The 69816-nt window shown below is 40.8% G+C and overlaps 6 protein-coding genes, 1 long non-coding RNA gene and 1 other non-coding gene across 10 annotated transcripts in view; 5 read left to right on the top strand and 3 right to left on the bottom strand.

Annotated features, from left to right (window-relative positions):
- The window catches only part of LOC108890498 (nucleolar protein 4-like), a 27535-nt gene extending 974 nt beyond the window's left edge, over positions 1–26561 (top strand). The window contains 11 exon segments of the mRNA XM_051071371.1: positions 9185–9340; positions 11897–12008; positions 14309–14418; positions 16984–17125; positions 17907–18199; positions 18281–18466; positions 18832–19020; positions 19129–19263; positions 19407–19505; positions 19507–19585; positions 20553–26561. Of these exon segments, the coding sequence (XP_050927328.1) occupies positions 9185–9340; positions 11897–12008; positions 14309–14418; positions 16984–17125; positions 17907–18199; positions 18281–18466; positions 18832–19020; positions 19129–19263; positions 19407–19505; positions 19507–19585; positions 20553–20773 (1722 nt within the window). The 3' untranslated portion in view covers positions 20774–26561.
- Positions 26562–31006: 4445 nt separating this feature from the next.
- Positions 31007–33262, bottom strand: LOC108890511 (pancreatic progenitor cell differentiation and proliferation factor B). 2 transcript variants are annotated; one of them, XM_018687386.2, is made up of 6 exons: positions 33101–33248; positions 32946–32997; positions 31930–32032; positions 31719–31796; positions 31528–31621; positions 31007–31416 (listed from the first exon to the last, which is right to left on the bottom strand). In XM_018687386.2, exons 3-6 carry the CDS (start codon positions 31982–31984, stop codon positions 31284–31286), a joined length of 360 nt encoding a protein of 119 aa, XP_018542902.1. In that variant the 5' UTR covers positions 31985–32032; positions 32946–32997; positions 33101–33248; the 3' UTR covers positions 31007–31283. The 2 variants fall into 2 exon arrangements, with proteins under 2 accessions (XP_018542902.1, XP_018542901.1); XM_018687385.2 differs by lacking the exon at positions 32946–32997 and having other exon boundaries at positions 33101–33262.
- Positions 33263–34323: 1061 nt separating this feature from the next.
- On the top strand, positions 34324–34395 carry trnae-cuc (transfer RNA glutamic acid (anticodon CUC)). The gene has a single exon. It is a non-coding gene; the product is annotated as a tRNA-Glu (tRNA).
- A 298-nt stretch (positions 34396–34693) lies between these two features.
- Positions 34694–39787, bottom strand: LOC108890515 (tumor protein D54). The gene is made up of 9 exons (XM_018687391.2): positions 39655–39787; positions 38713–38837; positions 38432–38580; positions 38091–38138; positions 37645–37746; positions 35912–35938; positions 35313–35348; positions 35184–35232; positions 34694–35103 (listed from the first exon to the last, which is right to left on the bottom strand). Exons 1-9 carry the CDS (start codon positions 39665–39667, stop codon positions 35023–35025), a joined length of 630 nt encoding a protein of 209 aa, XP_018542907.1. The 5' UTR covers positions 39668–39787; the 3' UTR covers positions 34694–35022.
- Positions 39788–41331: 1544 nt separating this feature from the next.
- Positions 41332–45744, bottom strand: dnajc5aa (DnaJ (Hsp40) homolog, subfamily C, member 5aa). The gene is made up of 5 exons (XM_018687383.2): positions 45549–45744; positions 44536–44665; positions 44233–44446; positions 43966–44137; positions 41332–43863 (listed from the first exon to the last, which is right to left on the bottom strand). The coding sequence occupies exons 2-5, from the start codon at positions 44643–44645 to the stop codon at positions 43760–43762; spliced, it is 600 nt and encodes a 199-aa protein (XP_018542899.1). The 5' UTR covers positions 44646–44665; positions 45549–45744; the 3' UTR covers positions 41332–43759.
- A 2565-nt stretch (positions 45745–48309) lies between these two features.
- LOC108890504 (glucose-induced degradation protein 8-B homolog) lies at positions 48310–53138 on the top strand. Of its 2 annotated transcripts, none has more exons than XM_018687375.2 (5): positions 48310–48494; positions 48813–48940; positions 49529–49725; positions 49871–50068; positions 51754–53138. In XM_018687375.2, exons 2-5 carry the CDS (start codon positions 48820–48822, stop codon positions 51925–51927), a joined length of 690 nt encoding a protein of 229 aa, XP_018542891.1. In that variant the 5' UTR covers positions 48310–48494; positions 48813–48819; the 3' UTR covers positions 51928–53138. The 2 variants fall into 2 exon arrangements, with proteins under 2 accessions (XP_018542891.1, XP_018542892.1); XM_018687376.2 differs by lacking the exon at positions 48310–48494 and adding an exon at positions 48511–48632.
- Positions 53139–53280: 142 nt separating this feature from the next.
- Positions 53281–62599, top strand: LOC108890505 (solute carrier family 17 member 9). The gene is made up of 13 exons (XM_018687377.2): positions 53281–53866; positions 54916–55113; positions 55236–55375; positions 56414–56513; positions 56600–56724; positions 57768–57864; positions 57974–58070; positions 58197–58284; positions 58387–58421; positions 58919–59040; positions 60236–60291; positions 60389–60418; positions 60544–62599. The coding sequence occupies exons 1-13, from the start codon at positions 53742–53744 to the stop codon at positions 60711–60713; spliced, it is 1383 nt and encodes a 460-aa protein (XP_018542893.1). The 5' UTR covers positions 53281–53741; the 3' UTR covers positions 60714–62599.
- A 6866-nt stretch (positions 62600–69465) lies between these two features.
- Positions 69466–69816, top strand: part of LOC108890477 (uncharacterized) — a 2323-nt gene continuing 1972 nt past the window's right edge. The window contains exon 1 of the long non-coding RNA XR_001962163.2: positions 69466–69539. This is a non-coding gene — a long non-coding RNA (uncharacterized LOC108890477). The remainder of the gene's footprint in view (positions 69540–69816) is intronic.

Genomic DNA, 69816 nt, shown 5'->3' with positions numbered 1-69816 from the left:
ACGCGCACAGGATGTCCCGTTGCCGCCTATAAGTTGTCATTATTTCACGCTGCACACACATGCACCTGTCACATGAATAAAATGGCAACTTATGGTGTTTTATCGTCCCGGCTCGCCCTCGTCTTTCCCGATAAAGCTCCACTTTGTCCACATCCCAACCAGAACAGCCCTACTCTCATCCCCTTGCTGCCATAGCAACGCCGGTGCCTCCTGGCAATCGCAATTGTAAAAGGTAGGCTATCATGCATAGCCATCTCGCCAGTGAGGTTGAAGTCCTGTCAGCGGCACGTTGCCGGGTGCAAAGCACGAGATAATTTACTATTGACAACATTTTGTTTAAACCGTTCGGGTCTCGTGTAGTCCGGTGTGGTGATGTTTAATGTGTGCGTGTGTGTGTGTGTGTGTGTGTGTGTGCGCGCGCGCGGGGATGCAATGGCATGCTCGTGGGTCGGGTATGTCAGGGTAGTCCGGTGTGCCCCCGGAGGAACCACAGGCGATTAGCGCCAATTTAGAGGATGTCAGATCCACCTTTAAGCTGAGGGCTCAGCAGGTTTGATTGTCAGCGATTCATCAAAGGACACGCGCCCTCACTGTCCCATCTAAACCGAGCAAAACGGACCGTGTCCACGCATCGGTAACATTTATTTAGTCTCTCGTTAAAAGAGCAAAGATGAGATTCCAAAATACTCTAATATGTGTCTTTTTCATAAAATAGAATTGTATGGTTTTCAGTCTGAGTGTTTGCACCCCACTTTTCATTGTCCTGGGCAGGATGCGGATCGCAGTCACTCGTTGCTCTGGCAACACCTGTGTAGTCCAGGATAGTCTGTCTCTGCTGCATTTTATTGTGTACGTTCCGACGTTAAGCTGTATAAGCCCATTTAAGACTGCGTTTGCAAAAGAACCAAATTAAAATTATTTCATTTATGAAATAATTATTTCAGCATTTGATAGAGGGTGGCAGCTGTGCGTAATTGGAGACCACGTGAGGGGCTGTGGCGGAAACAAAAGGGTCTGCTCGGGACTGATAGCGACATACGCCCAGAGTTAGCGCTCAGACTTCACTTCTCCATGTCCCTGGATGATCGATATTCAGCAGTCGTGTCACCACACGCGCATGACCGAGAGGCTGCAGGTGCATTAAGGGTTAAACCGCACATTCTGCTTTTGAAACTGAAGATAAACATGTACATGATGAACTGTCAGCCAGTGCCCCGGCGGCTCACTCTCTCTCTCTCTCTATGCGTGTGCGTGCAAGCGCGTCCACGTCTCTGTATGGTGTTTTGGGGGCCTGCTGTGCCAGCGAGGAGACAACCACCATTTTAAATAAGCGCCTTCAGGGAATAATATCCCCCCACCCGCCCTGCTGGGACAGAGTCTCCCTGGACCTCAAAGAGCAGAAACACGTTTTCTGTTCACGAACTAGAGGAGATATTGGCACCGATTATAGACTGGATCCTTTGATTTCAGTTGAATAATACACAGCCCTCCACAGGTGTTACACCTGTGTGAAAGCACAATTTAGATTTAGGCCAAATGCCTTTACAAAAGTCCTCTAATCTCTACCCAATATTATGTTTCCCTCTGGGCAGGAGGGCAGGTGTGATCTGTCTCTGCAGGTGCAGATGGTGCTTGAAATGTGTTGCTGATTAGCTTTTGTCTGTGTTTCTTGTCATTTCTTGCTGATATAAATTCTTAGATGTCCTCTTATTCAGTGTATACACTCAGTTGGCAGTTTATTAAGTATAGCTAAAATTAATACAGTTGAATACAACAGTCCTGCAACAAACCCTCCCCTCAGTGTTCAGGTTTTATTGATGAAAAGTGCTGCTTCAACTGCAGGAGTTGGAGGATGTAGTTTGTGTTGCATTACACAGAGAGGTGTTTCTGTAGTTCAGCCTACCCTCATTGATTTCAAATGGAGTGGACAAAATAACAGAAACACCTGTCTGTATAGTTCAACAGCAGCACAAACTGCAGCCTTCAAAATGACCATAAAGTTGAATCAGCACCTCTCTACAACAGTTTCAACACAAACTGAACATCATAACCTTCGCGAAAGGAGGAGGATTTACTGCAGGACTGTTGTATTAGACCTCATTAATTTTAGCTGGGTGTACCTAACAAACCAAGCCAACTGAGTGTATTTATCAATATAGCATTTTTCAGGTCGGCCTGATTTCTCTGTGAGGCCCATCTAACAACTGCTGAGCTGAAATAGTTCTCTGAGGTCAGGTGAAACCACAGTGGAGAGGCTGAGAAAGGCAAAGTCTTTGCAGAAAAACTGTTTATTGGAGAGTGGTGTGCACACTTTGTAGCTAATATCATAAGGCAGGGGGGGAAACCTCCCCTTGACTCAGCTCCACTTGGGAAATTTAAACAACAAACAAAACATCAGCCAACACAAGCTGCTTCTAATGATGAGTCACGCGCCTCAAATCAACCAATTTATATGCATGTGACTGTGTTAGAAAGCATGATTTTTGAGTCGTGGGCTTTATAAATAGGCCGTCCTGGGCCGGTGGAAAAGTGACACACACACGAACAGACATACAAACACACACACAATGGTCACTGCCTCCTCGTACGGCTGCAGGGCTGAAGGGGTGGGGGGGTGTCTCTCTGGAGCCTGAGCATTGGAAGCCCCCGCTGCAGCTGCTCCCAGGGTGTGCCAAGTTTCTGTATGGGGGCAGGCTGGGGTGGGGGTAGGGATGGATGGTGGCTGATGTGCAGACAGAGAAGGTCTCTTCTATGTGTCAGTGAAGCATACAAGGCGGCTTCAGTGTGTGGCGGGACAGAAAAGACCAGGGCACAGTAGCACAGACTCAGCGTTAGTTAGATGCCTCTTTTCAAGCCGGACACAGAACGATTTTCTCTCTGTCCATCTCTCTGCCCCCCCCCCACCCGTGTTGTCGTCTCACCACCTCTTTCTGCACCACTCCGAGTCCTCCCCGGTGCTCAGAGAATCCAGCAGCCCTCAGTGTGGAGATGCAACCTCGTTTAGCTCTCATTATGTCCTGATTAGAGGACGCCACAGAGGAGGAGGGGAGCAGGACCAGAAACAGACACAGAAGATGCACCACAGAATTGCATGAGACCTTTTTCCCCGAGACGAAGGGAGTCAGAGTGCAGTTACTTTTCAAAAGAGACGCTTTAAACGCACTGCGTGTGTGTGTATGTTTCCTTTCAGCTGACACAAGCATTGTACTGAAAATTTTGAAATACTGCGAGCTGTTGCTTTTAGTTGCCATGCCAACTGAAATCTGTAAATATCTCTGTTCATCTCTCACAACTAGGTTTTTGGTGGACATGCTCTCACACACACATACAGTGTATATATATATATATATACGTGTAACCGCTCAGAAACACCTCATATGATGTTTGCATGTGTGTATATTCATGTTCTCAGGGGGTGTGCTGTCACAATTTATGAATCCAGTCAGCATCAGCTTGTGTAAACCCTTATATCTTAACTTGTGTGATTGGTCCAAAACCACAAGTGTCCTAAAGCTGAGAGCAAAAACAAAAAATTAACTGGCAGCGAGGGCTGCGATTAAGTATTGATTGATTAATCTGCCAATTGCAGTGTCAGAAAACAGTGAAAATGTCTTGTTTTGTTTGACCAGCAAAGCCCAAAGATTTATTTTCAATTTGTTGTCGCAGAAGACTAAGGGCACAAGAAAATATCAACATTTAAAGAAGCAAGAAAAGAAGATTATTTCCTGATCAACTTATCGATTAACTCAAGCAATGATCTAAATATTTTCTGTTCCTGTTTCTTTGTCATATGTGATGGATGGTTTTAAGGCCATTGATCAAGATAAAACATTTAATGATGCCACCTCGAGCCCTGGGAGGTTGTAACGGGCATTTTCTGGCATTTTATCAACAAAAGTCTTAATCGATTAAACTGGAAAGTAATTGGCAGATTAATCAATAATGAAAATATTCATTAGTTGGAGCCTTAGAGTTACAGGACGGGATGAAATGTCACATTATCGCCACAGAGAGAGCTTTTCAGGTTAGAAGATTCAATAATGCTATCAACTTACAAAATAAAGGTCTTTCTCGGGACGTCCTCTCCTCGTGTAGAAATCAGAAACCACTATTTCTAATCTGTGTCTTGGAAAATGGGCCCTAAATGTTTTTTTGCCTCACCGTCAACCGGGGAAGAGGAACATCATCATTATTATCTGATTAATTAGTCCACATTTCCCCTGAGAGCTCCTCTTTTGTGGAAGGGCCACAGAGTCAAAAGAATACTGGCCCTATTATTCAACAGCATTTGCATTAATGCTATTTTTGCATAGCGAATCTCCAGCGCTTTTGTCCGGCGTGTTTTTTGTTTTGTCTCTCTCTCTCTTTCTCTCTCTGGCGGTGCTTATTAGGGGCAACACATGGACTCGCGCTCAGGGGTTCAAATAGCAAACGATCACCACCCCAAACAAGAATCACCTGGTTGTTTCTTGTCACATTTTGTCGTCAGAGCAACCGAGAAATTACCTGTGTGCTGGTGGATGACTTGGCTTCATCGTTTTTGTGAGCGCTCAAAGGTGGAGAGGGCGCACAGCACTTCTTCTTTATCAATTCCAGATTCATATTTATGTCAATATGCGTTGATTTGAGACGTTAATGTGCTACTGTAAATGGTGGTGAAATCCATATTGCACATACGTGGTGGTTTGTGCGTGCATGTGTGCCTGTACAAAGAGGGGGTCGGTGATCGCATGCTCTGTGTTTCCTCCCTTCAGCACCCTCTCTGTTGCCATGGAGAGACCGTTCTTTGCTTTCCCATAGGAGGAGAAATTAACACCATTTTTAACTGGCCCGGGGGCCTCCCCCCTGTGTGGGAGTGGGAGTCTGAGTTCTGCTCCATGCATGCACGCACGCACACACACACACACACAAACACACACACACAGAGTCTTTAAGATGGCATCTTCTTTCTTCCTACCATACCGCTACTGTCAATTTTAATACCTTTGCAAGGCCAACATTTAACGAACTGGGACAGTATGATAATGGCCCTGGGAATGACGAAATGGATTCTGGGACGTGATGATGTATGTGCGAGTCATTTACATACCATTTTGAGTCAGTGACTGGAACGTCAACAGAGCCAGTCTGCAGGGGCCAGTGGGACTGTCTGTGTCTCCGGCTCGGTGGGATATTGGGGATGTCACACACTCTATCAAATAATGTTCATCATGGGAGCAGCCGAGAGAGGAGCACACACACACACACACACACACACAGAGAGAGAAGGATGTCGGACTGAGGGGTAGAGCCTGGCTGTTGCACCTAATGTGGATTTAATGACAGAGCTTTATGAATTGAGGCAGAGAAGAGAGGATGATAGTGAAAAGAAAAGAAATAGAAGGGGATGGGTTTCTCATAAAGGAATTGGGGACACTGGAGGTAATAGTCTCTCTTATCCCAGTTTTTTTTTTTTTTTAACACTGTCTTCCCCTTTGGTGCACACACACACTCACTCACACACACACAGAAGAAACAGGGATTGTCCCATTTATGTGTCCATTAGCCAGTTGATAGATTTACAGAGGGAAGATGGGGCTTTAAAAGATGACCTGTTGTCACATCTGCAGTGAGATAATCTGAGTCATGAGTACTGTTGACACAGCCATCTTGGTGCACACACACACACACACTCGCACACACACACACATACAGATAGTACCTGTGCGTACATCACTGCCACCACAACTTAAGCTACTTAGTGTGCAGCCACCTTACAAAATAAAACACCATCTCCATGTTGATGCTGCGCCTTGGCTTGACTTTAAAAGTTAAGTGTGATTCTAAACGTGTGTATTTTAAAAATTTTTTCATGTCACACTCGGGTTTACCCGTTCACCCATGGAGCTAATTTCTTGTGTAATGCATCTCTTCTCTATCTTTGCCGGCCTGTCTTTGTGACCCAGCTGCTTCCTCGTGAACCCCCACCCCTCCACTACCTCCTCCTCCTGCTCCTCCTCCTCCTCCTCCTCCTCCTCCACCACCTCCTCCTCCTGACCTGCCTGTGTGCAGGACTGCTCCTCTCTCCCCTCAGCGACTCTCTGCTACAGTGTGTGTGTGTGTGTGTGTGTGTGTGTGTGTGTGTGTGTGACTGCCAGCGGGGGTGGGGGCAGTCGACTCAACCCCTCCAGTCTCCTAGCAACAGAGCGGTTTGGTGCGGGACAGGGAGAGCGAGCAGAGGGGATGGGGGCTGGTTGTACAGTGGCTGGGGAGAGCAAAGTCCTACAGGATTAGAAAGATAGAGAGAAGGAGGAAAGGGGAAGAGGGAGAGTGAGAGTTTTGCAGTGTTGTTGGCGATTAGGGATGCTGACATGTCTCCTTTGCTCTTTAAAACGGCAGGCTGCTGATGAGACCAAATATCTATTCAACAGCTGTTCTCCTGCTTCAGCTACGAGCTCTGCCCGGTAGACATATACTGTACTTAGACACACATGCGTTCACGAATACGCAGCACGTTGTGTTTAGAGGTGAATGTTTAACTCCCTGTTGGCTCGTGTTTGGAAACTGAAGAGCTTATCAGTGCAGGAGGAGGGGTCAAGAAGGCCTTCAGGTATCAGGACTGATGTGGTGTCAAGTGGAGGAAACACAGGCTTGACTGCAGCTTCTTAACTTGAGGTGTAGTAGTATTGGGGCTGCAGTTGATTATTTTCATCATCAATTAATTCTTTTGTCTATAAAAGGTCAAGAAATGGTAGAGGGTGTCCACTATAAATCCATAATGATATATTCTTACTGCTTGTTTCCAAAAATATTCAGTTTCCAGTCAGATTATGACAATGAAAAGCATCAAATCATCACATTTTAGAAGCTTTAACCAAAAAATTTGGGGAATTTTTGCTTGAAAAATGACTAAAAATGACAAATAAACCACCAAAATTTACAGATCATTTCAGATTAAGTAATTCATTGACTAATCATTGCAGCTCTAATTAGTATACTTAGTAAAACTGCAGTGATTGGTTGATTTCAAATATAAACTGCAACTATTTTTGTGTTGTTTTTAAAGCAAATATGCCAAAAACTCCTGACTTCCAGCTTCTGAAATGTGATGATTTCCTTTTTTTCCCCTTGTTGTATCATTACAGTTTGAATATCTTAGACTTTGATGGCATTTCTATCTATAATCTGTATAAATTGTCATCCAGATTGTCCGTACTGTAAATCTACGATGTTTACATGTAATCTGCTAATGGACTTCTACTATACAATCTACTGTGTATATATGTACTAACTCCATTTTGCGCACATGACATCTGAGGCATGTCTGTCTATCTTTTTTCCCCTAGTAAAGGTTTTTTTGGGGGACGAGTTTTACCTCATCTGAGTCAAGAGGTTGTTCTATGCTGCACTGGTTGTAAAGCCTCCTGAAGCAAATTTGTAATTTGTGATATTCAACATTTCATAGACCAAACAATTTAGCAATTAATGGAGAAAATAATATAGAATGAAATATTAGCTGGAGCCCTACATGAAAACATTGCCTATATCTGTTTTAGCAGTATTATCCCAGCTTGGATTGCAATAATATGCATGTCTTTCATTGTTTTTAGTTGGATTCCAGGTCAGGGAAAACACTCCCAGCAGAATATCCGGTGTCTATGCTGGATATTTTGTTTGGGGTAGAATTCACTGGAGGATGCAGCAGCGGTGTGGGTGCACTGCACACCCCACAGTTGTATGAGATTATCTAAATCCAGCGTGAATGGACCTGACACCATTGTCCCAAGCAGCAGCAGCAGCAGCGGCAGTGGCTGAAGCAGTGGTGGCGGCGGCGGCGGCGGTGGTGATGTCACCGGGGGGGATGATGATGATACCTCCAAGTGCGATAGATTACAACTGTGATGATGAGGTGGAGGATCGCTATTATTTCATTTATTATCATTACATTTAGCCCATGCTGACAGGGGAGAGTGGCTAGAGAGAGAGGGAGAGAGAGGGAGGGAGAGAGGGAGAGGGCCGGATTAAAACAAACCCGCTCTGTGAGCTGGTTTTAGTTGCCATGGCAACGATCATTACCTCGCACTTGGGAGAGCAGGAGCAAGGAGAAAGAAGAGGGGGGGGGAGTAAGGAAGAAAAAGAAAGAAAAAGAAAGACGGGACGGAGGAAGGGGATGAAGACGTGGAGGCAGGAGAGAGGACGCAGTTGGGGTAAAAAACGAGAAAATGAAATGTCAGGATCCCAGAAACTGTGCAGAAATGTCAAGGATAGAGGAGGTGGGGGGGTGGGTGGTGGAGTGTGATTCCTCAATGCCAGGGGGACAACTTTTTGAACTCGGGATCCTCCTCTCACTCAAACAAGAAAAGATCACTCGCCACCTAGAACCCAATCTCCAGAAAATGTCAGAGCATGCCTTGTATCTGCAGTGAAGGAGATGGACTCTGAAACTGGAAAAAAAAAAAAAAAACCTAATTAAAAGCCCAAATCCATTTGTTCCATTTTATGCTTGCTGGGGCACTTTATGTTTAAAATATCAGCAGGTGGAGGAATATCACGATAAGATCTAGTGGAAAATGCAAAGTGTTGATGGTTGTGTGTGAGGAGGGAATGAAAGAGTTACTTTGAGAAAAAGATGGAGGTAGAAAAGAGAGGAAAGCCCCATGTGGCGATGTGGATGGAGGCTGTTGTCCTGGCGATCCCACTTCTATGGTGTGTCACATGACCCTTTGCCCAGCACACCTGCCCGAGAGAAATCAGTGGTAGTTTCTATGGCGACAGGGTCAGCAGTACGGGAGGCAGGATGGCTGCCAGAGGTGGTGGTAGGAGGGACTGTTGGCCTTGTAGAGTGTCGGTGGTGTTATTTTTAAACATGGCAGAGATGAGGTGATGGTTGCCGACCCAGCCAGGGCCGAGACTTTTCCACTTGAAGGAGAAATTTAAAGACTGAATGACTGCGGGAAGAGAGCCGCACAGAACAAGGCAGGTGGTTTTTTTTTCCAGTGATATTGAGGACACCTTGTGCAGTGTGTTTGACTGTGTGTAACCACATGACCTATGACTCATGTGCCTTAAAGACCCTGCTCACATCACATGGATGCAGGAATCTGCAACTGCAGCCATAATATCACTGTAGATGATACACCTGAGTCACCTCTGTTTGCCTGAGGTGGGACATTAAGCTAAACTCCAGCCTCTGTCTGTGTTTCAGTGCTCAGATGGGAATTCTGCCCAAGACAACTCCTCCCTGAAGCGTGTAGCTGTGGTTGAAGACTTCTTTGACATCATCTATGCCATGCATGTGGAGATGGGTGCCGACCCTGGCAGAGCACCCAAACATGCAGGCCAAAAGAAGACCTACAAAGCGGTGAGTAAATACAACCAAGTACTTGCAGGTTGCAGCTAATTTTGCAAGCATTTATAACAGTAAAGATATTTTATCACCTCTTGTCTCTTCCTCTGCCCATATCTATACTGTGAGCAGTGCTGTTAGTCTAAGAAGTAAACAAAAACATAGTGAACAAAAAGCAGATTATACTGTTTATACAGACAAACTACACCAAGAGTCTATAGCCGTGCTAGCTGCTCTGTGAGGCAGTACTCGCTAAATGCGAATATCAGCCTGCTAACATGCTAACAGTGTCAAAGCTAATGTGCTGAAGTTTGGCAGGTATAATGTTTACCATGTTCACTGTCTGAGGTTAGTATGTTAGCATGCTAGCAGTTGCTAATTAGCAGGAAGCACAGTACAGTTGAAACTGATGGGGATATGATTAGTTTGGAGGTTGAGGGTGGCGCACGAATGACTCGACGAAATAAGTTAGCATTGTAACACTTCCGGTTTCCTCGTCCCAAAGTCAATGGGTATTTTGAATGGGCTTTTGGTTAGAGGGCCGAAATAAAGTCTGTGGTTAACACAAGGCTCAAGATATTTTAACGTATTATTCTACGACATAAAATATGACAGACAACGCCGCACTTGTAATTTTTAAAAGCTTTTACTTGTCTCAAAAAAGGCGGTTGCTAACGAATGGCTAAATGAAACTACAGAAGTTGGTGACGTCATAACGCAGCGCACGAAAACCTATCTACTGTGGTCCGCCATTACAGCCTCGTTGTGCAAACCATCAGTAACTCTCTAAGATGTAAGACTTGTGTAGAAGAGGTAAGCATGCTAAATTAAATTAAAGATAATGTGTGATATTTACAGCTTGCCCTAACTTTAAATTGAATAATAATTTTGTGATTTCCTTGTGTTAATTGTAAAATAATGCTACATCAGCAACATAATGAGAGCTCAACAGGCTGCACCTGCAGTGGTGGCAGTGGGTTGGGGCAGCAGATGATGGTGGTGGAGTTAGGAGATCAAATGTTAACACACATTATCATATTTTTTTTCACTGAAATATCAACAACAACAACTCCTTAATTGTTTGCCATGCAATTTGTACAGGCATTCATTGTCCCTGGAGAATTAACCCTAATAACTATGATATACTATGATATCTTATACTATGGGATCTCATATTTTGGCTTATGTGCACAGTGTGGTCTGCTTTTTGTTCATGCTGGTGTTTACCTGACAAAGACCTTGCGTCAGTAAAAATATTTTTTTGGGAGCTTGCACAATTCGGTGTGCTGACAGCCTCTTCTTTTCATAGAGTTTAAAATATCCCAGTGTGATTATTTTATTTGAAAACAAGGGGCCCAAAGTTAGGCCAGTACTCTTTTAGGGGTCCCAAACTTGGAAACGCATCTGACTAAATGTGTTTGTAACACCCAGAGAGTCTGTAAAAGACAGTAGGATACACATATTAGCTCTGGCAACATGACTTACAAGAGGATCCACCAGCCAGCTTTACTACCAAAACAAAGAACCTGTGATTTTCAAACCACAGACTTTTTTATGTTTCATATCATCGATGTTTCTGGAGCAAATGCAGTCTGTTAATTTATGTTTTAAACTGAGGTGTGGTCTCAGGTTGGGTGTGGTGTCCTGACAAACTGAGGGGCTTTGTGTGGAGCCTTATGGGTTCATCTTTGTTGGGAGGCCAGAGTATTTTTTTTATTTTTTTTTGGGGGGGGGGGGGGGTTAGCAGGACTTTGGTACCCTTCCTCTCCTCGCTCCCCCCCAGAATTGAAAAAAAAAATAAATAAAAAAAAAATCATAGAGCCAATTCCTCCTGCCCTGTAGAGAGGTCCTGTCACGTCTCATAGAGTGTACCCTTTTGAGGAGGCAGCATCACTGGGGCAGGGCATAATATGGAACTGTCACTGTGGCCTTCTGGGAGGTGCACGCTCCTCTGGGTGGCCTTTCCCTCTCAGCTGCCTCAAGGGGCCGTGAGGGGCGGGGGTGGAGGGGGCAAAGGGGATTGGGAGCTGTGGTAGTGGCAGTGGTGGTGGTGGTGGGCCGGTGGGGGTGGGCACCCCTGCTGCCTCTCCATGGTCACGTGAAGGTCGCATTTTACAGGGAAACGCCAGAGGGGGTGAGGAGGGGAGGGTGGCATAGCAGTGGAGACAAACAGAGAAGGAAGGCTTAACATGAGAGAGGGAGAGAGGTGTAGATACGACACGACTGCACCTGAGAGAACAGGAGGAGAAATGAAAACGGAAAAGATGAGCACCGCTTATGTTTTAAGGTATCAAAGCGGAAATATGCAGAGGGCTGGAGCTGGAATTAGGCCATCCAAAAGCAGGAGCGATCGCCTAGAGGGAGGATTCCTCCTCATGCCACGTCGAGATAACACATAATCACTGACCCCAAACTTTCACACGTGCACAATACAAAATAAATTTGAAAAAAAAAAAACACCTGCATGCAGTTTGAGTTTAGCCACAGCCTGAGCCATCTTTTCTTTTTTTCTTTTTTTTTTTTTTTTTGGCATAACCCAGTCTCCCTCTCCTCCTCACTCCCCCGACACAGATAGCAGAGACCTACGCCTTCCTGCCCAGAGAGGCGGTGACTCGGTTCCTAATGAGCTGTGGAGAGTGTCAGAAGAGGATGCACATCAACCCCAGCACTGCAGAGTTCAAAGGTAATATCTCACATCTGACCTGTGGATAGCTCGCTCATTCTGGAGACATCATTAATTGATATGCTATTTTTGAGATCAACCTTTAAGAGCGGATAGTGCTCAGATCCTTTGACACACTGACACGCGGAAGGGTTAATTACTATGTTGAAATGCCTGCTGAGATGTTATTAACCAATCAGTCTTCTACTACAACCGCCAGTTATTATTGTTGTAGGAGATACTTTCATCATAAGAATCATGAAATTGTTTGTTTCTCTCACATAAGATTGAGGTGTTCAGTTTGTGTTTGGCATCCGGCAACTTCTCCATTGTCCTGTCAGACATTAAATGCGAGCTGATCTGATCTTAGGTGTTTGTACTTTGAAGAGTTTTTATGTTGAACTATGATTAATAAAACATATTGTATATATCCATCACCGACATGATGTAACAAAGACTCAAGAGGACCACATCTCTGGGATCGTATACAGCCACTAAAACGATCACAGAGTCCCTCTAGTGGCCGGTGTGGAGACTGCGTTCAGCTCTCAGCCACATTGTTTGAATTCATGTGTTACATATAGCACAGTAGAGGCTACTGCTTCGATTTCAACCTCTTGCAACTCTTCTACATAAAGGAATTTGTGTACATGACTGTACAGAGCTTCTTTACAGAGGGATTCAGAGAAGAAAGAAAGCCATTAAAAAGAATTATGTTTATGCTGCATTTATTGGTTCACTGTCCAGTTTTACTTCTAATCTTAGATATTTAGGCTTAGAGGTTTTCAAACAGTGAGCAAGAGCTGATGGACACATGTATGTTGGTGCTATAAAAAACAGCAGGCAGAAAGTTAGTTATTGTTGCTAGGCCTGCATTGCACTTCTTCTCTGAGACATAACTTTTTCAAATTATAACACACAGGCATAATAGACATATTTTTTGTTTAAGTGTGACTTAACCTTTCAGAAGATACCATTATCTCTGATATCCATTGCAAATAAATACCCATGCATCTGCTTACAAATGATAGAAAAAAGACAATCCTTATAGCTGCAGAACTTGCTTTAGAATCTTCTCATTTTTAAGTTTTCTTCAGTATCACAGTAATCCAGCGATAACTGTGTGCGTGTCCATGGATACACTGCAAACAGAAATTGACAGTAGCTAATTCGGCATAATTTTAATGGTGCTAATTAAAAGTATGGAGGAGGGTGGTATCACAGTTGTGTTGGCCCTCCTGCTTACAGTGTCAGACTTTGAACATCCATGTTATAGAGAGACTGGAACAGTACAGTTTAATGCAGTGCAAATAGAAATACAATAAATAAATACCTCACTTATTAATGATCAGTTTTTGTTTATGTTAGTTGTTTGTGTATTGACACACTTAAATGGTTAAGTGGTTTTGTAGTATACCGCTGTGATATTTTGTCCACCTCACAACTTCACAAATAGAGTTATAAAATCATCTGACTCACTGTAACAACTATAGCATGATGCATTTATGTAAGTATATTATTATCAATATTATCAGTTTTAAACATTTTACAGGTCTATATTTCATTCACCATTCTACAAATAATCACAGTTAATTAAAGAAATCAAATCCCTGTTTACTAACTAACTCTCCAGGTAGGTTTTGGTGGGTTGGCCTGCAGTGGTGGAAGAAGTATTCAAATCATTCACTGAAGTAAAAGTGGCAAAAGTACACTATAAAAATACTCCTTACAAGTAACAAGTCGCATTATTACAAGTTACAAGTTCTGCATTCAACATTTCAGTACAAGCAACAAAATGTACTTGAAATACCAAAAATTAAAGTACTCAGTATGTTTAATGGCCCTTGTCAGTGTTACATTATTATATTAATGGATCATTATTATTGATGTATTATATTTATATAAGCAGTAATAAATTCTGTCGTAGGTCAAGGTGTGGCAAGTTTTAATTATTTCATGTACAGTTTCTATTTAATCTAGAATAAAGTGTCATATTTTATGAACTGATCACATATTTTCTATTTAAAATATGATATTTATATATTTATATTTAAAATCTTAACTATAGCTGTCAGATAAATGCAGTGGAGTGAAAAGTAAAGTAGTTCCCTCTGTGGCATAAAATGGAAATACTGAAGTCAAAGAACAAGCATCTCAGAGATTTTTATTTTATTCCCTCTCAGACATGACTCATCTGCTTGTGTCTGTACTTATCAGACAATAAACCATCTTTACTTATTCATAAGTGTTTATGTTTCAGACAGTTATTATTATTCTTTTTTTAGTTCATGTCATGTTTTTTGTGCTTTTCTTTGCGACAGAAAATGACAGACCGACCTCACTGGTCCCGGACCTCATTGACTACAACATGCCTCTTACTGCCACCTACCTGAAACAAATGAAACTGCAGTGCATGACAGCCACTGAAAGGGTGAGTGCCCCTTTTTCTTTAAGTGGACAATGACTGTCTGGGAAGCACAGCCAGAGATACAAGGTGTCCTGATGGATTCATTAGAGGAATCTGCCACTGTTAAGCTCTCTTTGCTCACTATGATTGTCTTTGTATTGACTCCACATGTCGTCTTGGTTATTTTCTCATCATTAAGGCTGTAGAAAAGGCCTGCTCTGTGCAGGCAGAGGAGGAACATCCTTCCCTTTAACTTTTTAAACAAACAGAGTAGTCCCACTGCTGGGAGGAGGAGGAGGAGGAGGAGACCAGTGTGAAATGAGGATTAGTGAAGCTTCTGTACAGAGTGACGTCATGTGTGAGACCACTCCCATGAGTGGCTGTGACAGAAACACTCAGAAACCGCTGTCACTGAAGTGCAGGCAGCGGTACTTGATGATGATCATGTGGACCTCACTCACACATAATTAGGATTATCCGGAACAATGACCCAGGTTGTGATTCACGGGTGAGTACAAATTAGCAAATGCTCAGATTGGTCGGTCGCATCTGTGTGTGCAGACTGAGAATGAACAGGCCAATAATTTAATAATGAACCAGGGTTGTTTTCAGTGTTGTTGAGACTTTGTTGTTAGTAGTAAATCTGCTCCATATCTGTGTTGCGCTGTTTTACAGTTCAAAGCAGCAGCAGGTTTTGTTCTGTTGACAAAAGCAGATCAGAAGTACATTTGTGAGTGTTTATCTAGTCTGTTGCAGGAGTCACAGCTCATCTGTTTACATGTTTTGCAGAACTTTGGTGTTTGTTAAAACAGACTACAACCACGACTTCGTCTTCTTCTTTAGTAAAAAAAACAAACTACAATCATTTTGTTCAGAAAAAGAGCAGATGAAATCATGTTGTAGGTTGGTTTTCTATCCTTTTTTGCCAAACATCCTCACTCCTATGCACTTTATTGTGGTCATTTAGTTTGGATACAGGCCTAGTTGTACAAATACCACTATGACAGGACTAAAACTAATGATCTTTAGTTGTTATGATGTCAGAAAATAGTAGAAAAGGTCCAAGGTGACTCTAAAATCAGAGAATTTTGGCATCATTTTTTATTCGACTGATGATTTATTGATATTTGTGACACATATTTGTCATGTTGTTCCTTGGTTTTACTGCGTTAATCTTATTGTCTTTATTGATGACACAGCAAAGTTTATCTTATTCGACTATTTTAAAATAGATAAGTGCTTTGCTCTTATCTACTCTCTCTCTTGTATAATGATCTATGGCTCTATTTTAAAAGTACTTTATCAATTATCTGTTTTCCTAAAGCATAGGCATTAATGATGCTGCATTTCCAACTACTTGCAAACTGTAATTAGAGTCTCTCTCTCTCCCTCTCTCTTTAACGCTACATGGCTCACTTGGTACCTAATAGAGCTGTCACTGAGCATTTTGGTCCTCCTCAAACCCCTTACAGAGGGACGGATGCATATTCCCAGGAGTTTAGGCCTATTTGTGTGCTTGTATGTATGTGTGTGTGTGTGTGTGTGTGTGTGTGGAGAGGAGAGAGAATGAGATGTAATTCTGCTCTGCTGTCATCACACAGTCGTAGTAGTCTTCTCTGCTCTGACTGTGATGCCAGCTGACACATGACGGCGTGCTGCATGGAGGCCCGAAGAGAAAGTCACCGTCCATGTTAGCTTAACGTTAACTGGCCTCCGTGAAGCTTAGCGCCCCGGTCTGAAACGTGATCACGGCTTTCAGCAGATAGAGAATTTACTGGATTTGATGCCAGAGTCTCAGCGGAGCCTTTGAATAGTTTGTGAGATTACTCCGCTCTCCTTTGCTAATCCTGACCCCCGTGGTTTACTCATATTTGTGTTACGCTACAACAAGCATCTTTAGGGTCTCTGCGTAACAGAGTTAAAAATAGCAGTGCTTCAAGAAACGTTATTACTTAACAGGGAGGCCCCTGCATTCCCTCATTTGTCACCGCTGCCAGACTTCAGCATGTTTTATTAAGAATTATATCAAAAAAAAGAAAAAATCCTCAGAGAAATTTCAGTGTGGGTGATGTGGGACAAAATCCACAGCCTTTTCTCTGAAAAAATGAAATCTAAAGTTCAGCTAAAGCTAATATGAGAGTGTTCCTCAGCCACAGCTCAACAAGGTAATGAATTTAATCCAAAAACACTTTATCTGAGGAAGATATCCACTTGATTTGCTGCTGAAGAATCACATTAGCTTCAATTTTAACTTTAAACGTGCATTTTTACTCCAAACAACCACTGTGGGTTTATTTACATTGTACGAAGGGACAGCAGGAACAATTCAGGTTACCGGTATGTATATAAGGACCTGTCAGTATTGTTTTAAGACAAACTTTAAAATGTGAATCTCTCCTTTAACAGTGGAAGAGATGATGATGTTCTCAGTTTTCTCTTTTTCTGTATTTCTGAGGGAAAAATGGGAAAAGTCAGAAGTCAAAAAAGCGTGATGATATTCCTCTTGATACTCAGCCGTCTACTCCCTCTGCCTGTTCTTGTCTAACAGTCTCTCCCCCTCTCTCTCGTTCCCCCGCTGTCTCTCTTCAGGATGACAGCTCGGTGAGCAGCGAGGACATGAACAACACTGAGCCCACATGGGTCGCAGCTGAGCAGCCCCCAGTGCCTGAGCCCAGTCCACCTAACGGAGAGCGAGTCAGCAACCCCACAGCCACCATTAAAGAGGAGGATGGTAAGACATCACCCACTGCAGCTGCGTAGTTATCTTTTATGGCAGCACTACTCTGAACAGGTCTCTTTTAGGTTTATTTACATCTTAAATTTGAAGGTGTACTCGTTAAATTGGAAGGGCACAGAGCGGTGTTATGCAGGAAACAGCTTGCCTCGTTCTTAGTGGACTAATCCAAATAAATCCACTCTTACAGGGGGTGGGACACCACCGCAGCCCCGATCCATTGTGCACCCCTCTCTCTCAGGGTACAGGGCTTAGAGAAGTAGGACAAAGGCCGATATTAACCTTCACAGATCAGATTAGACACCGCTATAGAAAAGACTGAAAAGTGGGGCAAATCGTTGAAAGGGAGAATTACTCTGTCCCGGCGAACAGAGGTGTGCACATGACACATGTAGAAATCGTCATGTGAAATCAGTACATGGTCATAAACGGGGTTAAAAAGCACACACCAGGGAGTGAAGCCCCCCCCCATCAGTCCCTCCTCATCCTCATCTCTTTCTCTCTTAGTGGTTAAAACTCCTAAGATTCCCCCTTTTACTTCTAACTTTTATTTATCTTGACAGTTGACCCCAATACCCACTTCCTTAACAGTTTCAGAAGGCACAACATGAGGCAGGAAGTCCCCCCACTCCACCCCGTAGTACGACACCCACTCTGTTGTTATCCCAGACAGAAATAGTGCCTGTTCTAGTAAACAAACCCACATTAATGCTGAATGGTGCTGATGACAAACATCCGCACGGCTCATCTGCCCTCCTGTTCCCTCCCCTCCCGCCAGATGACGACTCCTCGGAGAGCGGCAGCGCCAACGGGCTGCCGGCCCTGACCTCCCCGGACGCGCTGGCTGTGGGTGGGAACCCCCCAGATGGAGGGGCCCCTTATGGGGAGGTGACAGAGAACGGGCTGAGCGCTCCCCTGGACTTTAGCACCACCTCGTCCTCGTCCTCTTCAGAGGATCAGCAGCCGGTCAATCTGAGCGACAGACTGCTGCCTGCGGGGAGCTCGCCGCCAAACTCCTACCCCGCAGACGCCAACAGGAAGTACCCCATCAAAACAGAGTACGCCAACAAGGTGAGTGCAGAAACTTGTTTTCATTATTGATGGAACTTTCCCTGTATGATCTATGATAATGATATTTTTGTTTGTTTCCAGTCTCCTCCTTACAGCTCAGGAAGCTATGACTCTCTGAAAACTGAACTGAGCATGAGCGCAGAGGACTTAACCTCTGGTCGGGCACAGATAATTGACGACGACGACGATGATCACGATGACCACGATGACAGTGACAAGATCAACGATGCAGAGGGTATGGACCCGGAGAGACTTAAAGCTTTCAATGTAAGTAATAATTAAATTCATACACAGTGAATACAACACAGCACTACTCTTATTTGTAGCTCTCACGGGCTGTTGAATGTCTGCCAGTCCTGTTGTTGAATTATGCAAACATGAGTGAATAAGCAAGCACTAGAAATATTGTCCTGCATATGAGCAATGACTCCATTTTCATCACCTCCCCCTCCCTCTTTATCCTCTCCTTCCACTCTACCTCCAATGCTCCCCCATCCCCTGCCTTCCCTTTCCTCTCTTTTGTTTTCAACTCTCACACCCCTCTTTCTCTCTCTACCCCCCACCCCATTTTTCTGCTCTACATCCTCCCTCTCTCGCTCTCTCCCCTCCCCCCGTCTCTCTGTCTCTGTCAGATGTTTGTGCGTCTGTTCGTGGATGAGAATCTGGACCGCATGGTGCCCATCTCCAAACAGCCCAAGGAGAAGATCCAGGCCATCATCGAGTCCTGTAGCCGCCAGTTCCCAGAGTTCCAGGAGCGCTCCCGCAAGCGCATCCGCACCTACCTCAAATCCTGTCGCCGCATGAAAAAAGGCGGCTTTGAGGTACAAAGTGTTGCCTGTTTGAATCCAACGTACACTCATAAATCTAAAAAAACAATGCAGCGTTTCACATCCGTAATGTGCTAAAATCTTGCTGACCCCTGCTGCCAGATACGACCAACACCTCCTCACCTCACCTCTGCCATGGCTGAGAACATCCTCGCTGCTGCCTGCGAGAGCGAAACCCGAAACGCTGCCAAGAGGATGCGGCTCGATGTCTACCAAGCGACGGTAAATGTCCTGGCAGTTGGTGTTTGTGAATCTGCCCAGCAGGGATTTGGGAATGTGTTAGGATGGCTATGCATCATTAACAGCAAACTGCACAACATAAACTACAATATTCTGCCCCAAACTGAAAACGTTTAATTTCTCGTAGGACGAGCCAGCAGTCTGTTGACAAGCCCAACTCGAGGGACCCGGCCCCCGTGGCCCCATCAGCGTTCGCCATTTCCAGCGCAGCTTTTGCCCAGGACCAGCTCTACACCAACTGGAGGCCTCAACTACAACCTGCGGGGGTATGGGACGGTCGGCAGCAGCCAGCAGAACTCTGGTGCTGCACAAACCAACGGTGAGGAGCTTTTATCAGTCAGAAACATGTTTGCACAAATTATAAAAACACAGATTTTCCCATTTATATATTAAAAGTCCTGGTACCAGTTTTTATTGGTACTGTTTGGTACTGGCACTGTCAGAGAGACTGTTCCTTCAGTAGAAAGTATTTCCAGGGAAAACTCATCCTGATGTTGTTGGATTATCCAAAAATAACAGAGATGTTGTTTATAGAAAAAGCTGTTGCTGAGTCATTTTTAGCAACACTAGTGATGTGGCTGCAGGGATGGAAATGTCAATATATTTATCAGTCCGCCACTTTAGTCCAGACTGGAAATTTGGGTGAAGAATTAATGGCACAGAATTTTAGAGGATGAATCCTCCAGACTCTCAAACCACACCACAAGGTTGACATTTGTGGTTTTGAATGAAATATCTCAATAGCTATTGAATGGATCGCCCTGAGAGTTTGTACAGATATCCATCATCAGGTCAGAGTTTTAATTCGTCCAGTACTTTGGTACAAATACAAAACTAATGGCTCTCCCATTAGTCTTAGCTGTACTGTGTGTTTAATGTTAATTAGTAGTGTTTAGTAAGCTGAACATGCCAAACCAAACATCATGATAAACGTTATATGTGTTAGCGTTGAGTTTCACTGCTGTGATCTCAGATTTTGTAAAACCTGTGCAGATGAAACCAAACCTATCTGCATGGTTTTGTGTGTGTCTAATTTGGGTAAAATGACCTTTTAAAAAAAAATATTTTAAAATTTAAATTATTCAATCAACCCTGTGATAGACTGTTGACCTGTGCCAGGATGTACTCCACCTCTCGGGATGACCCTTAAGGATAGGGAGCGGTATAGATGATGGATGGACGGATTTATTTAATCAAAGCAAGATCAACATGCAGGAATCTCAGGAATCCTGATGTACCACCTATACTGTCTTTTTTCCTTAATCCATCGCGGTTTGTGTCCACAGGTCCCACAGATCTGAGCATGAAGTCCGTCGGCCCGAACTCCTCCTCCTCCTCCAGCTCCAACAGTCACGGTCAGGGGGGCGGTGGCGGCGGAGCTTCGGCCCAGCTCAGCCCTCCGGAAGTCACGGCGGTGAGGCAGCTCATCGCAGGGTACCGGGAGTCCGCGGCCTTCCTGCTCCGCTCAGCAGACGAGCTGGAAAACCTGATCCTGCAGCAGAACTGAGTCCGAGCCAAAAAGGTGCCAAGACCCTCTCCTAGCCTGTCCGTCTCCCTGTCGCTCTCAGTCACACATATTTGGGCAGACTTTCATATACAAAGACAGAAAATGTACACGAGTGTTACTGCAGCGCACAGTGGGTCCTGTAGGTACGGTACCTTTACTTATTCCCACATGTTTATGTATTTTTGGACGGGCCAGAACATATCACAGGCTGAAAAATGTTTATTTATGCATTTGGTTCACTTTGACCTTAGTGCCCTGTTATCTGTAGCCATTCATCCCATTCAGTTCCTTTTCACCACCTCAACCTCCATTCGTCTCAGGAAGCGATGATCTATGTGAAAAATAAACAAATCTGCATCGGTACACAGGGGAGTGTTAAATTAGCTGTGACCATGACGCCACAGTGGCTCGTTTTGTGCAGATTTTTGGACAAATTAGTAGTTAAATAGCGGTTATTTGGTGTCAGTACCTTGTTTCTATTTTTACACAGATGTAAAAAAACAAAATATGCTGTGCAGTGGCATGATTTGATTGGTCGGTCTGAATTGAGTGATTTCTTAACGATAGCCCTCTCCAAACTCACTTCTGTGTCACGGAAAATTTGGAGCGTTGCTTTGTCAAAGTCCGTAGATAAAATCGCTGCTAAAATCCACTGACCTGTTAACCTCAACAGCTTCTGTGCGACGTGCTGACATACGCAAAAAATTAAAAATAGAGAAAGGAAATAAAACGACGACAGTCTGACAGCTTTCACCTGTAAATTTTAACCAACAGATCAGTCAAATCTATACCTCGGTCCTGCTCTGTTGGAGTAGTTTCCAGATTTTTAGACGTGGTTACCAAGAGACAAAGACTCATTACCCAGCGCAACTTTATTTTCAGTTATTTTATTTACCCGGACAGTCTCTCATTACTTACAAGGAGAAGGAGGCTTTTAAGACGCCTTGGTATGCAAACTGAGGTCACAGACACCTGTCAGGGACAAAAAGGAGATGAATATATTGTTTAGACTCTTGGTTTATAACCAGTGCTTCTGGAAAAGTGGAAAAAGGTGCAATATTGAAGATAATCAGTATATGGCGTGCTTACTGAAATGACTTCGTCAGACTCGCTGAAGCGTTTTATAAGGCGTTTGTAAGAGGAGGGAGTACTTTACCACAACCACTCGCTCCACTCCCCTTCCTCCTCCGCCTGCTGTAACTGTCAAGTTGTAAAAAAAAAACAAAAAACAAAAGAAGAAATGATATCCCATGCAGCATTGTAGCCAATTTCAATGTTGTTGTTTGTTGTGAATACTGATCTTTATTGCTAACCTCATAACTGAGGCACTTTCATGTATCGGGATCAGTCATCCGTAGTGATAAAAAAAGGAAATGGGACCTGGCAGAAAAATGAGACTTAATGTTGCACGTCTTTTTTTTTTTTTTTTTGGTTTTTTAAACTTTTAAAGTGATTTGGGGTTGTTTTGTGAAGGAATTGTTCTGTGGGTGTTGTTCAGTTAAAAGTGCACATAGAGCTCGCATGCATCCATTACTGACAGTCAGATGAGTGCAGCGGTGTAACCCCAACGTCCATATGGCTTTACTGGATGCAGCGTGAGTGTGTGTGTGTGTGTGTGTGTGTGGGCTGCTCAGACAAAAAGAAACTCCTCCAGTCAGTCTGTATCGTCCCCCTCTGACCTCAGCTGTTTCAAACCCTCCGACACATCTCTCAACTTTTATCTTATCGACTCCGCATCTGAAAAAAAACTCACTGTTTGAAAAGAAGCAAGAGACAATCTTTGAAAAAGATGTAACCGCATCACAGTTTACTCTCCCAGCTTTCGGCTATGGTGTGTCTGCGTGTGTCTGCGTGTGTGTGTGTGTGTGTGTGTGTGTGTGTGTGTGTGTGTGTGTGTGTGTGTGTGTGTGTGTGTGTGTGTGGTCTGAGGGCACACAATAAGTACTCAAAGCAGATCTAGAGCACAGTCTCACAACAGACACTTTTAATGGTGAGTCACTCGGCACAAAAACACTTGGTGTAAGTGTGTGTGTGTGTGTGTGTGTTGTTGTTGTTTTTGACTCCTTTTTTTTTTTATTTGTTGACGTAAGTGTTGGTATTAACAGTATGTTGATTTTCTGTTTGCGTACACGTGGAGTGACCCAGTTTGTACAACATCAATCTGTGAAGAATTTAATTCAGTCGGCTGAAAACATTCCAAACAAGGACAATGACTCTTCAAAGCAGCCAAAAGTGGCTCGCACCTTATTGATCTGTCAAAGTTCAGAGAGATATATTTCTGTATTTATCACAAATCTATCATATTTATCATGAATCAGTCTATTTCAGCACCATTCATTGTTTTCCTCACCACCATCAGGCTGGTTTTACACGAGAGCTGGATTTACATACATGTCCTAAAAACAACCATTTTACATTTTATTGCCATGTCATGATTGGGCTGCATTACATTTCACATTTAAATTCTATTATCTATTGCAAGTTTGGAAGCACTTTATAGCTCAGGATTAAGGTTACATAACACAGTGATTTGAGTGTGTCTTTACCTCATTTGGAAAATCAGCTTCAGTTCAAACACGTTAAGAACTGATTATAACAAAGGACAATTTGACACGACTCACAATCAGAAGCAGTCGTCGTTCTGCTTTACCGATGACTATAACAAATAGAAACGGCTCCTTTTTGGAAACCTCAGCGGAGCTCGGTTTGAACTCATCAGTTTGGTCCACAGGAGGGATGTTTCATAAAGGGAGACCCAGAGGAGAAGCAGGGTTTATTGTGAGAAGGCAGACTTGAATTAGCCTGACAAACTGAGCCAGGATTAATCTGTTGAAACACTGAACCTGAGGCATTAATTCACAGAGAAAACTGTGTCTGTGGCCACAAAGCAGCATGTGTAAAAAGAGGAGTGAAATTTTACAGCAACAATAAATAAAGTAAAAGAGAATTTTTGGTAGCATGTTGTGGGTCAGTGCTGAGCTCAGACTCTGCCAGAGGTAGAAATGAACTCAAGTTAACTGTACTCTTCTGACAGCTGCACTCTGCCTGTGATTATGACAGTGTGGGTTCAAATCCTACATGAACCACACAAACCTTCTTTGTGTAATTAGTGCAGAAAATTAAGATGTAGATGTCTAAAAAGCACCATACTATTAAATGACAAATAAGACTCCAACCAGGTGATTTATTTTACAGGAAGACAGTAAGATAATGAGCATTTAAAGCCACTATAATCAAATTTTAATGATGACAGTGCATTAACTGACAATGTGAGTGTGAAAAGGGTTTTAGCGGAGCCTTATAGAGAGTTCCAGCTCATTTTTTAGCTGTTGTTTCTGCCCGCGGGAGGCAGCTGTTTGCAGAAAGTAAAGCCCTAAAAACTCACTTTACACAATCTGCTCAGAACCAAACAGCAAACAGACACAGTCGGGGACTAGCAGGTGAATATAGTGGAGAATATAGGGGCTAAAAAGACAGGTATTTCCCACAGGAGTGACCAAAAACAGAGCAAAAAGAGAAAAAGAGAGGTGAATTTTGGGCTAAACACATTAAAATGTTTATCATATCAACTTAAAAAGTGATGATATGTCAGTGCTGACTTGTTTCCATTGTCCCCAAGTTATTGCAGGTTTATTTAATGTAAGAGAGAAGAAGTGTATTTAAAAGCACTGGTTTTGACTGGATAACTGTGCAGGATGTTTAAAAAATTAAAAAGACACAATCTCATGATTTTAATTCCCAAACTGACTCATGTTCACAGTGCAGCAGTAAAGAGGAACCTTTGAGAGATTGCTGCGTTTCAGTCAGACAAACTGACTGTAACACTGAAGACCTGGTCAGTTTTCAGACTGATTTAAACCTCCTTTATGAATCAGACTGTCTGGACTTGCTGAACGATGGTTGTTTTTTTTATGAAACATCCCCTCTGGACTCAAACAGACGTTAATCGTAGATGTACGTGGGACCTGAGTCCTCACACATGTCTTCCTCGTCTCCTCCAACCTGCTCGTTTGTTAACTGTTAACTGTAGCCATAGCGGATCCTCTACACGTCGTGTCGAACTCAGTGACGCCATGTTGAATTTTGTCCTGTTTTTTCAAAAAAACAAAAACACTTGCTTGCAGATTCGTATTCTGTCTTAAAGTCTACGCTGAGCAACATTTTAGCTGTTTGGTGGAGTTACTGTGATCAACAACAACCACTTGTTGTCATGTTGTTGTTTTTTGCTTTTCTGTTTTGTTTTTTTTTTCCTTCTAATAAATGCCCAATGGATTTTCTCTTTGTATTGACTGGACAATGTAATCTATTGGTGTTGATTAAAATGCCCTGGTAGCTTGTGGATTGCTAAAGTGGTCAGATAAATGTACTGTATAGCTGTACAAAGAGTGATAAAAGATGTTTTAAACCTTTCTTTTTTTCTGTGGGTACAGCACTGTTTTAAAAAAATATCAAAGTGGTTTTAGCCCTTGCCTGTTTTAACTTATCATTTGGTGGTGGTCTGTATTACTTCTATTGTTATTTATATTATTTCAATTGTTGCCTCTCCTGCACTGATAAGAGACTGTAGCTCTGTGCAGGGGGTCGTACTGTAAACCTGTGTGAAGCTTTGTATTTTTCCCCTCTGGTTTTGGACTCAGTGAAAGTGTGATGTTTACATGTACAGTTTTTCAGAATACTTTTCTTTTTATTTTCCGTCTTATTCAGGCTATATATATATACCCCCCCCACCCCCTTTCCTCACCTATACCCCCCTAATCTGTGTACATTTTTGGCCAGATATTTTCGTAGTTGTTGTTTCATTGCATCAAGTGCAAGACGTGACCTCTGTTTAGACAACCTGGTCACATGGTCAGAGTGTGCCGTGACAAAACTGGTTGTGGTCAGCTCTGTGTTGTGGTGGCGGCTTCCAGCATTTTAATCTTAAGAAAAAAAAAAAAAAAAAGGGAGCTTCACAACTTCTCAAAGTGGACCAGAAAAGATTTATTAAGGATCAAGACGACTTTAATCAGCTGTTATAAAATACTATCGTGGCCTAAATGGAGAATGGTGGGGGCGTATAGGTACATTTATTATACTACATTAAGTGCTCATAATCTTTTAATATCCCGGCCGTGTTGTCAGGGAAAACTCCTTGTCCTTAACCCGACTGGTACCCTGAAAGGTACACTTTGACCTGTTGTAATATCTCCTTGGTAACATAAAAGCCATTCCCCTCTCCTGGCCTTTTTAAGGGGAACCCATAAACCTCAGGAAATACTGAATCTCCAAGTTTAGTTTTTATCCGCTGATTTCTTCTGAAATGAGATTTAAGTCTCTAACGAAAACCATTAACATTTATATGAGATGTCTATTGTTTTGTACATTTATCATTGTGATTTAAAAGTGGAGCTTTTTCCAGTATCCTGTGACTTAATATTTGAATTTTCTTTCTTCTTTTTTTTTTTTTTTTTTTTTTTTGGGAGTGTTTATAGGTATGAATATTTATTATTATATGTGAAACTACAAAAAGACAAAAGAAAAAGGTTGAACCTGTTTCATTTGTATGTTTCATGCAAAACCGTCCAGGTGAGATTCTCTCTGCCTCTTACATATCACTAATGAGGGACCTGTGTTTGTTTGGAAATAGCGCTTTTTCAGTGTTGCATCAACGCTATGACAAAAAAAGGAAAAAAAAGAAAAGAAAAAAAAAAACACCAGTGGTTTACCAACAGCAGAGTTGCAAGGCTCTCCTCTTCTCCTGAGATGTCAGTAATTGAATAAAATAGTGCGATGAGCTATCAAACCGAGACCTCCCCTGTGGATTCATTTATTCCCCTTTTTATTTCTGATCCTTATCAGGTAAAAAGTAAAACACAGGTAATTCAGGGCATTTTTACTGTTTCATTAGTGTCCACAAGAGGGCAGCAGAGTTACAGGAAACAGTGAGGGGAGTTATGAATAATGTCACCTGGGTTCAGAGGTCACAGGCCGTTCAGACATTTAGACATGGGCTGGACACACACACACTTATTTATTTATTATTACACTGAATAATAATGAATGAAGACACATTAAAATGCCACTTAAACATAAATGTATCAAGATATAATACTGTAACTCTCACAAGGTCCTTCTGAGTACTTTATATCTTTTAGCTTTAATATTTTCAATGCAGAGCTTTTACTTGAAATAGAGTATATTTGTTTTGCATTATTGCTACTTTTACTTACATATAGTATTTTAATACTCCTCCACCACTGCCTTGCTAACATTTGCTTGTGAGCACCAAACAAAACAAACTCATTTTGCAGGTTGCAAGATCCATATTTGTAAATTTAGGTTAAGGCAAAGTCTAGACTTCTGATGTGTGACTTATACTCGTCTGGTCTAATCTAGTCTCCTCTAGCGTGACCTTATTTTAGATGGTTTATAATTTCAGCCGGGAAGCGGAGTAGTGATGATGTCAAATTTTTTGGCTCGGCTCACGTAGGTCTGGAAAGATTCACAGCTGGTTTCACAAACAGCGTCTCATGTGAAAATGGACGCTGTGTTCCACCAAAAGTCAATATTCCCACACAGTGAAAACACAACCACAGTGACCTCATTACTCTCATATTTACTTGCAAAAATTTTCCATTATACAGTTTCAGAAAAAAAAGCTATGGCAACTGCTTGAAACATATTTTAAAAATTACAAGAATTTCTAATCACCAGCTGTGGAGGAAATATTCAGGTTCTTTACATAGATGAGAGTAACACAACACTACAAACAATACTAAAATGTATGTAAATATTATTACCTGAATGGACTTAAAGTACCAAAAGTAAAAGTTATAGATATATAATTTAATGTTAATGTTAATTTAACTTTAAATGTAAGTTGATTTTTATTATAATTTTATTATTTTATATGCTGTTGTGTAGCTTAATCTTTAACAATATGTCATATTTTATGAGCTGGACATGAGAAAAAGTATTGAAAGAAGTATTCAAATACTTTACTTGAATAAAGCAGTAATAGTAATAAGGTGAAAAGACTCAACTATGAGTAAAAATCCTGCAATCTAAATGTTACTAGTATAGCCTAAATACAGATGTATTATAGGCAACATGTTACAGTACTATATGTAATATTAATAAATTACCATTACTTATACTGTCAGATGAATGTAGTGGAGTACTTGAGTAAAGTTACTTTCCACTGTCTTTGGTATTTTTAGTTAAAGAGGCCATAGGTCCAACACTTTGACCATGTCCTCATTTCTAGAATTAATATTCTGTGAACAGAAATACAGTACATAACAATATAAAGCAAATAAACAACCACGGCTGTTTACAGTCATGGTGGGACTTTCACACTGTGTTGACTTTGACTTTGACTCACTGACACGTGGACCTAAACAAGCTCAGTGGTTCACGTTCGCTGCTCATGCTGCTGATCAAACATGGACCTAAAACAGGACGACACCTGAGCCCCTGCCAGCAGCACGAACCCCAATACCCGAAAAGACAAATGTCTAGAATTATACAACGATGCACTTTGTCTGCTGGTACTCAGAATTAGCTGCATGTTTCCTCTGCTCTTATCTGTGCAGTATGAACTTGTTTTGTGGGAGTTGATGGTTGGACTGTTGGGCAGCATTAAGTCATAGACGAGACACCTTTGCCCCAGATTCATCTTCGAGCCAAACGATGAGCGGGAGCGGTCCATGGAGCTGTGCCAACATTTTTCACAGACTATAGGAAACTACAGCAGATGTAGGGTCTAAAAAAAGATTCAGACCCAAGAATAGAGTTTCATTAAGAAATATGACTCAAGGCAAATGCATTTAAAGTTCAGTTAGAGCTCAGTCACTCAACACTTTGTCGACCAAACTTTGATAAAGCTTTTTTTTCACCTGTATTTCTTTATGGGTAAAAGGTTCTGAGGCCTTTCTGCATGGTGTTTGCATGTTCTCCCAATGCACATGCACGGGTTTCCTCCAGGTCTGTCATTTTGCCATTTATACAGCAGTATCGTCAGCATACGTACAACACTTTGCATCGTCTAGTCAAGTCAAATCACAACAGACATTATCTCGAGGCACTTTTCATATAGAGCAGGTCTAGACTGCAGCCATCTGCCTCTATCTGTTGGGTTGGTAGGTTAATGGTGAAAAAAATTGTAAAAAGAGCAAAAAATAATGGTCCTAGTCACCTTGAGGTATACCACAATTTTTATACTACTTTACTACTTATCCATTAAAAAAACAAGGTATGTTTTCTATGTATATGATGTTAAACCAGAGGCCCAAAGTCCTTAACATTTTGATTTCTGTCGTAACAATGTGATCAGTCAAATTACAAGCAGCACTAAACTTAAGTGGTTCCACATTTTTCATATCAGTCTCTCTCTAAAATGTTTATGGAGAGTCTCAGTCATCCAGGTTGTCCATGAAGGGTTGAATCAAGGGCAACTGGACTCTGCAACCATATCCAGTTGCCCTTGATTCAACCCTCCATTGACAGTTTTTCTGAGCCAAACATCAGCTGCTTGAGTTACGGCTGCAGTTACTGTTGAGATTCTTTCCCTGTATTCAGTTTTAGTAGCCTTTAACTGTCTGGTCCTTGCACCTTCCATGGAAAACCTATCCTCATTCATGTTTTTGATTGTTTTCCTTCCTCTGTAACGGTGCTTTTATGGTCATTGCATCTGTGTTGAAACAAATATTGTGGGCATTCATCCTTCATCATGTTCTGTAAAGTTTGCACAGAGCAACCCTGAGTGCTCCGTGGAGTAATAAAAAAAGCCGTGCATGATGGGAGATTCCCCTGTCAGGGAGGTGACACACGGGATCATTTGTACTTGGCCCGGGATAACGGGACATTTTTAGAACCAAGTGCTTCTCTGATACGTTGCCAGGAATAGCGCAGCTCTGGAGGGCGGGAAGGTCAGATCATGCAGTTTTTGAGTAGATTCTGAAAACATGAATCATGTCTTTGGTCCTTTAAATGTCAAAACATTTGTCCCAGTATGTGGCTCTAAATGTTCCACATAAAATACTGGAAATGTTTGACTTCACTATTTGAACAGAGAGATTATCTTACATCAGGACTGAGATGTATCCAGACTTTGTTCAGTCTATTCTTAGTCACTGGTGTGCAGATTGCAAAATGTTCTCTACACATATTTCACCGAAAGGTCAATTCAGAGAACCAGTCAGGTTATTGATCTTTCCTAACAGTTAGCCTCATAGCATGACACCACAGTAATGTGAACTGCTGAATTACGATGAATTTGTTTTTCCTTATGAAAGATTATCTGAGGAATTGCAAGGAGCCTTGAATGAGTTTGTGAAAGAGCAGTTGGCTCTAAACATGTATTTTGTTTGTGATGATCTGTATTGGAGAAGATTGGTCTTATTCAACTCACTAAACATCTTCTCTCTCTCTCTTAATGAATCTTAGCATTTGTACACCTTGTTTTTTGTGATGTTAGGTGGGATGGTTGGTAATTTTAGTGTGTTTGTTCGCTTTGTATATATACTGGGACAGCAGTATTGGGGATTTATGTGTTTAATTTAACTAACCATAACTGTAAGTTTACCTGTGCCCGTTGGTCTGCTGACATGCTGGAAAAGAAAGTGGGGGAAAAAAAGGGGGTTTGCCTCTTTTTTCTATTTTGCAGGGGAACATTAATAAAATCCTTCTCTTTGCAGCATTTGTTATGTGCACAGACTAAAACTCAACAACAATCTGTTGTGACATTTATAAAATGTCCTTTAAATGTGATTTAAGAGCAGCAAGTGGCCTGCTATATTTTTATGCTCTGCAGTTATTGCAGCAGCAGGTCTGTGCTAGAATAAACTGGTAAGTTCTGCAGATATGTTAAGAAAGAAGAAACTTTGGCTGCTGTTCCCAACTAATGTATATATTTATAGAAACAAAAGTAGTTGTGTTCGTCTTTACATTCTCTTTTCCAGAAGCTTCTGACCCACATTCAAGCTGGGGTGATGTGTTACGTAGCTGCATCAACACCTGAATTAATCGTTGCTAATCATATCAGTGCTAAACAGATTAGGTCTGCGTGTGTTCCCTCTCAGAGTTATAAAACTGCTGCTCTGCCGTGGATCACACGCAGAGAGGTGACGATCCGGTGCTGAAGATTTGACGTTTACTAAAAACACAAATTGGAGAATATCACATTGTTTTCCCTAAATAAGACAATGTTTATTTAGGTTAATAACAGCTGTAAAAAGACGATAAAACACAATATAAGTGCTGACTGCAAGCATTTTATTTATCATTATTAACAGTGTCAAGTTATAAGAAGAGTAACATGAAAAACTTTTTACATACTTGAGTTTTTTTTTCACTTTTGGTCATAATAAAACATACTATACACAGGCAATAAAGGAGAAGCAAAGTCTATTTACTAAAGGTAAAAAAAAAAACACCATCATCATCTCCGTCTCCAGTGGTGGACTGTGTGACGGCAAGTTGAAGGTGAAGGAGGTGTGAGCCGGGGGAGGGTGTTGGCGGGGAATGGAGTCTAGGAGGAAGTCGGTGGAGGGTTCAGTGGTTCAGACTTTACATTTTCACTGCTTTCACTGAGTTGTCTGTTCAAAGCCATTTCCCTGGCGATGCAGGTCACCTGACCGTTGGCCACTGTGTAGGTTCTGTTTCTAAAACACATGGAAATGATCGAATTTTAGCCCCAAGAACCAAAACAAAATCAAAGACAACTGCTCCTGATTAACTTTAGAGTGGTGATGTTGTTATATTACGACACTCACTTTTGATTTTCAGATCCATTCTGCATGCCGGGCTGGTTTTGTTTTGCAAAGAAAAATGAAGTCCACCAGTGGCCTGAGTCTTGCCTTGGAAGTCCTGAAGAGAACAAAATGACTTTGTTTAAAAAAAGCTGTTTTTTTGGAGCATGTTTTCACTCTTTAAACTCAAAATGACTCCTCCTCCTCCTTCATACCTGGGTGGTGTGGAATGACCTCTCCTGTGTACTCAGCACTGCCACAAGAGCTGCTGCTGGAGTTGGACCCAAGGCGCCCTGGAACAAAGACACAGCAGATTTTCCATATATTCTATGAAAGACAAAGACAGGCCTCCACACCAGCCTCAGATGCAGAGTGAACAAAAAAAAAATACACATCTGGAATGATTATAGGCCACATCTGACTCACTTCTGTAGTAATCATGGGTGGCGATGAGAGAGCCACTTGATGGAATTGCTGCCATTTTCTCCGACCTTAGGTGGAAAACCGCTCAAAGATGGAAAATGGTAACCTGAAGGAGACACAGAGGAAAATAGACAGCAAAGGTATTATTAGACTGGATGTAAAATGGATTTAAAAAGTGATGCTGCTCCCCATTATTTCATTTCTTTCCTTCTTTTGTCTCAGGACCTGTTTCAAGGAAGCAGGGCTGCATTTACTCATGCCCTCTGATGCTCCATTCCTGTCCACTGCAGAGTGCTAAAACAGAAGCAGCTGCTTCTGAGAATCTCGTTCCCCATGACTCAAATAACAGGAGTGTGTGTGTGTGTGTGTGTGTGTGTGTGTGTGTGTGTGTGTGTGTGAGAATGTGAGAGCACGGCCACATGCCAAAGAAACTCAGATAAGGTGGTGCACGGGCGGCCTGCATGACTGTAGGTGACGACTGGTTACAGATTGTGTTGTCCTTGCAACAGAGGACGTGTTTGCATTGCTGGTGGACACCAAAGCTACTTCTGCTGCTCAGTCAGGAAATTATAGATGCCTCCTTTCAAATTGTTTTACAGCTAAAAGCAAAAGATAAAAATGTAACTAAGCTTAACCCCTTTTCAGGACAGTGGAGAAAAATATTAGAGTCTGCAGAAAATAAACATTTATCACATGTATTTCAGGCCGATTAAAAGTAGAAGACATAAACAGCCTGGTGCCTGAGAACCAGTTAGAGGCTGTACAGCTTATCTCCAGGTGAGCAGCAGATGGCTTTGGGGATTTCAAGCAGCAGACAAACACACGCTTGAACCTCACAGCCCAGATAAACACAGCAGCTGACGTCTGAACACACCATTTAAACAGCAGCGAGAGGCCATTTTTAAAGGATTTAGGCTACTGTACATGCTTATAAAAGCGTATGTGTGGTCTTGCACAAGATTCAAAAAGTGAATGTAACAGAGGTGTAAAGCATTCCAGCGTCTTGGTGCAAAAACTACCTTTGTATTTTGTGATGGAGCCAGGTGATGTGAAAGAAATGTGAGGGGAAAACTGAAAAGAAAAGACCCCACATTCAGCCTGAAACTGATGCACTGGACTCACAAAAGTTGTCACAGTCAGTTCATGTTAAAAGAAGAGCTGCTGGGTGACCTACCTGTAGGATTTGGATGCTGCTGTTGGCACCAGGTGCGGTTGTAAGGTGCGGGATGGCTTCAAGTAGAAGAGGTGCTAGTTGTTACTATGGCCCATTTGTGGATGAACTCTCCGTGTGGACCTCTCTCGGTCACTACACTGCTGCTGTCTGACTCAGGGATGACTAGGGACCAGGTTATATAGGATCTGTCACTGTCCCCGCCCCTCCCTCACCCCCGTGCGCCACAGCAGCACGCGCTGTGGACGGTGACAGCTCGAGGACAGAGAACGTGCGGGTGTCCTGGCTGGTGCAGGGACTAGGTGACTCCACACAAAAGGAGGCTTTGGAGAGGCTTTAATTAACCCGCTGAAGGACATAATCACACCTCAGATGCCTCTAGTATATTTTAAAAATACATATTCAGTAGTTAGTTTTATATTTTCTGGGTGATCGTATTTTGGGGGCTGAATTTTTCAGTTTTTAAGTTTTAAAAAAAAGTTTGATAAAAAGTTTTTATTCCAAGTTTGTGAGTAAAAGTGAAGTTAACTTTTATCTTTCACTTAAGTCCAAAATGTATAATTTAAGATACCTTTGTCATTATTAAAACGACAGGTGAGGTGAATAAACCGCCCCCAACACCCCGGAAATGGGGATATCCGGGTACTTTAGAGGCCAGGTGAACACCTGTCGTGTTCCCCGAGACATTTCTGAGGAGTTTCTGAGGTGTGCTGGGAGTATTGTCCTGCCAGGGGGAGCGTTATTGCCATCTGCTCGGTCTGCAGTAATGTGTCGGTGAGTGGTACGTGCTGATTAACATCCACATAAATGTCAGGACTCAGTGTTTCCCTGCAGAACATTGCGCTGTAACAGGATGATTCATGTGAGTCACTGCACCTGTCAGTGTTTTGATGTTGTGGCTCATCAGTGTACATCGACTGGAAGGTTAAAATTCACCTAGTTTGTCACACAGATGAAAAAAAACAAACAAACAAACTTAACAACCTTTTCAAATCAGTGAATTAGCAGCGACGGTCCACAAATATGAACGCTATTTAACTCAGAGCGACTGTAATCGAACAATAATGTATAAATTATTTAACTTATAATGATTGAGTGTGACAGTGGCGTGTTGGTTTGATAAATCACGTTTTATCATTTCTTTTCCACTTCACAACCTTTCGCACACATTCCAAACACATTTAATACAAGTTTAAAACCCGTGAAGAAACCGTGAGCAGCACCACTCCCTGGTGGTCTAGTGGTTAGGATTCGGCGCTCTCACCGCCGCGGCCCGGGTTCGATTCCCGGTCAGGGAACGTTAATTTTCTTGATATTTAACCTATTTTATTCAACCAGTTTGTTCAAACAACCAGGACCTGAAGATACTTTCCTCTCTACCGTGATTTTGACATGTATGAACCATGAAAATAATAGCTGCCATTTTTCATATCTTAAGTTCAAGGTTAATATATTTTGATGTACAGTACACTGACAGCCACTGCTGACTGAAGCCAACTTCTCTAAACATACTCTGACAGAAGGATTTCAGGGATTCAAGGCTAATCATGTGAGTCAATTACTTTAAAAAACAAAACATTAATGACAAAAGCCACACACCATTCAATTGACTTTAACTGAAAAATCTTAAAGTACAAAAATACTTTATGTGAGCGAAATGTCACAATTAATGTCAATGAATGCATATTGAAAGTAATTCAGCTGATTTCAGAGGATGGGTTTACTGCACTCAGTATCTAAAAATAAATACATTACATTTATGAAAATATTACTTTGATATTGAGGTTAAATTTACAAATTTAATATATTCTATTGTAATTCTGTATTAATTAAGTCAGAAATAAACAGTGGACAAATTCAGACCAAAGGGAGCAAAATAAAATTCTTCACTTTACAAGGTATGAAAAATAAATAATTGTGGTCAGTTATCTCGTGCTGTGGCGTGAGGATCTTCCTTCAAATCCAGACGTATCTCCGTTGTTTGACAGAGCACCAGTCACCTTATCCTGATAATAAAACGACTGATCAGTACTCAGGCAGGAAGAAAACGCTGTGCACTGTGTGTCGGCTGTTTTTATTAACTCACCTTCACGTTGCCGACCATTTCCTCAAAAGACCTGAACGTATTGGAGGGTCTGCAGAGAAATATGAAGAAAAATTACCCAGTGCTCATTTGTTTTCTATTATATCTCAGTGAACCTGAACGCCACATTACCTCATAGACGGCACACTGATGGTGTGGCTCAGGGCGCTGGGTGAGGGAAGGAAGGAAGGGAATTTTAGAATTAAAAGTGACAGAAGTTTACAAACAATACAGACTCAGCAAAAGCATAAAAAACCAACCCTTTTATTTCCTCAGTTTAACATAAAATGACGAGTACTGTACTTGTTATCTGAGTTCTAGGGGCAAATATCATCCACTGTTTCAATTAATTTGTCACTTATATTTCCAATTTGTCGATAAATTATTCAGTCAAAAAATGTCAGGAAAAAGTGAAGAATGTTCATCACCTCAGTATCAATTTAAAAACATTTAATGTTTGGCTTAAAAAGACATAAAAATGAGAACAGCAGTGATGATAAACAGGAAACTGTTCATTTCCCCACTAATATTTTAAATTACTGTTCACTTTATGTCTATTAACTGATAAATTAATCTACTAATTAATTCAGTCCTTTTGTGTTTCATGTTGTAAACTATATTCAAGTCAACTGTATGATCATACATAGAAACTTTCTTTAAATTCACTGTCTTCTACTTTACTCGTGTTCAGTTCAGGACACACTCGGTCATTTCAGCCTCGTAGATCTTACCGGGGTGGGCTTGGAAGAGGCAGAGCTCTGTGGAGTTTGCAGCATGAAGACAAAGACAGACAGAAACAGAGAGATAACATCACTCCAGCTTCTATTTCCACACGGACGAGAACAATAACAGACTTATCAGCTCCTGCTGCTAATGTCCAGATGTACTAGTGTGATTGGATTACAGTCGCTTACTGTCTAAACAAACCACGAGACAGGTGTTATTCCACTCAAAGTTCTTTAAAATACTCATCACAAAGAAGAGCATCAAGTCCTCGTATCTGAGAATCTAGAAGCAGCAAATATTTGACTTTTTGGTTTAAAAATAGAAGAAGAAAAAAACATCTATCAATCAACTAATCGACTAATTGTCCCGGCTCTAATTTGATTCAACATAAGCTACAGTGGTCACCTAGTGCAACATGTGGCTCAGTGATGTGTTTTTAATGGTTTTTAAACAACATTAGATCTTTATGGTTTTGGTCTGTTCATTGGGTTCTGTTTACAATAAGAAAAATGCAGAATATTTCCAGTTTTATCCTTTATATTAGCTCTATCTCAGTATTTATTAAAGATACAATATGATACAAGACCAGTTAAATTGCTATTGTCATGTCACCACATCGCTACACATTCACTATAATTAGACAGTAATTTAACATTTCTTGTGCTCAGTTATTATACTGACTCTGACGGGGGGCATTAAAAACAAAGGTGTCAATAAGAAAATTACTGCCATCATTAATGTTATTAGTAACATCCTGTGCTTTTCTCACCATGACAAGATAAAATGTCTGCTGTGAAAATAGGCAGAGAAACTCTTTGTGTTAACTGAGAGCTATAAAGATAATAAAATGTTCATTCAAGTAGACAGAGATAAGACGTAACTGACAAAACAAATAAAACATTAATGCAAATAAAAGTGCTCTCTACAGTTCTGGTCTGTAACATTTATTCTGACAGCCAAAACACAGTTTTATAATATTCTTTTATCTTCTGATATCAACAGTTTGAGATGTGACTCTGCCGACCTGTAACACTGACCTCACTTTGCATTTCAAAGCGTCTCTCTGACATGTTGTCCACTCGTCGTGACTCTCTGTTGGCCTCCTGTCTTTCCATCTGCCTGGCTGAATCAGCCAAAGGCAGCTTTTCCTTCCACGCACTGCTGACGCCCTGTTGCACCGTTAATTCTTCTTTCATTTTATAAAAGCAATGTGCGGTGGTTTTATTAATATGCTAAAGGTTTGTTAGGAGTCAGTACTGAGCAATTTTATGTTGCTATATTTGTGTATGTGACTCTTGTGAACATGGTAATCTAACAATGATGCATACAAACTTCATACTTACACCACAGCTACTTCCATAAGGAGTAGATGACCTAATTAGTTTTTAATCAGCAACGCTGATTTCCCAGAAATGACTGTATCTACTTAGCATTTCAAGTTCAAATTGATACTAGGTATGTAGCATTAGCACACAAAGACAAACATGTTGGTATGAAAAAGCTTTGATAATCAATGATTAAATTGGCTTAAAGGAACATTATGTAACATGAGCTGAGCAGCAGGAACAATGGCTGCCGCAGCCACAAGTGGTGGCTAGAGGACGCTGATGTTAATCAAGTAAAACTGATTTCTTTGGCTGTTCCAAGTTGCCTGTTATTGAGCAAATAAAATAGGAAATGTAATCCACTTTTTCTTTTGAAAATTAGGCGGGAGGAGCTAAGCCGTTTCTGAGGTTACCTCATCTCTGCCAGTCTCCTGGTGACGGCCACGCCTATGCTGGACAGCGCAGAGGACGTCACCTGGCCTGCATGAGAGAGACCCTCCCGTGTCCTCACGTATCTACAGGTAGAAAGAGGAAGTAGAAGTCAGGATGTGAGTGGAGGGAAGTCACAATGTTGAAGAAGAGAGTGCACATAAACAGTTGACATCAAGCTCGTATACGTCAGTGGCTTCGGTCCACCTGGCTGCTAAACATCTCTCACCCACTAAGTCAGGCTGTAAGGCTATTAACAGGGCACCGATCCTATTTGACCTGGAAAATCCCATCACTAGTTTCTTAGAACAGATCCCTCTTTAACATGTGAGCACAGGACAAAAGACTGGGAAACCCCTGCCTCGTGAAAATGAAATACAAGTGTTGTTTTTCTTCAGCATATGATCCATTCATGATGACCAACACTCACACAGCAGAGTGGCTGATGTCCTCCAAAGTGGCAGTGGCTGTGAGATATCTGGAACAAGAAGAGAACAGGCAGAAGTTAGTGGATTATTACCTCGACTTAAGAGAGAGACCACAACAGTCATCAGCCATTAGTGTGCTTTTCGTGGTTATGTAACTATGTCACACTAAGACAATGCGTGACAAATGTTCTGACAGTGCAGGAGTTGGGTGTCTTAAATCAGGTGAGACTGGGAAGGTGCACAGTGTAGTGTTTAAGCATTCAGCAGATCTTATTACTGTATTTGTGTCCCATACGGTGCCAGTCTAAACATGCAATGTTTATGAGGCTGCTGGTGAACGTACGGGGCTGAGGTCTGGACTTCTTGCCAGCCTTTGGATAGGTTCTGTTTGATGTTACTGAGAGGACTCAGACCCAGCTGCCTCCTGATGTCTGCTGCATATTTTTCTTTGGCCAAAAGCACCTGCCGCAGAGTCTGAATTTCATCCTCCGTCTGTGTGAAGGGAAAAAACACAACGCACTTTAATCAGAAGAGGGTGACCAGATGCTGTTTAACATATTTTACTTTTTTTTCTGCCTGTTTTTTGTCACACATTATGATGAAAGCTCATAAGAGCGGCATCACTTTTGACAGTTCGATCTGTAGATTGTCCAGGTCCTCCTCTGTTAGATCTGAAGGTGAGGATCCATTAATGGATGTTTCTGTTGTCCTCGTAGAGAAGTTCATGGATGATGGAGCCCCGCCAAAACCTTAGAAAGACACATGGAGAAATCCATTCAAAAACATTCAACAAACTTTACTTAAAGTCTCCTAGTTAAGCATTTATAATCAGTATAATAACACTTCATAAACGGTTTATAATAGACTAATAAAGTTGCAGGTGTTTATAAATGGATTTTTCAACAACTATGACTCCTCCTGCGGGTGGAGGCTACTTTATAAATAATGAGCATAATAATGAATGATGATAATAAGCAAATAATATAGCAATAGTTGTAATAATATGACTTATAGTTTTTCATAATATGTCCATAACTTCTCCCAGGACATATGTCCTGCTAGAAGTTGAATTAATAAACACTTAAAATGTCCTTACATGTGTTTACAACTACATTATAATGTGTTAACGTGGACTGAAAGTAATATAATTTGAATTCTTCATGGATGAAGAATACTGCAGAAACCGAAGAAGTACGGGTGGAAAATATTGGATAGATGTAACTAATAGATAGATTTTAAAGATATTATTGGCTAAGGAATTAGTTAAAAACTACGGTTGTTATACCGGTAACAGCTGTTATTACCATAGGTTTTATATTATATATAGGTTATAAATGTGTTTTATTATAAACAGATAAAGTCGGAGCTGTCCGCGGTGCTGAACTAGCCGAGGCTAACAGCTAACAGCTAACGTTACCTGTTGCACACGGAGCTAACGTTAGCTTCCTTCAACCGCAGCATTAACTCACTGTAAACACGCCAGCCGTTCACTAAACCAAAACTGACCAGATATTTGTTCAGCTTAACCGCAGAGTGCTGATACAGACAAACGTGAGATGGTCTTACCTGGTCGGTTCATCGCTGTAACTCTGAGGGTTTTGCTAGTTGCTAATCGCTGCTGTTGCCTCCATCCAGTCAGCTCAACTCAGTAACTGACAGGAGGAGGCGGGTCCGGATCACCGAGGCTATTACACACACACACACACACACACACACACACACACACACACACACACACACACATTACTGGTGGAGAGTATTGTACTCAAGTATAATTTTGAGATACTTGTACTTACTTACTGTATTGCCATTTAAAGCCACTTTAGCTTTATTCCTATATACAAGAGAGGCTGCTACAATAATCCACAACTGTAATGGAGTAAATGTATTTAGTTACTTTCCACCACTGTCAACATTTAGTTTATCACACAGTATGTACAGTAAATGTTTGAGATGTCCTGCAAAATGACCAAACAATGGTTATGTTATGTACTATGGAAAATATAAGATACAAAAAATAAACAAATAAAAATAAAGTAAAAGCTCTGAAAAGATTTAGGATTTGATGTTTAAAGGGAATAAAATAAGTGGTGTAAATAATGCTCGGTCCAGTCAGATAAAAGCTAATGAAACACCTGTGATGATGGTTATTCAGTCTCTCCCTTTAAGTGTAGTAGTATTGGTTGGAAAAGTTAACAACTTGTCTCCATCTGCTGGCGAAAACATGACACCTCCAGTGTTTCGTCTCCACCAAGTGAAGACTGTGAACAAAAAGTTGTCAGATTTTAGTTTTCTTTGGTCATTAGCAAGTTGCTGATGTAGTACACTGAGTAAACAACGAAACAAAAACACACAAACAAAAAAGACAGCTATGAGGATTTAATTGTAGGAATTTATGTTTACTTTCATTACTGTAATTCTAAACCTAAATCCAGTTATACTGTGTCAAAAAATGTTGTAACACATTATGCAGTGTAACTGATGTGTTTCTTTTTAATCAGGAAAACTGCCACATTTTGACCAATACAAGTTATTCATAAAGCCTTAACTAGAATATTTGTGCATGAGAAGGTGTTCAGTATTTCTCAGTGGAAGATCGGCAGTGACAGAAAGTAACTAAGTACATTTACTCAAGCACTATAGTTAAATACAGTTGTGAAGTCAGTGTTTTACCTGAGTGTTTCCATTTTCTGCTACTTTATACTTATGTTCATCTACATTTCTGAGGGAAATTCTAATTTTTTTGTTTATGACAGCTTTAGTTACTAGTTGCTAGTTTGCTTCTTTACTTTGCAGATTCAGATTATTAATACAAAATAACATGAACAAATAAAATATGATGTATCATTATTTACCTAGACTCCTATATATTACCATATATAAAGTAATTAAAATTAGTTACAACTTTACCAGTTGCAACTTTAAAGTGAAGTGCACATTATTACAACAATAATTATAATTAAATTATTTAATATATATACATTATTCTAAAATAAGTCATTCTGTGTAATGAGCACTTTTATTTTTGGTACTTTAATTCAATGCTAATACTTTTATTTAAGTAAAATTTTCACACTGTGGCGTTTCTCCTTTTACTCAGGTAAAATGTTTCCATGACTGCAGACCTGGTATGAGCTGTTTCTGTGCAGATGCTCCCATCAATGTGCATTAGCATATTTTGTTTTTGTGTTAAATAGCTGTAGACTATGTAGCATATATAACAATATGATACAAGGACACAAGTCAAAATGTTCATGAACATTTATTCAACAACAGCAAATCAGATCAATGATCCACTTGTTTTCTTCCAGACACACAATTACCATGCTACAACATAAACGTTAAGGTTTATACTTTATATGGGCCAAGTGTATGTACAAGCGACCTTAACCATTAAACCATTCCTTGCAAAATTTAATGGTCACGTTACAACACCATACCAGTTAAAATTATAGCCAATCATCATCTGAAACATGACAAAGTATGAAATAAATGAAATTCCAAAAATGCATCATATAACCATTTCACTATAGTTACACTATATACTATGTTTTGTCTTTTTATTGATTCATTTCCTGATCATTGATCCATTATAATTTTTTTAAACACACAGTGCATTCAACTTAGAACATTTACAGTAGCATTTTTCAGTATCTCAATGAAAAAGCCATGACAGGAACATCTATGTTTTTATCAAGGGTTACAGGAAACATCATACAAGGGCCACAGAGGTGAACATCCATACCGTTAATAGCAGAGGGTGGGCAACAGGAGCTCACCAATTGTAAACCATTGAAACACATTATTAGCAGTTATGAAACTGACAAAAGTGGCAAAGATGTTCATGGCAATTTATGGCGATTTTGCAAATGTGTCGCAATATACGCAAATTCAGTAGTATGAAAAAATCTAGAGTCGTTTTACTCGGAGCTGCCTGTAGCACTGGCTCACAGATGATATGCCTCACAAGCTTCTTACTCTATATGGATTCAAACAAGTCAAAAAAATGATGAACAATCACAGCATTGGACAAAATGTCAGAGTCGTCAGACTTCAGTTCAAAACACAAGGACTAAAAAACATGATGACGTTCATATTCCTCCCTACCATAAAATACCCACATGTGGATATTCTGCAGGCAGCTTTACCTCCCAAAGTTTTTTTCTTTTCACATCACATTAACTACTCAATAATATTCAAGACAGCTCAGAGTTAAAACATGTCACCCTCTGAACCAGGGCTGCAGCTGCTGATAGAGATCTGTCCAATCTGCCTTTTAACAGCTCTGATCAGAGTCAGCTGGAGTACCTGGACCTCCTTGGCTTTGTATAGCACAAAATCAATAAGTAAACAACAACAACAATAACTGCCATAATCAGATAAGATGAATGTCTCTCAGTCTCAGTGAGTTGTAATGTCTCTAAAAATTGTTTTGCCACTGAGGAAAGAAAAAGAAAAGACAGCAGCAACTCAGCACAGGATTCCAATAAGAAATGAAAAAATAAAAATTTCATCCACTAATGAAAAACTACATTATTAAAATGTTAATTATCAGTATTTTGTGTGAGATTCATTTAAAAGGTTATACTAATTTATGAAGTCAGTGTCAACATTTTTAATATATCACATGTAACTGCTAATATGTAAAAAATAAAAAATAACAGTGATTAATGGTTAGGTCTGGCTGGGAAACTAATAAATTATGAATCAATGTAAAAGTTACTTTGATAATAATTGTCATAACAACCTGCTCAGTGCTGCAGGAAAGATGGGAAACTATCCTGCAAGTATGGGCTGAAATAAAGCTGTGGCAGAGTAAAGAGAAGCCAATAGTAATTAATAACTAAAGAATTGTTACATATGCAAATAATAAAGCTCTGTGCCTCAACAACCTCATGATTCACGTTAAAAACACTCAGGGGGGGCAGACGAAGGACAAACGAACTCAGTGCCAACGACACACTGGAGGTCTGACGATGGCAGGTGGCGTTTCCTCAACTAAAACGCTATTGATTGCAAATCAGAAGTGAAAATTAAACCAATATGTGACAGCTCTGTTCTTTAAGGTTTAATGATGGCACCGCCTACACCCAACAAACACACCTCTCTAACCAGCACCTCCCTGAGCCATGGCTCTCCTTTTCCTTTAGCATAACATATCACGTAAACTTTACCCCCCTCCTCCTCCTCCTCCTCCCAGTGAACTGTACTCATGTGAACGTATTGCACCTACATTATGAGTCTTGCAAAGTAAAAATGTCGCAAACGATAAAAGAAAACAGTGTTTTAGAAACAGTGCATGCTACACCATGATGCAAAATATGGGAGAGGGGAAAGTGGGGTAGGCGACCTGTGTGGTTAAAGGCCAAGAAATACAAAAGAAGAAATTAAAAAGGAAACAATTTAGTTGTTTCTCTTTTCTTCTCGTACTTGGGGTAGGTTGGGGTGGGGAAGGGGGAGGGGGATAAGTAGATGGACCAATCAGGGAGGGGTGTAAGGGATGTGACTTCATTAGTTCCTTTCATGGGCCATGCTTACTAGTCCCTCTCCTCTCACATGGCTCTCTCTCTCTCTGAAGTGAAAAGATGGATTGCCCCTTTCTTTCGTCTCACTGAGGTGGAGCAGGGAAGCAGGCAGGACCGCAGGCCAGGATTGATGGGAGCGGAGGGTGTTAGTTGAAGCCGGTGTCAGTGTGGTAGGAGTGGTGCCCATCCGATGTTAACTGGGTTGTCTCTGTCGCTGACGGTTGCAGCACTATAGGGTCACCACCAGCCTCTGTTTGACCGAGAGAACGACAGGTTTTTAATGTTTCTGTTTAACGAACAACTCTCTGGCATAGTCACAGTGGGAGCGGCAACACAGGTCGTTCAGTCTCACCTCTCTCATCGGACTGCAGCTGAGCCTCCAGATCCTCAGGGGACACATAAAAGTCCTGGTCCTGGCCCTCTCGAGGCCGTGGTTTACATCTTCCACAGCAGCAGTTACAGCAGCAACACAGGCAGCAACAGAAATAGCAGCCGGTAGCCAGGCCGCAGAATACAAACAGAGCCTGCAGGGAAGACAATTCAGCAGAGGATGATAAGAAAAAGTAGTATAACTAGAAAATGCAAACAGTAAATGGTCAGGGTCTCTCCATGGTCTTACCTTTGCCCACCAGCTTGAAAGGACAAAGTAAGTGTTAACGTTCTCCTCTCCAAACTGCTCAGCCACATACAGTCCCAGAGAGCCATATTTGTCGTAAATATTACGCTTCGTGGGGTCATTCAGAATCGCATGTGCGTTGTTTATCTCCTTGAACTTATCCGCCGCCTCTGGATTGTCAGGATTCTTGTCGGGGTGGAACTTCAACGCCAGCTTCCTGTGCAGAGAAAACAGAAACCAGCACATTCACAAACGGCGGAGGTGAGCGCAGCCTCTCTCTGGCATTCACAGGGGTGGGTGCCTCACCTGTAAGATCTCTTGATGTCATCCGTCGTGGCCATCTTCTCAACTCCCAACACGTGGTAGAGAGACTCACCGGCGGTGGACAGAGAACGCTGCCTCTGCTGCTCAGCCATGGTGCCTTTACGTCTGCGGGCTGGGCACAGGAACAGAAAACTGAACTGTGCTGCTCCACAAACAAAACCTACAGGACCAGACCTACCTTGTTAAGACGGCCTGTTTATCATGATATACATCTGTTCAGGGAGCATGAGGCCTTTAACTGGAGTGAGGCCTGTATGATTGAATCCTACAGACTGCAGGCAACAGCTGGTCCAGTGCTGTTTCAGTTAAACACAGCTGTCCTGTACATGTTACATACAGAAACACCCAGCTCAAGTCAAGACCTATCAGGGGCTAAATTCTGAATTTATGACATTTTCCTGCAATAACCTGCTTATTACATATTTCCAGTTTAATTGCACAAATGATATAAATTGTCCTCCATGATTTAACTGTAACTGTGACATCTTGGCAGGACCACTGACTGCCTCTGCTGCTGTAAGTAAATCAGTCACTGACATCCACACAGTGAAGGATGCTGCAGGAGAGCGAGGTTTATCACACTGATATTGCAAGTGAAAAAAAGGTAAAAGCCATTCCTGAGAACATAGCTGCCTCCAAATGGGTGTCATCTTGACACAAATGAATAGCCACTGGTCTGTACAGCGTATTTCAACATTTTTCACTGCAAAACGACTCGTTCTGACAACTCGGCGTCAAATTTCTCTTTGAAACGATTCGCATCCCGCTGTAAATTGTCTATAAGAAGGATTAGACTGTGTGTATACGATGCTAGGAGCGTAATCTCTGTGCAAGCATCATCAGCAGCACGGCTATAGCGCACAGCATCCATGTTGGTTCGCTTCCTGGCCTGTTCTTGATGCAAGGCAGGGGATGGATCGTCAGCAGTAATTTTCAAGGGCAAGGGGCAGTGGCTCGAGCAGAAATGAAGAGTCGAAATGCACGAGGAGGCTCACCTTTCAGTCGGCTCTGATGTGCTGCAAAACTAACGATCCCGGCAGGTTGTGATTGTAGAGAGTGTAAGCGTGACTATGGCCGCATCTCGCACGTACCAGGACCCTCTCTGGCTCCCACTACACAACCATGGACAGCTGCAGCAGTACGCTGACTCCGCCTCCCCCCTCCCCATCTCCCTTCCCCCCGCCCCCAACATCCCCATTGCGCGAGCCGACGTGCGCGTGCACATACTGACTGGGATGAGAGGATGCAGGATGCAAAGGCTCAACTCTTACTCTAAAGCGCAGCACGATTTTTGCTTATACAGTCACAGAAGCTGCAACGCTGAAGCACGGGTCTTATTTAAGACCACTCAGCGGTGATTAAACAGACTTAAAGTAAAGGTCCTGGTCCTGGTCCAGGCCCATGTCCATTGGCACAACAGGCCAACACAGAGCAGATCCAGTTACTGTTTCTAGATCAGGACTGGGTGGAATATTTTGTCCAGGCTAGCTGTTTCCCTCTGTTTCCAGTCTTTACGCTAAGCTAGGCTAACAAGGTGCAGGCCCCAGCTGCTTAGCTTGTGCACCACAGAGCGCCACGAGAAGTCTCGGCCATCAAACTGTATAACTCCTCCCCCTGCCTATCAATCAGAGCAGTATTATCAATATCATCATGTGCAATATCACTCTTATATAACGGTTCATATATTCCATTCACTGTCTATACAGTGTTACTTTACGTACATTCATTCACTGTTACTTTAATGTCATTCAAAGTAACTTATTAGTTAACTTATCTTATTTGTACATTGTATATGTACTGTATATACTTATTTTGTTTTTGTCACATATTTTTAATAGCTTCTAATAATATTTTTTATTCTGTTATTGTATTACATTTATTACATTTGTCACTTTATGTATGCTGTTCTTATCTATCTTATCTTATCTTATCTTATCTTATCTTATCTTATCTTATCTTATCTTATCTTATCTTAATTCTAAATGTTCCTTTAAATGTTGGGAGTCCAGTATGTTCTGGTCCGGCCGTGGATGAGGGTCAAGTGGCGGTGTCAGGTGGGGTGATAAGGTTTTTCAGGGACGCCTCGAAAGACAAGATGAAGGTGCTTGAGTTTGTAACACTGTCAGAAAACCAAGAAATTACTGCACCATTACAGGCATTAGTCCATCCATCCATTATCTATACCACAATCATTTAAGGGTTACAGGAGGCTGGGGCCTTCCATCGTCTGTGTCAGTTTAGATCCAGAATATGAGGCCTACTACAAAAGACTGGAAGGATACTGCGATTGTTTAAAGAAATCATTTCAGTACATTTCTCTTTTTGCTTTTCCTGTATATTCATGTGCAGATGATTCAACCCTATAACCATTTGTCTGTGCCTAATCTTTCAGCTGTTGTCAAACATCAGACTTTCCCCTTTGTGAGTGGAACAATCTACCAACTCGGGTGTCATTCCTGGATAATCCACAGGGAAAAAGTAGGGCAGATTCCTCGGGCCTGTGAACCTTGCATGGGCCCCTGAAAGACACTGTCTTTTCTTTTCCAATTTTAACCAGATTTTGTTCCCACACCCAAACAAATGCCCCAGTACACACAGAGAAGTGTTAATATGACACCATAAAGGTCACCACAACCACTGCAACCATTATTAATATTATTAGTTTCACCTGTGGTTTTCCTCCTTTGTCAAGTGTCAGATCTTTCCTTTGATTTGCTGAAAGAGCCAGATAGAAAATATAGATCTGAATGTGTCTTAGTTTTCAAACATTTGCATTAATGTGTCAATAGGAAAGATTATGTTTTTGATTTACAAATGCTCCTCTTGCAAATACTGAACTATTCCAGTGAGATATACACTGTTAAAGAAAGTAACTGACTCTTTTATACATAAAAAAGGACTTGAGGAAGTAACAGCAGTCATTTTAAGTCTCTTTGTGATTGTTTTGCATCCCTTTATCATCATTTCAGATGTTATGTGCTGCTCTGTGGTTGTTTTGCATTCTTTTTTGATTGTTTCGCCTCTCTTTGGGATTATTTTGCATCATATTTTCTGTGTTTTATTTACCTGACCTCTCTGACTTTCAAACAAGAAACGTTAACAATCACTTCATACAGTTTAGTAATCCATCTGTGGGTGCACCCACCCAGGGCCCTGTAACAGATGATCTGGCCCCCACAGAGCCCTGACCTCAACATCTTGGAGTCAGTCTGGGATTTCATGAAACCAGAGAAGACACTGAGATGGTCTAAATCCACAAAGGAGCCCTGGCAAGTTCTCCAAGATGCTTGGAAACAACCTACCTGCAAGTGACTTGGAAAATTGTGCCCAAGTGAACCTATAAAAACTGGTGCTGTTTTAAAGGCAAAGGGTGGCCACAACAAATATTTAGTTTTTTTCTGTTATCTACACATGTATTGAGTTCAGTGATAAATAAAAACCATTAATGGCATTATTTTTTAAGCATCCTCACTTTAGTTTTAGTGCCTAAAACGTTTGCTCAGTATGAAGGCCTATATATAAAATCAAACAGCACATTCTCACAACAGATGAGAGTTGACCTCTCAGTGAACACCCAGGCGCTGTAAGAACGCATTTGGCACCATTTTATTTGGCTGTTTCCTTCAATTTCCTGAAATAAATACCGATAAACAAGCATATTTCGGACTTGAACATCTCACTTCGCTGACTAGGACTGTTCCTCGGCAACCGTGACGTCACCGTGCCCACCAATCAGAGAGCTCGCAGGGCTGACGTTCCTATCGCGAGGTTATCACATTAGCTTGGTTAGTTAGCTAGCCGCGAAAAGCTTGACTGTGTACCCGCGGCTTAATTGTTTTTAAATTCTTCTTAAAAGCACCGAGAGGACCGTGCATTGCTGTTTTATCACCGTCTCCTCACACCTGCACGAAAGGATAATCGCCGGACCGTGTGTTTGCACGGTGGGTTGTGTAAACGCACACAGTCTGCTAACTAGCCAGGGAGGAAATGGGTTTGTTTTGGAAACGTCGGTGAATTTCTAAAATATTTTTAGTGACGCTAAGAAGCGCTCAAACACTGTTTAAGAGCAGAAATATCATGTATGTTATTTTCTTATTAATTGTTATCAGTAGCGTGTGTATTATCTATTTGTACTCAATTGTTAATACGCGTCTGTGCACGGTTGTAACATTTCTGTTCGTGTAGGAACAAACTGTGACCGAGCTGTGTCAGTCTTGCTCACGTTTTGTTGTATTACCAACGGGTTTATTACTTTCCAGCATCCCAATGATGAGTTATGCTGAAAAGCCAGAAGACATCACAAAAGAAGAGTGGATGGACAAACTAAACAATGTTCACATACAGAGGGCGGACATGAATCGGCTCATTATGAATTACCTGGTGACAGGTGAGGCATCTAGCGTTAGGGCAGAGACTGTGAGCTGAATATACAACTTGTATTAACCAGGACTGCAACTAGAAGGTATTTACATTAAACAATAATCTGCGAGTTATTTTCAAGATGATGATTTTGTCTTTAAAAAGCTACCTGTACAAATTATAAAGTATACTGAAGTTATTATCACTTAAGGTCAAGAAAAGCAGAAAATGTGCTCAAATGATAAGATGGGTCATGTTTGGCATTTTTACTTTTTACATTTAGATTTAATTAATCAGTTAGCAGTAGGTTGTGGTTTTAGATAATGTTCTTACATATCATATAGTCTTTCTGACCGATGGTTAAGATCCAAACTCTTGTCGTGAAAAGAAAACTAAAGAGTTGTGTGCACTGTGCTTCACTTGAACCCTTTTTATAAAGACAGTGTTATAGTCCTCGGACCTTCCTCAGGGTTCTGAGGACCTAAATGTTTTAATAAGTTGAGTTCAATCATTGAGTTAATTGACTAATAAATTAATTAACTGATCTCTGCAGCTCTGCTCTCAACTGTCTTTTATCTCTTTGCTCTCTGTCTGTATCTGTTTCACCCATTTCTAGAGGGATTTAAAGAGGCAGCGGAGAAGTTTCGGATGGAGTCTGGTATCGAGCCGAGTGTGGACCTGGACTCTCTAGATGAAAGGATAAAGATTAGAGAGATGATCCTGAAGGGACAGATACAGGAAGCTATCGCACTCATCAACAGCCTACACCCCGAGCTTCTTGACACCAACCGATACTTGTATTTTCATCTGCAGGTACATTTGCACAAAACAACATGATGCATGATGAGATTATGTTCTTTGTTTTTCCTGGTCAAATAGGAAAATATTATGATACTAGATAAAATCTGATAAAGGCTGAACCTCAGAATTAATTATGTGTTGTTTATTCTCTTTGCAGCAGCAGCATTTGATTGAGTTAATCAGGCTAAGGGAGACTGAGTCAGCACTGGAGTTTGCCCAGACACAGCTGGCTGAGCAGGGGGAGGAGAGCCGGGAGTGTCTGACAGAGATGGAGAGGACACTAGCCCTTCTGGCCTTTGACAACCCAGAGGAGTCGCCCTTCGGAGACCTGCTTAACATGATGCAACGGCAAAAGGTCAGAGTTAATTGTTATATTGTTTCACTTCACTGTGTCACCTCAGTATTTAAGTCCCCGAGCAAATCTGAGATGTAGGCAGTGATTTAGGGAACGTTCACTGATCTAGTTTGGTTCATTTGGTACAAACTACAGAATAAAGTACTTCAGTGCTTAAACATTTAATTGATTTAACTCCTCTGAGACTGTGCAACAACAATAGAATATTGTTATGGTATCATAAAAGTAGTCTTTATGGCAGAAAAGTTGTTGAATGTAACTTAGGTCCAGTGCCTTTTTTAGCTCTGATGTGCTCTTTGTTTTCATAAACAAACCTGTAATGAAGCCATTTGGACTGACAGTCATTGGGCACTTTTATTGACTGTCATTCTGTGTCATCAGCACTAGATGGATCCCTATGGCCAAAAAAACAAATTCCAGAGACTGACAGAAGGTCATGCAGCACTTTACTGCTTCCCAGTTTCTCAGAGTCCAGGATTACAGCTTCAAATGTCTTGTTTTGTCTGATTAACAGCCCAAAATCAGGAGGAAATCAGAGTTTTCAGGTGGTATTGGTTTGGTTGTTTAGTCTGCAACAGAGTTCAGTTTCCAGGTTTCACACAAGCCTAAATGAGTCATACTGTTCACCTGAACTGAACCAAACATGGTAAGTGTGAGAGCATCTCTTAGAACACCTGAAACCAGGCTTCTGAATTCTTGTCGTTGTGTGTGTGTGACTCTGCCTGCAAACATCAGGAACACAGTGACTGTAGGCAATGAGTGAAGTTGCCTGTAAAACACTCCAATATAGGAGACAAAAAAAGCCTCATCACCACAGTCAGAGAGAAAACTCTTTCTGCAGGAAGGCAAACAAACAGGAGGTCCCTGATTGGCTTTTTACCCAAAAACAACCTGATATTAACCCATTGGCAAGAAACCATCAGATACTTGTGGCTTGTATCCATGGCAGGAGTCATATTACAGCTCCAGGGAAAAAGAATTCAACACAGAATATCTGGATACATTTACCATGACGTCTTTACCTCCTCCCGGCACATTAATCACAACAGGCACAGAGTGAGCAAAAGCACACAGTGATAAAGTGAATAAATGACAAAGAATAAACGCACACTGGCTGCTACGCCTCTCAACATGTTGATGTTCTGACCCATGTGTACTCTATAGTTGTTGATAGGGCAGTGCGATATGATGAGATATATATATATATATATCGGATGACAAAATTTTCCATTCCAAACCATTTCCAAAGGTTTTTGTCCCTATCAATTATTTACAACCAAAAACACGATCCAGGCTCAAAAATAATGGCGTTATCCCTTTTTACATATAAACATATCTTATGTAAAAGTTTGGTTTTACTTCTGCTGTTTCACAGTGTTTGGTCACGTGACTCAACTCGATCATTAACATGTCTAAGCAGACATATATAAATTACATTTGTTGGATCATTTGTACTTAATTTTTGTTGTAAATACAGGCTATTATATGACTGCTTAAAATATATGTTCAGTAGTTGTATATGGCAGAAATTCTTCAACATTAGCGGACATATTAGCCATTTAAAAAGTCTAACATAAACTCGCCATTTAGCACAATATTTTTTAATCGTTTGGATGACGGTTTGCGATCTTACAGTTTGATAAAACTAACGATTCGTTATAATTTTCCTTTGACATGATGGACAGGTGTGGAGCGAGGTGAACCAAGCTGTGCTGGACTATGAAAACAGGGAGTCGACACCCAAACTGGCTAAACTGTTGAAGTTACTGCTGTGGGCTCAGAACGAGCTGGACCAGAAGAAGGTGAAATATCCCAAAATGACTGACCTTAGCACGGGAACCATCGAGGACCCCAAGTGAACACAACAGAGAAGAACAACCACCTTCCACGTCTCCTTAATTTATGATCAGTCAGTGACTGTGTGACAACCAGGTAACATATATGTATAAACAAATTCTACGTTGTTTTTTCATGTTTCATCCATGAGAAGTAAGATTTAACTCATTGTGCAAAATGTAAATTGCTGTATTTGCAAAGTGACAAATTATTTAGTTTAAATACAGATCCTGGATTTTTAGATAGATCTCAGAGACGACAAAATTCAAATTGCTGTTTTATATTTTGTCTTTCTAAAGCCTAAGCCAAGAGTATTATTTATTGTGACCTCTTTTCCCCACCAAGACTTTATTTTGGCAGAAAGAGAGTTGACGGTACAGAAGAGGAATGTTAATACTGTGGCGTGTGAAGAGCCAAAGCTGTAATGGTTCAAAGTTTGAAACACAATTAGTCTTTTTAATGAACATATGTTGAGATTGAGATGACACACTCATCTTAACTAAAATTAAAATCTAAATTTCTTACATCAAATATGAATATTTTTCAATGAAATTGAAATATACACTTTATTAATGTAATGTAATTTAAATTAATATAATATTTTACAATTTTATTTAGTATAATGTTTGGAAGTTTGCTAAAAAATGAACCACTTGCTTTCTTGATTGTACGGTTACAGTATGTCTGCAGGATGAACTGCCTTGTAAAGTGATCATTTCACACGTGTGTTTGAGAAGGTGAAAAAGGGTCCTGGTTGAAATCGGAGATGGCGCCCTGGGCTGGGAATGCACCATCCTCCGCGTGCTCCAAATGGTTGTGTTTGGTTTTACGTTGTTGGGGGTTGAAGTTACCATGATGCCAGTCTCAGTGATGGATGCAGGATTTAAAATGATGCTTGAGAGAAAAGGCTGCTCCAGTCACAAGATGTGATGCAACCAGGGTGGTTTATAGTTTAAACTCGTATTTAAAATCCATAAAATGATTTTGTTCAATGGCTTTGTTTTGATAATTAATAACAATGATCAAAAACATTGACATTTTGAATCTGAACCGGCCGGTTACAGAATTTGCTGTCCATTTTGCCACTTTAAAACCGTTAGTATTTTCACTTTAAGTGCATGTAAGTGTATCTTTTTTTTCAATGGGGAAAAGCACTTGTGCTTGTTTATTTTGTTTGGTTGGTTTACTTTTATATATATATATATATATATATATATATATATATATATATATATATATATGATTATATAAAAAACAAACTTGCTGCTAGATGTCCATCCTTAACTTCTTTTAAGGTTGTATTGTCTTTATAGATATTGGCTTTGACGAACACTTGAGACACAGAGAGCTCACATCCCTTTTATTATTCAACATTTTTAAGATCAGATTTGCAATTATTAAAATAAATAAAACTTTTGTGAATCATAAAAGAGGCTGATTTTCATTTTCTGAGCTGTGCGTACCCATGTATGCAAATGTTACTGGAACATCCACTGGTTTTTAGTGTGCATGTACAAGAGAAAGGTTACACTTGTACAGGCTGATTCAAGCTCTTGATTTTACTATTAAAACTCTGATGGTTTTAAAGTAAAACCGAAAGCTTGACACAACAGATAAGTCTCTGTCCTTTGTACGGCCAAATATGCTAATGTTATACCCAGTGAAACCACCAATCAGCCCTCTGCTGTCAGTATTGCAAATCACTTCCAGGTGCTCTTTGAGTTTTGTTCCAACAAGTTTTACTCGTTTGACCTGTCTGCCTGAGGAAATGAGGTATAGCTGCAGCACACCTCTCAGTGCTCAGAGAGCTGCACAGATACAGACCAGTGTTGTCTGAATGGCTGACAAGTGCAAATCAGAAGATGGCAGGAATGACTCCAATGGTTCTCTGTTGGATCCTAAAGATTACACAGCCAGTGAATCTACTGAAGAGGAGCCGGAAAACAAAAACCTTTGGCCCAGGTGAGACTGCAGAACATTTACATCAGACTGACAACAACATGCTATTTTAACGTGTGTCCTGTTTAGCTGTTGTACTCTCCAGTCTCAACTAGATTACATTTTAAGTTTAAAAATGTTTAACAACAAGTTGCCTTCATATTGTCAGTCTACATTAGATGATACATGACTTCTGATGATGATGAGCAGAATGTAAATCCAGGCTTACTGACTGAAACAAATACACTCAGCTACCTTGATATATGCTGTACTAGCATGTAGAGCTGCAAAGATTATTGATCAGGAGATTAACTGGATTTATTTTGATAATTGTTTTGAGTATTTTTTAAAGAAGAAATTCTTTGGTTCCAGCTTCTTAAATGTGAATATTCTGGTTTCCTTTGTTTGTTTTTAGGCAAAAAAAAAAAAACATCTAAAGATTTCACCTTGTGATCAGCATTTTTCAACATTTTCTGATGTTTCACACACCAAACACATTCATCGATTACTGAAAACACTCTTACTCGCTGCACTACTTGGATGTACTCAAATTTCAAAGACAAATAATGCTGCGCACTCCTGCTTCCCTGGAACCAGCGACATTTTCTAGTCATGCTAACGTCATGGCTCTGAGTATGATAACATCGGTCAGTTGTTCCTCTACTTTGGCCAGGACTGAAATACTCGACTCTCAGTCGTCTATGTCATGGTGTTGTTACGTGCCATAAGCAGGCAACCGGATTTGCCTGAGGTTCTTGAAAAGCAAGTCCTGTTGCCTTCCTGTAAAGCAGGGAATTAATGGCTGGATTGTTGTGCAATTTTGTGGAAACGTTCAAGGTCCACAGAGGCTGATCATGTCAAACTTTTAACTTGTCCAACAGCCTACTTTGGTTTATGACTTCATACCTGGTGATAACATTTAGCTCAAATCACTGCTACTGGAGCTGCTGGCTGTAGACTGTTGTGTTTGTTTACTCTGTTCTGTAGTTACAGTTGCTTTGGTCACAGTTTTTACCAGATGCACATTATGATCCCTGTCATAATGTAGAAACTGTACTCCTTTGTGCTTGCAGACCACTGGCTCGAAAATGGATCCTGATGCTGTTCATGGGCACCTGCCTCCTCTACTGTGCCAGGATGGCCATGCCGATCTGTGCTGTCTCAATGGCAGCCATTTTCCACTGGAGCAAGATCGATTCTGGGCTGGTCCTGGGTGGATTCTTCTGGGGTTACTGTTTCACACAGATCCTGGGGGGACATGCCAGTGACAAGTAAGTAAATAAGCTGATCAAACACGTAGCTATTAAACAACGAGGAAATAACCTTAAAGGTGTATTTATTGATCAGTTAGAGTTTAAGGATTTAACTCTGTAAATGATTACTGTGATATTAGAGTGGGAGGAGAGCGTGTCCTGCTCGTCTCTGCAGCCTCCTGGGCTTTGATCACAGCTGGTACTCCTCTGCTGGCCCAGCTCGGCTCTCACACCCTCGGTCTCATGATGATGGCCAGGTTCCTCATGGGAGTATTGCAGGGTGAGTATTGTACCAGTTACTGTATGGGGAGGAAATAAGTATTTAAAGGAGTAGTTCAGCATTTTTGGAAAATATACATGTTCACTTTCTTGCAAGAGTTAGATGAGAAGATTGATACCACTCTCATGTTTGTACAGTAAATATGAACAGCCATCATTCAGTTAGCTTAGCAAAGAGACAGCGAGCCTCACTCTATCCTTCCTTAACAAAGCCAGGCTAGCTGTTTCCCCCTGTCTCCCGTCTGTAAGTCTAAGCTAAGCTAAGCTAACCGTCTGCAGGCTGTGTATTCCTCATATTTCATATATACCATGCAGACATGAGAGTGCATGGTATCAGTCGTTCTTGCCAAAAGTGGCAACACATATTTCCCAAAATTATAAACTATTCCTTTAAAAAAAAAAAAAAAAAAAAAATTAGACTGATAAAATGAATGTGGATTGTCCATTAATCTCATTTCATCTGTTCATGTAAAGACTTAAATGCAACCCAATAAGGTGTTGCAAAGTAATAAATAATCTGCAGATTATTTTCTCAAATAATGAATGAGTTGTTCAGTCTTTTGAATGTCAGAAACTACTACTACCACTATTACTAATTCCTGAATCTGACACGTCTTTTTTTCCAGTGCAAAACTCAAGGTTATTCACTTTACTTTAGCGTAAAAAATACGATGGGCGAGGGAGCTCAATGCACTGCAATTTAAGAAAACAAATGCAAATAGATACAAGCAAATTAAGAAAGCATCAATTCATCAGTGTGACAACACATGTGCTGCAAATACTCACAACATAACCAAATAAGGAAAGGCTCTATTTGGTTGTAGGAAAATCAGTGAACACATTCACGAGAAGGTGGAATAAAAATGAACTGTGAGGATTCTCAGTCATTCAGTTCAGGTTAGAATATTCAGTGTAGTTGTTACAGCAGTAGAATAGAGTAGAAACTTGAAGTAGACAATGGTTTTCATTTTGTTCATAAATGTTGAATGAACTGTCCAAGCTCATGAGTAAAACATGTCTGTCTCATCTCGGCTCACAGGTGTGTTTTTTCCATCTCTGGCCAGTCTTTGCTCGCAGCGTGTAGTGGAAGGAGAGCGAGGCTTTTTAATGAGCACCATGAACAGCGGTGCTCATCTTGGGTATATTGTACACACACACATAAATTTTAAATCACACCACACTATCTATCTCTGGTGACACCTTTTTTTTGTTGTTGCTCTTTCAGGACGTTGGTAGCAGGTGGGATGGGATCCTTTATGCTGGACTGGTACGGCTGGGAAAGCATGTTCTACTGCATCGGCTTCCTGTCCACATTGTGGGCACTCGTTGTGTGGCAGTATTTATTAAAAGGTACAATAAGTCAGTCACACACCCCTGAATAGCAAAGTAACAGCAGAAGTTGTTTCTCCTCTTCTAACCTCATGATGTTTTCCACTGAGGTCGAAGAAAGATGCAAAGGAGAATTGAAGGATTTAGGAAAAGAGAGTCACAGTATTTAGAGAATCCAACTGCACCTACACCAGGTGTTTTTTTTTAAACCAACTTTACGACACATGGAGGACATGTACAGTGACAAACTCGGTGCTGTCGGCTACAATTCAATAAGGTTGTCCTACACAGAATCACAGGACGTGTTCAGTTTATACACAGGGAACATTTAACCATTAATTACTCAGAGGAAACAACAACAAAATAGATATTATTAAAAGATAAAAACAAACAAACAGGATTCATTGATTTAGTAAAACCACTTTTCTTTGTGTAATATTTAGTTGTGACAATAATAATAACTGGAAATTAAGTCTGTTTGTCATAAAGACTCTGCACTCCTGGATCTGAAAGAGAAGAAATCTATACTTTATGGATTTGGAACTCTGTCATGGAGGATTTTCATCACTTTTGGATCATGTCACAAACATAAAACAGGAGCTCTGTTGTGTCCACATGTACGTGGATCTGATGTGGTGTAACTACGACAGTGTGTCGCTTTAAACGCTGCTGCTGCAAGGAATTATGGGACAACATTCTCTCCTTTCCTTTTGTAAAGGAAGGTCCTGTGTATCCTATTCTAAAGGCGATGGGATAGGAAACACTGAAGCTGATTTCCTTAACACTTACTCGACCAGCTCTGATCATGGCTGCCACTTTGATACTTCCACGTCATTTCACTCAGTCAGGAAGCTCCCAAAGCTAAAAAGACTATTTGACCACAGCCACCATCCCCAGAGGATGAACGCTAATGACTCTGGTGTTCCCTGACGTTTGCTTTAGTGCCATGAGGTTGACTTCTTTGTTTTGTTTTGACAGCTACTAGATGGGTTATTATGAAATTTGAAAATGTGTGTCACAGCATCTCTTACATCTTACAACAGTCTGATATAATGTGCAACCAGGTGAAGTTACCCCCAAGTGGCTGGAAAAGAGGACTGACTCGAAACAGAGTCTGACAAGCACACGCTGGCTGAGTCTTTTTAAGAAGCCACCTGTCTGGTACAGCTTATGTTCTTTATTCCTTTACTATTTACCAACACATACTAATGTGTGTGGTGTATGAGCCTAACCCCATCTCTGTCTGTTTCTCTGTCGTCTCCTCTCTAAGGGCCATGGTCTTTGCTCACATGTGCATATGCAGCACTTCCAACACTTTACTGTCCTGGTTGCCAACATACTTCAAAGAATCATTCCCACATGCCACGGTATGTTGTTGTTTAGATGGTAAACTTGCTGAACTGTAGGCTGGGCTTCAGACTGCCTCCAGTTATAAGTACACTGTTTAAATTCCATTTGAAAGCTGGTTATTTTTATCCTGTCTAATCTTGCAGGGATGGGTGTATAATGTGATTCCATGGCTCGCTGCAATTCCAGCAGCACTTTGTGGAGGATATGTTTCAGATTTCCTCATCATCCATGGTATTAAATAAGTGCCATTATTTAATTTTTATTTTTTTTCATTACAGCATGTTACAGTTCTTGTTAAGAAAAACATTTACATCTCATGTTTTCTTTCTGCAGGTTATGGTATAGCATTTGTGAGAAAGTTAATGCAAGTAAGTATGGAAAAACTACATCAATCCATGTTGTGGAAGGTTTGTTCTGACTAGTTACTGAAGTGTTCTTGTTGGAATTTGTGCACTCTGTTTCAAACATGTGATTACAAGTCTTAAAGCTTCCCAGGGGTGAAGGATGTACATGTACTGTGAATTCCTGTTAACATTATGAGCTACATGAAGTGTAAATGTATGCAAAACTAAATCTCTTCGAATGCAGAACTGGTAATTGACCATACAGCCTGACCACACAAGGCACAGGTATACTGTATATTTTATAATGTAGAAGTCTGATGTGCAGTTTATTGGTGTGAACAAACTGAATCATAAACTTGGATCAAACACTGATCTCAGTCAGGTTGTGAGCAGTAGCAGGTCTTTCCTGTCCTGTGGTTTTGATTTTGTTTCTGTGGCTGCACTTTTTATTTATATTAATTATAACACTGTAAATTTAAATACTTTAAATACCTTGTCTGCATGTCTCTCTCCGTCCTCAGGTCTTTGCCATGGGCGTATCGAGTATGTTTATTATGCTCCTGACAGGAGGAACATCTACCTCATTTACCTCGGCAGTGATTTTTGTTTCTGCAGCTGTGGGTTTATCCACTTTCACCAGCAGGTATGTCTGTGTGTTTAAAACCTCAGATGACTGTTATGGGACTGATGCTGGATTTTTTAAGCTGATACTGATATACAGAAGATGTGCAGTTGTTAAAATAGATGTGATGATAATAATATATATTAGCAAGACAGAAAAATAAGGATAAAACAGAGTAAACAAAATTACATTACTGAAAAGTTCCCATGATTGCACAAACCAGAGGGAAGTAGATGACTATTACCAGACAGAAAAAAGAGAGGCTGTGTTTATGGATTTTGTATCTTTGAAAAAAAAAAACTGCTCACAAATATGTAGTTTCATTTTTTTTAAATACTGTGTAATTCCCAACAACATCTGGGCACTGTTGTTTTTACAAACAATACTCAAACAGGAGTAAATTGCGCATTTATTGGGGACTACTTTCAGCAGGGGATTAATACACATTTGGCAGACAATGCCCTTTGGCATAAAACAGTAAACGTTTGTCTCAGTTTGGCCTTTTGTTCACATGACAATGCCGTGTTCAGGGCCTGAAGACACAAACTTTTGAAACCAGGATCCAGAGTGTAATCTTTTGAAAACACCGCCCCTACTGTCGCCATGTAAACTGGTAATACTCAGTTCTTGTGAAAACAGTGACTTCACTGTCCCACCTCATGCATGACTATCACGCTTTTAGCCGTGTGTAAATAGAGGAAGAAGAAGAAGAAGAATGGCTGACTATCGAGCTGTGTTTGTGCTGCAGACTCATCGAGTTACATCAGCATGTATACAGGCCTGGCATGAATACAGCTGCGTTTTCAGATCAGTGTGCACTAAGATCGTTATCACGTTGACGCATGAACGTGGAACTTTTTTAAAATGCCAAGGAAAAGCTGTTGTCGTGTAAACAGGGTCCTGGTGTAGTTATGACAGCAGAACAGTTTATGAATTACAGTGCTCATGGTAATGAAGTAACAACCTCCTGCAGTGTGCTCATTAACAACAATCAAGCTCTATGGCTCAGAGGAATAAGCTTCTTTTATTAGGCTTTGGATACACACACAGTGCTTTTCATTAGTTTTAACTTTTCATTAATTATCTTATTCTTTTATAGACTAGATAAAAAACACAGAACATCACCAGACTTATCCTTTAATTCCAGTCACGTTTCCTGGTATAAATTATTAGAGTCAGTCTATCTGTTTATGTGATGAGATTCAATGTGTTTCAGTGGTGTGTCTGTGAACGTGCAGGATCTCACTCCCTCGTGTGCTGGTGCTCTCTATGGTGAGTCTTTAGCAGCCTGCATTTTAGTTTCATAAACCTGTTTTAATCTTAGTGTTTTATCATCAGTAATTTAACCAGTGCTCCTTTTCTGCTGCAGGTTTTATGAATATGTTGGGTGCTCTCATGGGTATGTATTGAACATGTTTACTATTTGTGGCACATGGGAAATGTTTTTACTCACTACTGTATCTGGAATTTTAAAATGTGCTAACACCAGTGCTGATATCAGATACCTCCTCATGTGTTGCACAGGAGTGGTGTTGGTGTCCTTGTCAGGCTACCTGATTGAGGTCACCCTGTCGTGGGCCACCGTGTTCTCCCTCATCACTTTAGTAAATGCCACGGGTCTTGCTGTCTTCCTCATATTTGGAGATGCTCAGCGCGTCGACCTGGAAAATTATAGCCAGGTTATTGTGATTTGACCCAGACCTTTTGCTGCAAATACCAGCCTGTGCCTGATTTGTGAGACTGGACATTAGATTTAAATCTTCATCCACAGGCAGTCACAGATTTGTCAGGCGCACAAAAATATAAACACAGTACAGCACAGTGTTTATCGGGACTCACCGGGGCTTTGTGTTTGCTATAAGGTCCTGTTTGCTTTGTCATTGTTTTGACGAACACATTTTTGCTGCTGCATTTAAAAAAAAAAAACAACTTAGGTATAGATTTCCTCTCTTGAAAATGAAGGAACTTGAATATTGTGGGCATGTTTTTGTTCTGTTGTGTTTACTGGAAGTCACTGCATACAGCACTGTATGCTAAATGTGTACAAATGTGTATGACGGAAGGTATTTTTAATGTAGACAGGTTCATTTTCACAAAGAAATGTAACAGAAACCACGAGCTGCTGGTCACTGTTGCATTTTAAAACACGTGCCTGTGTTTTTCTTCATGGTGTGTTGCTGTACAGAGGTTTATTATGATGTTTATTTAAGGTCAGACAGTGTGTATTGAAAATAAGCCCTTGAAACAGATTCTGGATGTGTAGGCAGTAAGAGAGAAACAGTGCTGTTTTATTATTATTATTTCTAACATTATTGGCAGCTTTCAGTACTTTTGTAGCCAATACATGAATCTCTGCTCTTTATAATTTGGTTCCTTTGTTCATGTTCTAACTTCTGCTAACAAATTTTAGCTTCACTGTTTACTTCACTGTAAATGGCTGTGTGGTGCTATGTGCGGTTGCCAGACTGTAGCCAGCGGTGGTCATGGCCACCTGAGGCCACCTCCCTGGCTCTGCTGCTGTTAACAGGTGAATTTTAGTCAAACTCTCAGGGCAAATGCAGGTGAGGTAAAGAGAGAGTTAAAGCCAGGAAATAGCTTTATCAGGCTCTGGATGGACAGGCAACACTTGCTGCTTGGAAAAAAAAATCATTGTTTCTTTTGGTCTTTTCATGGGCTTTGTTGATAATAAGAAAAATATAGAATATCAGCAGATCTATCCTTTAACTGGTCAGGCCACTGCCTGCTGTGGAAAACTTCACTGCAAGAGACTCAGCACTTGTAGCAAATAATACATTTAGGTGTTGGACCAAATACCTGCAGTGTGTTAGTGTACATGTTAAGATGGACACTGTATCTGTCAACCCTATGTTTGGTTTTCTATCAGCTAAAATGTTATTTTGTGTCATTAATGAGGGACATGAAATCAAAGTCCTTATGTGCAATTTGTGTTTAACATTTAGAACCAGCTTCATTCTATGTATTTATAATGACATTATTGCAAATATTTATTCAGCTGTTTTTTTTGTGTTAGTGTTTGAATTATGTGGTTTTGTACAGTTTGGCTATGGTGTTACACTTTTGTACATATATCGGGCAAAGATTTGTCAAATGAAAGACATTTTTTTAATATCAAGAAAGACTTAATTTTCATTAAATGTTTGTTTTTTTTATACATGTGTTGCATTAATAAGCTGAAATGTTTTTAATTGATGAATTTGTTTGCATTAATCTCTCAGGGTGTGGTCCAATCACTGAAAAACTGCCATCCATTTTCCTTAATATTTCTTGAGTGTTGTCAGTATTATCAAATAATAGTGTCACAAGCAATGTATTGGTGTAGAAATACAACACTGTTAAAGCAACACAACACCAAGAAGCATGTCTGTATTATACTGACCATATTTCTCAATGTTGGAAAAAGGAAAAAATGTCTTGATGAATCACTAAATCATCTCTCTATGACATTTTGACTGAACCCATGAGTGTATGTGTCAACAAATACTGATTTAAAAGTATTTTAAAGAGATAAATATGAGGAAAAGCCAAATAAAAAATAAAAGTTACTGTCAGTGTCACTTATTTTCTGTGACTTCAGAGTCCAGCCCGAAAAATACATGCGATTAATTTTAATCTTAAAATATTGAAACAAATTAAAATACTAGCAGAGAAATGATCTGTTATTGAGCATTAGCTTTTGTAAAGATCACTGGGAAACAGACCTGGATAATACAGTAAAACTATAAATATAAAACTTCACATCAGGGACAAGGCGCCCCCTAGTGGACTGGGGCAAAATGCCACTGTGGTGTCATCTCCTACACCAAATTTTTCTATGTGGTCTGATTTGTGTTGAATATTTAAAAGACACAAACCATTATCTCTCTTTAAAAGTTAGACTGAAAACCACCAGCAACACTCCCCAAGACCTTAACTTTGATCTGTAAAACTGGTGGATTAAATCTTTAACAAGGCAGTCTCCCCCCTGTATTACACTATAACAGTTGTATCATGGGCTTCATAAACTATTGAAACTGGCAGGAGGAGACAGGAGGAAAACTCCTGTGCAGTGGGAAAGAGCCATGTTTGAGTTTTCCATCGATTCACCGCGGGTCCAGTTTCAGCACCCCGGTCAGCGCACCGCGCAGCCCCGCAGTGCTGCTCCGTCCACAGCGCTGGAAGGGAGAGAAAACTGCATTACAGCCGGCAGCAGATCCGATCCGATTACTATGAACCCGGTCTGCCCAGACTCTGTAAACGGGGGCAGAAGCAGCATTCAGCGTCTGGTAGCACGTCATGACGTTATTGCTTTAGCCTATGAGGACCGGGACATGAGAGCCACACGCAAATCAGGACGGCTGAAGGTTTGATGTAGAGAAATGTCTTTATATCCAGAAAACCGAGGAATGGTCTGCAGGGTGTTTTAACCAGACTGGACCGGACTGAAGCACGAAACCTGAGTGGACACCATCAGCGGGCCTGTCCGCCGCCTGCCTCACCAACACATACCGATGCCAGCACCGTGGACGGTAGTGTTTGGCCTGTCGCGGATCCATCTCTCGCTCTCTTTTTAAAACCATAGCGCTGTAAGGCAGGGTTGTTTCCACAGAGGAGTGTCAGCTGTGGACCTGAAGATCAGCTGCTGTTCTGCGGGATGAAGGCATGCAGCTGCTCACACCGGAGCCGGGACTGGACACACCGGACAGTTAATTATGGCGTTAATCTGAGGCCGCACAAGAGGAGCCTCAGTGGGTGATCATCAACGAGGACAAGAAGAGGAAGAAGAGGAAGCTTGTTACTGTCTGGTGCAGATGTTTGAATTAGAGTCTTGTTATTCCTGTAGATCAGATTATAAATCATAATTTTAGGTTGTGCTGCAATGGCGTCCAGGCCTGTGAAGCCATGTATGTGGAGATTTCTTCGTCCTTTGTGTGTCAAATGAAAAATGCTCATAAAGCTCTAACTTTCCTCGATGAGGGACGGGATTGCCGCTCCTCGTGTTCACGGCGGACCTTGATTTATTAGCCATACAATTAAGGCACGCGGTGAATGCCAAGAGAGGAATCACACTCTCTACATCCTGCATCATTCATGAAGATGGAAGGAGGTTTACTGTAAAACATCTGCAGAGAGAGAGAGAGAGAACACCTGTCTGTGCTAACAGGAACAAAGACATGCATCTAAGACCAAATCTGACCAAACTATGTTGAATTTTCCCCACAGATGTTGTGTTTTCTATACAGACTGTAAGGATGTCACATAAACCAGGGCTACTTCTACACTTATCCAGAGGGTAGAAGTAATTGTTTCAGCTTTAAAAAGTACATCCACATATTCGTGTTTAGGAGGAAAATTCATACAAACTGATGTAAGGTTGATCTTTAGTGTACTGTCACAACAACTAAACCAATATCAGACAGCACAAGCTTCCCCCTAATCTGAGTCAGTTGTGTCACCTGTACTCACCTGATGCTGCTAGTTAGTGAAGTTAACATCAATATGTGAATGTGCATTAATTGTAAACTGTCACTCCAAGTAGCATGACTGCACAGTTAACCAGTCTTGGCCAAAAATTCTGTAATAAAATCCACTTTAATGTCACTTTTAGTGTTTAAAAAATCTGTGGGTATATTTGATAAAAACAGTTGGGAACTACTGACATAAATGATGTTTTCATTGGATACTTGCAAGCAATTTCTTATGACCTACATGCAGCATTTCCTCCTGAGGTCAGTTTGCTCTGTCTTTCCTGTAGGACTAAATCTAGCTGCATATGTGCTCCTTCATTCCTTGAACTGAGTCTTGCCTTTTCTGTTTATGAGGTGTGTAAATGGAGCTGCACTACTGGAATTAAAAGTATAAGTTTTGTGGTATTCTGTGTTTTTCTTATTGAATCAGCAGCTTACGTGTAAATAACAAAACAATGAACTGATCTTTCTAACATGTAACCAAAAGCCTTGCCCAGCACTTTATTAGGAACACCCTTTTTTGTGGAGTCATCCATCAGCCAATCAAGTGGTGGCAGTGTGAAGCATAATTGATGTAGATACAGGTCAGAAACGTCAGTTAATGTTCATATCAAACATCAGAATGGGGAAAATGTGGTTTCAGTGACTTTGACTTTGACATGATTGTTGGTGTCAGACCGGCTGGTTTGAGTATTTCTGAAACTGCTGATTTCTGGGGATTTTCACTCACAACAGTCTCTAGAGTTTCGTCAGCATGGTGCTAAAAATAAAAATGTAAAAAAAACTTGCTGAGTATAGAGAGATCAGATGGCCAGAGTTGTTGGAGCTAACAGGAGGGCACCCAACACTTGGAACCTTGAAGTGCAGGAGGTTCAACAGTACACCTGGAAGAGGACCACACCTGGTTCCCTTACTGTCTGCCAAGAACAGAAATCTGATGCTGGAGTGAACACAGGCTCACAAAAAACGGACACCTGAACATTGGAAAAATGTCTGGTCTAGTGAATCTGGATTTCTGCTGGGGTAGGCAGGTGGTCAGATCAGAATTTGGTGTCAACAGGGGTGCTTATTACAACATCTACCATGTGGACATATAATTACCATGGAAGACAGTCATCAAATTAGATTTTAATGAATGTATTCATCCCCATATCTGGGTCAGGTTGGTAATTAAAATAGCCTGTGCATGTTACACATCAAACTGGGACACTGAACTTCTCACATGTTCATATATGTTTAAAAAAAACAAAAACTAGATAAATATAGAAATGTAATTTCTTTGATGATTCATTATGATTAAGTTCTGTGAGTTAAAATTGTGGTGTTACAGAGATGCAGGCGACTTACCTTCGTTAAACCAGTCATCCGTTCAAAACGTTTATTTTATTTATTTATTACAGGCTTAAACTGTCTCTTACAGCATTTTCCCGCCAATGTTACCTGACGTATGCCGTCATTGGTTGCGACGTGCGTCGTCATTGGCCGTGGAGGAGGAGGAGGAGGAGCGCAGAGAGGCGGGGAAACGAAGTCGGAAACAGATTTAAACCAAATTCAAAGGATTGCATCTGTTTGCCAGTACCGTGAGAAACCGCTGTTACCGAGGAGGTCTGGGTGTTAAAACAAACTCTGAAGCTGCTTTTTTGTCGTTAATGAAGAGGTCTGGATGCTAAAACAAACTCTGGAGCTGCTTTTTTGTCGAACACGAGTGAGGCTGGAAGCTGAACGCGCCTGCGGCACTAAGGTAAGGCAAACAGTTAGTGGCTAGCGTTAGCATTAACGTTATGGGAGAGCGTTAGCATTACCTTGTAATGCTGTCGTTTAATTCCATTTTCAGTCGTTTATTTCACGTGGGTAAGAGTATGTTTGTGTTTCTGTAAATGAATCCCTGGCATGAGTTGTGGACACCTAACATGGATGGAGGTTTTGTGGCTATTTGTTGTCATTTTCTACCATTTTGCGTCTCTACCTGGCTGTTGTACACTTGATTGTTAGCATTAGCATTAGTGGTGAGCATTAGCATTAGAGTCAAGCGTTAGCATTAGTCTTATCTTTTAAAGGTGCCTCTTTCCTTTTTGTCGTCGTTTTTATTCGCGTGGGCTGAGTTGTGTTTGTGTTTCTGTGACTAAAGCGTCCATGGCATGAGTTGTGGAGGGTGGTAACTGTTTAGTAGTTATGGGTAGATGAGGCGTCATGAAGCGTTTCGACACATTGCCAAACTGTATTGATACTGTGTCGATACTGTATCACTGAATACTGACACCTGCTGGACCTTAAAAATCCCTACAGGCAACCTAGTTAACAGACTCAACTGACACTGATTTGACGACCTAGTATATACAATAATATAATTTAGTCATTGTATTTTATGGTATTATTTCATATCTTCATTAAATTTAAAATATCTTTGATGTTTTTAGATACAGTCAATAAATAATGTGAACATGAATCATAACGTGAAAATCTAAGTGAACGTGTTGTGAATGAGGATGCTTGTGGACTGGGATTTTTTTAAAACAAATTTTTATTCAAAAGAATAAGTTTTTCCAAAGTTTTGAAATTGGGTCTGTTACGCTTTTTTGATACAATTTCTCCAGCTGTAGAAAACACCCGCTCACACGGCACAGATGAGGCTGGAGTGCAGCGAAATTGTAAGGAAAGCCGGAAGAGGTTTGGATAGATTGTCTTTTGGTTGTCCCTGTATCTCATAGGATCCTGGGACCTGGCAATATTGCCCTCTGCCAGGTATCTCTGCACCTCCTGGATGGCATCAGCTGTGGCACTTTTGGTCTGCCTGCCCACTTCGATGTCGAGATGTTGCCAAAGGTTATCTAAACCCGTCATCCCGTTGACAGATGCGCTTCCTTATAAACACAGTTTGGCGCGTCAGTGTCAGTTCGAAACAGTTCCTGTATCGGTCACGTGACTTTCTTGAAGCGATACGCGCACCGACACGGGGTTTTGCTCTATGAGCTCGACGCATGCGCCGACGCATCGGTGTTGCCGGACCCATCACTACTGTTTAGTAGTCTGTTTGTTTATAAATCCGATTGCATCTCTTTACAATTATTTTGCAGACATTTTACCGCTGCTTTGTAATTTTGTGTCGCATCTTGGTCATTTTAAGTCAGTTTATGCCGGATTATCATATCGATGTGATCATTTTGTATGTATCTGTGGTGGTATTGCATCGTTTTGCGTCTCTACCTACCTTACATCTCCTTATGATCAGCTTCTCTGTGGTTGTTTTGCATCGTATTATGTCTTTGTAGTTTTGTGTCTGTTTCAGGTGATTTAACGTTTCTTTGTGGCCATTTGGTGTTTTTCAGTCTGGAAATTATTGCATCTCATTGTGATAATTTTGCGACGCAATTTTGTGTTATTTAAAAGCTTGAAAACTAGATTTTAACTCTGCTCCTCCACAAGTTTTAAGCCTCAAGAGTAACAATGTATGAGCTGCGATTACTGAAATCATTATAAAAATTATTTTTTAAATGGCTTTTCTCTCTGAGATCAATAAAGTCATATTCTAGTAACATAATTAATTTATTACCTCAAAACTCAGTGTGTGATCGTCAAAGTTCTAGTGTTTAGTTTTCAGTGTTGTATACTTCTACAGTGTTCAGGTTTTGGATGTGAACTACTCTTTATTAATGAGGATATTTGTGTTTCATTTGTGTTCTCCAGGTTTACTCGTTCAGCTGCTGCAGTCTGAAAAATGTGCTGATGAGTTGACTTATTAATGTTAGTAACAGTGTTATTATTTAAATGCTTGGTATTTAATTTGTTTAGTATTGAATATAATATTAACGGATTAATCATGTCCAGGGCTGGGTGCTTTTATGGCACCGACCGAAATACTTCGATACTACCCGGTATTGAAACATGCCTTGTTTTTCGGTGCCAAGTTTCGATACCAAGGAGTTAATCACGTGATCAAGATCTGATAATGCTGCCGGTGATCGGCTGTAACACGCGGTAGAGGTATGCAGGAAAAATACTTACGGGGTTACGCCCAACAGACGGGGTTCACGTGTATCTGTGTTGTGAACTACAGTGTGTGTGTGTTTCCATTTTAGCAAGATTGACGCCAGTAGTGCGCAATGCATTATTTGCAAAAAGTACATCGTTGATAAGGCCGGCAACGCGGCCAATTAGCTGAAGCATTTGAACGTGCACGGAATCAGTTTAAGAGCAAGTTGCTCCGTGTTCAACTGCACGAATATTTAAAGGTCCTTAGTATGTAGCAGTGAGCATTAGACACTGACTTGTCACTTGTTTGCAACAGTTCTTTTACACTGAAAATTATTTATTGTATATTTTTATAGTGTTAGAAAACTGCTTTGAGTGGAGAAATGCCAAAGCTGAAAAATAAAACTCAAGATTCGTCCAATAATATGTAATGTAATTTCCCTTTTTGAACTGATTTTATAAAATTGGTATATAAAAAAAAAGTCCCGTTTAGGAACTGGTATCGAAGTTGATGTATTGGTGTCGGTATAGAAAAGTTTTTAACGATACCCAGCCCCAATCATGTCTATAAATTGTTAGAAAATAGTATTAATTATAATATTTTATATGTTATTATAAGTCAAAATAGTATAATTAAAAAGTTAAGAACCCTGCTTTCAAAAATTTACTGAAGTGAAACTTTTTATCATACATTTCACAGTAATATACATGATTCCTCCAGTGATTAGTTGACAATTAATATAGAAATATAAGATTTGAGATAATTATTTTAGTTAATGTTTTGCCATATATTTATATAATTACTGATTCTTGAAGATGTGATGCTTTTTCTTGTCATGTGTGACAGTAAACAGCCCATTTTCTGAGACACTCCTAACGTTTGAAAAATGTTCTGGTTTGGCTGTAATGTTGAATGTTTGTGTGTTTTGGGGATGAACTGTTGATGAGGAATAGGTCATAGTGTACTGATCATTTTCCTTTGTGTATTTCTCTTCTTATTTCCTCCAGATGTCACCACTTCGTCCATGATCGCAGTCGTCTTTGTACAGTGAAGAAGTTCTTTGACACTAGGACTGAGACGTCCAGGTAATTTACAAACAGCTTTACAGTTTCACCACAGCTTCACCACAAACAGCTTCAAAAACTTAAAGAGACAAAGCAGTAGGATGAGGGTCTTCACACAAACTTTATTGAGCCTGGTGTTTCTGTACAGAAAGACACTGACACTTTGATCCCTCTCTACTATCATCCTACTGCAATTTGATCCACTAATGATAGTGTATTTCTAATGAACCTGACCATACCCAGTGACCTGGTCTGATGGTCAAATCATAACCAAATATGGCAAATCTGTGAACAAGAA

Source organism: Lates calcarifer, linkage group LG6 (genome assembly GCF_001640805.2).
Source record: "Lates calcarifer isolate ASB-BC8 linkage group LG6, TLL_Latcal_v3, whole genome shotgun sequence".
In the NCBI taxonomy this organism is placed as follows: domain Eukaryota; kingdom Metazoa; phylum Chordata; class Actinopteri; family Centropomidae; genus Lates; species Lates calcarifer.
Note: the sequence above shows the minus strand (reverse complement) of the source record. Positions and strands in the feature narration are given on the sequence as shown.

Bases quoted from the DNA above. Each gene is read 5' to 3' on its own strand.
- LOC108890511 (XM_018687385.2), bottom strand. From the start codon at position 31,984: ATGGCAGCAATTCCATCAAGTGGCTCTCTCATCGCCACCCATGATTAC. The intron at 31,797-31,929 runs GTGAGTCAGATG...TCTTTGTTCCAG, and splicing joins CACCCATGATTACTACAGAA to GGCGCCTTGGGTCCAACTCC. The intron at 31,622-31,718 runs GTATGAAGGAGG...TGTTCTCTTCAG, and splicing joins GGTCATTCCACACCACCCAG to GACTTCCAAGGCAAGACTCA.
- LOC108890505 (XM_018687377.2), top strand. From the start codon at position 53,742: ATGGCTGACAAGTGCAAATCAGAAGATGGCAGGAATGACTCCAATGGT. The intron at 55,114-55,235 runs GTAAGTAAATAA...CTGTGATATTAG, and splicing joins GGGGGACATGCCAGTGACAA to AGTGGGAGGAGAGCGTGTCC. The intron at 58,285-58,386 runs GTATTAAATAAG...TTCTTTCTGCAG, and splicing joins AGATTTCCTCATCATCCATG to GTTATGGTATAGCATTTGTG.
- dnajc5aa (XM_018687383.2), bottom strand. From the start codon at position 44,645: ATGGCTGAGCAGCAGAGGCAGCGTTCTCTGTCCACCGCCGGTGAGTCT. The intron at 44,447-44,535 runs GTGAGGCACCCA...TTCTCTGCACAG, and splicing joins GACATCAAGAGATCTTACAG to GAAGCTGGCGTTGAAGTTCC. The intron at 43,864-43,965 runs GTGAGACTGAAC...TCGGTCAAACAG, and splicing joins GCTGCAGTCCGATGAGAGAG to AGGCTGGTGGTGACCCTATA.
- LOC108890504 (XM_018687375.2), top strand. From the start codon at position 48,820: ATGATGAGTTATGCTGAAAAGCCAGAAGACATCACAAAAGAAGAGTGG. The intron at 48,941-49,528 runs GTGAGGCATCTA...ACCCATTTCTAG, and splicing joins TATGAATTACCTGGTGACAG to AGGGATTTAAAGAGGCAGCG. The intron at 49,726-49,870 runs GTACATTTGCAC...TTCTCTTTGCAG, and splicing joins ACTTGTATTTTCATCTGCAG to CAGCAGCATTTGATTGAGTT.
- LOC108890515 (XM_018687391.2), bottom strand. The intron at 38,581-38,712 runs GTGATGCCGCTC...CCCTTCACACAG, and splicing joins TACAGATCGAACTGTCAAAA to ACGGAGGATGAAATTCAGAC. The intron at 35,104-35,183 runs GTGAGTTAATAA...TTTTATTATCAG, and splicing joins AAATGGTCGGCAACGTGAAG to GATAAGGTGACTGGTGCTCT.